The 72,089-nt window shown below is 38.5% G+C and overlaps 2 protein-coding genes, 1 long non-coding RNA gene and 2 pseudogenes across 3 annotated transcripts; 4 read left to right on the top strand and 1 right to left on the bottom strand.

Moving 5' to 3' along the window:
• The first annotated feature begins 22,261 nt into the window (after positions 1–22,261).
• Positions 22,262–22,887, top strand: LOC114934863 (uncharacterized; annotated as a pseudogene).
• A 10,287-nt stretch (positions 22,888–33,174) lies between these two features.
• On the bottom strand, positions 33,175–33,930 carry LOC114934871 (uncharacterized). Its single transcript, XR_003820379.2, has 3 exons — positions 33,873–33,930; positions 33,585–33,729; positions 33,175–33,210 (listed from the first exon to the last, which is right to left on the bottom strand). It is a non-coding gene; the product is annotated as an uncharacterized LOC114934871 (long non-coding RNA).
• A 3,195-nt stretch (positions 33,931–37,125) lies between these two features.
• On the top strand, positions 37,126–37,972 carry LOC146724794 (uncharacterized; annotated as a pseudogene).
• Positions 37,973–39,212: 1,240 nt separating this feature from the next.
• Positions 39,213–45,200, top strand: LOC146724793 (uncharacterized). Its single transcript, XM_085489486.1, is given in 9 exon segments — positions 39,213–39,234; positions 40,647–40,703; positions 40,796–40,914; positions 41,046–41,201; positions 41,495–41,848; positions 41,850–42,907; positions 43,001–43,169; positions 43,823–44,017; positions 44,829–45,200. Coding segments are annotated over 9 exon segments (2,502 nt in total).
• Positions 45,201–60,557: 15,357 nt separating this feature from the next.
• Positions 60,558–61,664, top strand: LOC146724792 (uncharacterized). Its single transcript, XM_085489461.1, has one exon. It carries the CDS (start codon positions 60,558–60,560, stop codon positions 61,662–61,664), a length of 1,107 nt encoding a protein of 368 aa, XP_085345587.1.
• Positions 61,665–72,089: the final 10,425 nt, after the last annotated feature.

The raw sequence follows: 72,089 nt of genomic DNA, 5'->3' as shown, positions 1-72,089 counted from the left end.
AAAACTCACATCGTCGCGAAAGACTCGAGTCTCGGTGAGAGAGTCGCGGCGGCAGTTGTCTGGGCAGCGATGAAAGCCAAGACGAAGCTCGGCATGAGCTTGAAGAAGAGGACGAAGAAGAAGAGGATACTTTCAGCAGCGAAACGAGGCGGATTTTTACCAATTGTACCAATGCTAGGCGCGCTCGGATCCCTGGTCGGTGGAGCGGCTAGCGTAGCAAAAGCGGTGAACGACAAAAAAGCCGCGCAACGTCAGTTGCAAGAGATACTACGCCACAATTGCACCATGGAAGGCCGCGGACTGTATCTCGCCCCTTACAAATATGGACGAGGAGCGAGGAAAAAAGACATCAAAAAAACAATAAAAATGCCGAAAGGTGTAACTACAAATGTGCAATTGCTACAACTTGCAAAACGTATGCACATTCCGTACTTTAGAGGTGTATTTATGCGCAATAATTTACCGATAAATGGCTCGCAAGAAAATGAGAGCGGTATCGTCAATCTAGACAGTACAGACGGTTCTGACACTCATTGGGTGGCGTATGCAAAAAGGGGAAATCGCGCAATTTATTTCGACAGTTTTGGCAATCTTCGACTACCCGAGAAATTGGTACGATATTTAAATGTACCGAAATTGGAATACAATTACACCTCTTATCAAACGTATGATCAGAGTATCTGAGGACAATTGTGTTTGTAGTTTCTCCGAGAGGTTGAATTCTTGCCGCGAATTTAAAGACTGACATTGCGCTATTTAACTCAGTTTTGTCAACATGTCGCTAACACTAATATTGATTAGGAAGAGTAGCGTCTTCACGGCAACCTACTTTCCGCCCATAGATTTGAGCGACGCGGACTACGAGCTTGGTCTGACGGATTTTGAAACTTATCACACTATATCGAATTTGAATTTCTCGAATAATAAATTTTACTACGGCAAAGACGACGCGGAAATTACAATTCCCGAGAGATCGTACGAGCTGCAAGCTAAATATGAATTTTTGAAACGCACACTTTCCCGAAAACATAATGCTGTTAGTGATAAAGGTGTCGACGATGAAGATTATCCAATCGTGTTCCGCGCTAATTACAATACGATGAGAAGTGAGATCAAGTGTGCTTACAGAGTAAACTTTAGCATGCCCAACAACATTGGATCGCTGCTGGGATTCTCGAATCGTATACTGCAACCGCAAAAATGATACAAATCGGACATGGCGATTAATATTATCAACGTGAACATTATCCGCATAGAGTGTAACGTAACCGCGGGTGCATACAACAACGGTAAACTCGTTCACACGATACACGAATTTTCACCGAGGGTACCACCAGAATATAAGATATTAGAAACGCCGGCGCAGATCATTTACCTGCCGGTCTTCATACGGAGCAATACTGATTTAGTGTTACGCGTTGTTGACCAGGAGGGACGATTGCTCGATTTTCGAGGTAAAGAGATAACAGTTAGATTACACGTACGACGGCGGGCCGCAGCAACACCTCGTGCGACGGGATGCTCGTGTTGAATAAAGACACGAAGAACACAATCAGGCTAGCAGCAACATCATTTGCTAATATCAAATCAACCGCGAAGAAGAGACTTACCTCGTTAAACGTTGCGTTTTTACAATCTTTGGGACTTGCGGTGCGTGCCATCTGAACAATGACTGAGATTCTCAACATCAAGGAAGAGCCAGTCTTTGACGATCGCATTGTCAAGATTGAGACTCACACATACAACCCGTTTGCCAACACAACATTTGGACACAGCGACGAGATAAATACCCATACAACAACAGGATTTATATACGTTGCCGTATAAGTTTTCTCTACATTGAGGGAGAACTGCGGATAAATTATCCAGTTGAGAGATCCAATGTGGCGCTGAGAAATAATTGCGTCGCATTCATGTTTGACGAAATTCGCTATGAGCTCGATGGTGTAGAGATTGATCGCAACAGGAATGTGGGAATAACAAGTCTGCTGAAAAACTATGTAACAATGTCATCCGATAGAAGCGTGATTATGCGAAATGCAGGCTGGGAGAGCCCGACTACTGTGAATGGATACTTTAATTTTTGTGTGCCGCTGCACATGTTGCTGGGATGTTGCGAGGATTACAAACGCGTGGTTATTAATGTGCGTCATGAGTTGACCTAATACGAGCGCGCAACGACAATAATTTGTCTGTATGGAGATTCTGCACTGGAGCCTGCGATCAACATATTCCAGATACAATGGCGAATGCCACACGTGTTGTTGAGCGAGATTAAGAAGCTGTCGATGCTGCGCGCTCTGGAAAGCGGACGTTACCTCAGCATGGTTTTCCGCTTGTGAGATCTATACGAATTTCCGCTATTGCGTACGACCAAGCATTCGTGGGCCATTAAGACCGCGACTCAACTGGAGAAGCCGCGATATGTAATTTTTGCCCTGCAGACAAGGCGGAAAAACATTATGTCCGAGGATACGAGTCGATTCGACAACTGTAAATTAACCAACGTGAAACTCTATCTAAACTCGGAATGTTATTCGTACGACGATATGAATCTGGATTTCGATAAAAATAAGTGGTCGATTCTGTATGACACGTATGCGCGTTTCTGCAAAAATTATTACGGATACGAGTATCTCGAGCCGAGCCTCACCGTCTCGTTATTTCTACGTCACGGTCCGTTTGTGATTATCGATTGTTCTCGACAAAACGAATCGGTCAAGAGCGCAACGGTGGATGTGAGATTAGAGTTTGAGTGTAAGGAGAATATACTTAATAATACCACAGCATATTGTCTCATCATGCACGATCGCGTGATCCAGTACAACTCGTTGACCGATTTATTGTGAAGGAAGCGGCAATCCTGAGAAGAGGATATATCCTGTCGCACTATTTCTTCGCATGCCCTGTGCCATGGAGCGTGCTTATAAAGTCGGAAAGGCGCCAGACCTCGTGGTTAACTCAGCATCATCACAGCTTACAATGGGAGGATGGAAATGTTCCATACTGCATGGCTCAGCGCTTGATTACGGCAGCTATCGTTGGCATAAATGAACAAGAGGAGGAAGAAGAGTCCTTTCTCGTGTATGTAAAAAGACTCGAAAAGCGAGAATGGCTGGCTGAAATAATGGACAATGCGAGCAGCGATTTCACCATTGAGACCTTGAATGCAATATATGAAAATGTGCCTGCATTAAATAAGTTAGATTCTACATATACTCTACGGTGTAATAAACATGTAAAAAATTGCGCGTTACAAAATGTATTTAAATTATTCAATTGGTGGTCGGCCAATCGCGACAATCATCCGTTTTTTTTTTGACTAAACATATTGTGTAACGGCGCAGCCGTTACTAACGCCTCGCGGGCCGATCAGCCGCCCGCCACGTGAGGCTTTGGCGCCTAAAGGCGCCCCTAATCGTTCCACATGGGCCGCCCCACCCCGGGGGCGCCCCACCGCGACTCCGGCGCGGTACCCCCGCCACAGACTCGACGCGGAGTGAGGGACCGCCGGACGGGTATATAAGCCGGCTCGGCGGACGAGCCGGCACCAGTCCCGTCCCAAATCTCCCAGGTCAGGCAACGGGCTTCTCGTTGTGAAAGTGCCGGGTTTCTCGGTCGCTGGTTCCTACCGTTAGTATCGGGCAACGGGTTTCTCGTTGTAACACCGGGTTTCCCGGTTTCCGGTCTCCTCCTGTGATACGCCGGGCTTCTCGTCGTTACACTAGGTTTCCCAGTTTCCGGTCCATCCTGCTATCCGCCGGGCGACGGGTTTCTCGTCGTTACACTGGGTTTCCCAGTTTCCGGTTCACCCTGCTAACATCCGGGCGACGGGCTTCTCGTCGTTATACTGGGTTTCCCGGTTTCCGGACATCATTATAAGGCTATATGCCGCCGTACGTTGGCTCTACAGCTTCCCGTTTTGAATAAAGGCATTACGCCCCGAACCTTGTAGCTACAGTCGTCGTATACCGGGTAGCTCTTAAGTTCTCTGTTCAGGCTGTACGCCACCGGACGCTCCGTTCGATCCTCACGCTTTGTACATATACCGGGTAGCTCTTAAGTTCTTTGTTCAGGCTTTACGCCACCGGACGCTCCGTTCGATCCTCACGCTTTGTACATATACCGGGTAGCTCTTAAGTTCTTTGTTCAGGCTTCAGGCTTTTTGAAGAGCGATACGCGCTAGCGACGCCTTCAACAAGCACCAACTTGTCGATTGCGAGCTAGTAGTTTTAGTTTTTAATATGTAATAAAACTTTATATATAATTATGTATTAAATATAAGACGAATAAATACTTATATGTATATATCATAGTGTACTTTATTTGCGCGCCGCCCGTTACATAATTTGCGAGAGATAATTATCGTGTCAAGGACATTGTCGCAGCGAGAAAAAATCGAAATTTTTTATCTTACGAGGTTGACGCAGCGAGAGAAAATCGATAATTTTATCTTACGAGGTGCATGCGACCGTCTCATTAAGAGAGAAAGAAGACGGGCTGCAGCGCGAGAGAGAAGACGCACGCATTCGAGAGTGAGAGTGAGGGGGATCCAAGCCTGGATTTAGCGGCGAGAGAGAAGACACACGCATTCGAGAGTAAGAGAGAGAAGACGCACGCATTCGAGAGTGAGAGAGAAGACGGGCTGCAGCGCGAGAGAGAAGACGCACGCATTCGAGAGTGAGAGAGAGACGGCGAAGTAACGGCGGGAGAGATTCGGCGGCCCGGGTCTGCAGCGGCAAGAGAGAAGATGTGAAGGAGAGAGAGAGAGACAGCGAAATAAGACGCGAGCGCGAGAGAGAAGATGTGAAGGAGAAAAAAGGCGTGTGAGAGAAACGCATGCAATAGGGACGTTCATAGGAGAGCTTTTAAAATAATTTATAATAATTGTTAATCATTTCTTTATATATTGTCTTATAATTTAAAAGGGAGCAAGAGGTAAGGAGGACATTTTAATCTAAAATAAATACACTTATTTGATAATAATATTTTTTTAATCTATAAAATATGAGTAAATTTACATTTGTGTGTGTGTGTGTAAAAATGTATAAAATAAAAAAATGTATAAACGATATATAAAATATAAAAAAATGTATAAACAATATATAAAAAATATATAAAAGTATAAAAGATATATTAATTATATACAATTATATAAAATTATATAAAATGTATAAACGATATATAAAAAATATATATGTAAAAGTATAGAAGATAATTAATTATGGAAGAGCAGTCGCCCGGCAAGCGGAAGGTCTCGGGTTCGAGTCCCGATTCAGCCGACTTTTGGACCAATATTTTTCTCGCCTATTTCTTTACAGGGGATGTTAAGAGAAGGAACAGGGGGAATTTTTGAGATCCCAACCATAGGATTCAAATTCCTTTTCAAATATTCTTTCTTTCATAATTGTTGCAATAACATCGCGTTTGGCTCTATTGGTCGAGAGGAATCAAGTGGAGATTGTGGCTTTAAAAATTAAAAGAGCTGACTCAATAAGAATTCTCATTATAATTAACTATATACAATTATATAAAATAAAATTATATAAAATAAAATTATATAAAATGTATTAAAATTTATAAAATAAAAATATATAAAAAAAAGATACAAATATAAAAAGATATATGAAATAAAAATTAAAAATGTATAAAATAAAAAATGTATAAACAATATATAAAAATATATAAAAGTATAAAAGATATATTAATTATATAAAATAAAATTATATAAAATGTATTGAAATTTATAAAATAAAAATATATAATAAAAAAATACAAATATAAAAAGATATATGAAATAAAAATTATGTAAAACTATATAAAACGATATATATATAAATATATAAAAATAAATATAAAAAAAAGGTCGGAAGCGAGAGGGGTACAGCGGCTCGGGATTCAGCGGTGCGGCGAGAGAGCCGGCGAGAGAGAGCCAGCGGGTCGTATCCATGCGGCGACTGCGAGAGAGGGGGTCGCGTCAACCACTGTCAGACTGTGCTTCGGCACCTGCACATAGAAATATAATAAATTATTGTACTATTTTTATATTTTGACATATATATATATATATATATATATATAGGGTTGCCATCCGTCCGGATTTCCCCGGATTTGTCCTAGTTTTGAAGACGTCCGGGGGCGTCCGGGCGGATTTTTTGAAGCGGTCCGGGTTTTTATAGTTTTTCATTGTACTTATATAATTGAACAAATTGTGTATAATTTTACAGCAGTATATATGATGTTGCAGCATTGTAAGTATACATACATATTCATAAAGCATTCGTATAATAAAAAAGAATTTAACAATGAATTATTCAAATATTTGTGTTAACAATCGCAAATTTTTATGTATAATCGATAACGTCATCGCTCTTCAATTACCGCCGGACCCACACGTCGCGCTACATGGGTATCCCGCGCCCCAAGGTGAGGGCTCTCACGTTCCACGAATTGGCAGCTCTGTCTGACGTGGTTCCCATATCTCACAGATACTTTGTACGCACACGCAAACGACAGAAAACGCACTTCTGAGTCTCAGTGTGTGTGAGCTTTACCCTTCCCTTCTTGGACGATCAGTCTAGGTATACTATGTCTATGGTAGCAAACAGATACGAGCATTTATTTGTCGTGTATGTGAGCACGTGGGCATCGACGAGGTATTGTTAAAAACGGCCGACCAAAGGCAGTTTTTCGTAACTGTCAAGTGGATCCGGAGATAATTGAAGAATGATGACATTTTCAACCATTTTAGTTTCATGGAGAATAGTAAACACGATCCTCATACAATACGTACCATCCAAAATCCGGACATAAGAGATCTTAAAGATGTCTTACGCCCGTTCATAGTCTTTCCTTGAAAAACGAGACTTCCTTGTTTCTGTCTTTATCTTACGTACATACTATGTTTTACTATACACAAAACAAAGACAGACAGGAACAAGAAATCCTCATTTCTTAAGGAAGGACTATGAATACGGGTATTAAAGATGTCTTTAGAATACTTTAGATAAACGTGTCTAAAATACAATATGTCTTAATGATGTTTTATATACCGATTTTTGAATGAGCATGTTGTCTGAGGATTGTTATCCTCCGTACAGCCAAAACTGTAATCGAAATGTCATATTATTTAATTATCTCCGAACCTACTTAACACTCGCGAAAATTTGTCTTTGGACGGCCATTTTTAACAAAATCTTGTCAGTGTGGGCGTGCATGACAATTCTCAATATAGAGATATCGCGTACGCTGTTTACGTAAAATATTAATTATACATATTTTTAATGTTTTATTTTATTGTATCTTTGTCAATTTTATTTGTTTTTAGAACTCAAAATGCCTAAGCGTAAATGCTCATTTAATAACGATTTGCAACGTAAATTTCCAATGATGAAAAAAGGTAAATATGATTGGGAAGTTTTCTGTACAATTTGCTCGACGAATATTTCGATTGCAAATAAGGGTGTTAGTGACATAAATGAACACTTAAATACTCAAAAACACAAAACAAATTTGAGAAGTCAAGCAAGTACTTCAAGCGTTGCTACATACATGATTAAATCTGGCCCTCACGAAGACCGTATCCGAGCAGCTGAAGGCACGATGGCCTATCATACAATACGTCTCATCATATGTCTTTTAATTCTTTAGATTGCACTAATGCCCTAAATCGAGAATTATTTTCAGAGTCAGATATAGCAAAGAAACTTACATGCAATCGCACCAAAGCGACAGCTATTGCAAACAATGTGCTAGACCCCTTATCAAATACCGAACTCATTAATGATTTACAAGATATAGCATTCATAAGTGTGTCCACCGACACTAGTAACCATGGAAGTATAAAATTATTCCCCATTATTATTCAGTATTTTGATTATCAAAAGAACGGCATTACTTCAAAGCTCCTCGAAATAGAGACTATAAAAAAATGAGACGTCGAACACACTTACTGAATTTATTATGAAACAACTTCGTCAGCATAATCTCTTGATGAAATGCATCGCATTTTCTGGAGACAATTGCAACACAAACTTCGGAAGAAGAGAGCAAACAGGGACCAATAATGTTTTCCATAAACTCAAAACAGTTTTGAACTCCAACATTGTTGGTGTTGGTTGTTCTGCACACATAATTAATAACGCTGTGCATCATGGCTGCGATTTATTGCCATTAGATGTGGAGTCTGTTATCTTAAAAATCTACAATTATTTTGCTATATATACTGTTCGAACCGAATCCCTCAAAGAATTCTGCGCTGCAGCCGACACCGAATACAAACTACTTTTCTATCATTCAAAAACTCGTTGGCTAAGTCTTTTTCCCGCTATTGAACGATTTTTAAAGTTATATCAACCAATAAAAGACTATTTTAAAAGCTTAGAAAAACCACCAGTTTTGATTAAACAGTTTTTTGAAAACGATTTATCAGAAGCATATTTGTTTATTATCCATTCTACAATGCATATTTTACACACAGGAATAGAAAAATTAGAAAGGAGTGATAATTCTATCATAGAAACAAGAAACATACTTGCTTTCATTACAAAAAGCTTAGACAACAGACTTAAAGAAAACTTTTTGCCACTGAAAGTTCAAAGCATTCTGAAAAAACAGTCAAATAATAACATTAAAAACGAGTTTAACAACAATTCCATAGCATTCTACAGAGAAATAAAAGCATATATAGAAAACTGGATGAAACCATTAGATCAATTTGAGAACTTCGATTGGATGTCTTTGACTAACATAACAGAATATCCAATGGACCACCATTCAAAACACCATTTTATTTTTGCAAGATAGGAACATCGAAATTGATGACACAAAATTAATAGATGAATGGATGAATTTGAAAATTTTCAGTCAAAACCTTAGTGAGCAAGATAAACAATTGTAACGGTTCACCTTTCCCGACGCCGCGGATCGGCTCGCCGGTTCCAGGATTCGGGAGGAAGGGGGAGATTCAGACTCGCTTATTCCTTATTAACAATGCTTTGGTTTATTCAAAAAGAAACAAATAAACAAAATGTTTGTTGGCATAAAGCCTAAATAGAGAAACTTATTGACTACTCGGTATAAACAAAATGTTTGTTGGCATAAAGCCTTAAATAGAGAAACTTATTGACTACTCGGTATAAACAAAATGTTTGTTGGCATAAAGCCTTAAATAGAGAAACTTATTGACTACCCGGTATAAACAAAATGCGGAGGCGTGTAGCCTGTAGCGGTGTCCGGAAAAGATTTACAAATTACCCGGTATAACTTAGAGATATGGTGTACGGAGGCGTATAGCTTATAGCAGGAAGAAACCGGAAACCGGGAAACCCTGGCGTAACAACGAGAAACCCGTCACCCGGTGTATAGCAGGAAGAGACCGGAAACCGGGAAACCCGGCGTAACAACGAGAAACCCGTTGCCCGGCGTGTAGCAGGAAGAGACCGGAAACCGGGAAACCCGGCGTAACAACGAGAAACCCGTTGCCCGGCGTGTAGCAGGAAGAGACCGGAAACCGGGAAACCCGGCGTAACAACGAGAAACCCGTTGCCCGGCGTGTAGCAGGAAGAGACCGGAAACCGGGAAACCCGGCGTAACAACGAGAAACCCGTTGCCCGGCGTGTAGCAGGAAGAGACCGGAAACCGGGAAACCCGGCGTAATGACGAGAAACCCGTCACCCGGTGTATAGCAGGAAGAGACCGGAAACAGGGAAACCCGGCGTAACAACGAGAAACCCGTTGCCCGGCGTGTAGCAGGAAGAGACCGGAAACCGGGAAACCCGGCGTAACAACGAGAAACCCGTTGCCCGATACTAAAGGTAGGAGGCCAGAAACCGGGAAACCCGGCGTAACAACGAGAAGCCCGTTGCCTGGCTAGGAGGTCCGGAACAGGACTGGTGCCGGCTCATCCGTCGAGCCGGCTTATATACCCTGCCGGCGGTTCCCCCACTCTACATCGAGGCTGTGGTGGGGATAACGCCGGCGTCGTAGTGGGGCGCCTCTGGGGGTTGTAGTGGGGCGCCCCTGGGGTAGGGTGACCCGTGTATCGCTTATGTTTTTGTGTTTAGGGGCGCCTTAGGCGCCATAGCCTCAAGTGGCGGGCGGGTGATCGGCCCGCGAGGCGTTAGTAACGGCCACGCCGTTACACAATTAACCGCAAATCAACTTTGGCTTAATTTTTTTAAAACTCTAAATGCTCATACATATACGAATTATTAAAGATAGCTCAGTATTTTTTTTGTATACCGGCTCATAATGCAAACGTGGAGAGGGTGTTTTCACTGATTACGCAACAGTGGACGAAGGAAAGAAATTTATTGGAACCACACACTGTCTCATCATTAATTAAAATAATGTACAATTTTAAAGATATGAGTTGCGTTGATTTTAATAAATAATAAAAAAGATGTTTTAAAAGCAATAGGAACGGCCGAAAAATACAACAAAAATACTGAAGCAACTTAATTTAATTGCTAATTTTGAACGTTTTTAATTATTTTAAGACAAGTTTATTTAATTAATTTGCAGAAATGTTTTACATAAAAAAACAAGGAAAAAGTATCAATTTACAGAAAGATACGGAGAATTTTAGTGGGATTTATGATCGTGTTCTTGACGTTGTTTAAGTCGTTTTTATTTTTACTTTTATTTTTATTTTTATATCCACCTACTTATTTATTTTTATTTATTTGACTTTATTATGACGATTTAAATTGCGAAAAACACATTTAGTTTCGTCTCTATTTTCTTAACGCTTAGTGACTAAGATTCTTGCGAACAGTTAACATCTATTTATTTTGTGCTTACTTCTGTCAGTCTTGCATTGTTCATCAAAACAAGCGTTAACATTGTCGGTTGTTTGCATAAAAGTTGATTTACTGTTTTAAATTTGGTATATAACACATTTTTGTTTTTAAATGTATAATTATTTGTTGCGAATAAGTGTATTAAATTATAATTATTTTGATGGAACTTTTTATAGATGTACTTGAAAAGGGCTGTAATGACAGCCGAAACGTTGTATTTCAAATAATTTTCATAATAAATTATCGCCAGTCTGGTCGACTTTAAACGTTGAGGAGTGGTTTTTTATTAATTATTACTGGCAACCTTAAGGATTATTATTTATTGTATCACACCGTGACCTTACTATGGTGGTTTTACAAAGAAGATATTTTAATTACGTGACGGAGAAATTTAGTATGCAAATATCGTTGATGCTTAAATCTTGGATCTAGACGAAGAAGAACATATGTAAATCTTATCAACAACTTATATTTTTACTCCGGTGCAGACGGATGGATATTCTACCTCCGCATATTAACAACAATAATACAGCAAGTAAATCAACTATTTTTCACAGCAGAAATGTTACACTTAAATGGCTACGTCTCCAGCATTGTAGCAAAATTGCGTTATTAAACTTAGAGATTAAAGATATTAATTGTAAATTACGTGCGTTACGTGTCAATTTGAATCATATCGAAAAGCGATTATTTGATAATTTACCTTTTGAGTTTGTCGTTGGCTTTTTTTATCACAATGGGCATATCATTCATAAATATAATAATAGTGAGAAGTGGCGTCTAAGAAACAAATTTGAATACATTTGTCTCAAGTATTATGGGGTTCGGAATCCATTGATAAAAATAGATTACAGCAAATGGATTGTGAATATCAGCAATTGTCGCGTTCCGGATTCGGTGATGAGGTTTCTCGGTTTGGGTGATAAGTTTGGCGTACCCATTTGTAGAAGTAATAAAGATGATAGGAAAATCTCTGCATTAGAAAACATAAAGAATATTGAAGTTAATCATAGAAAGTTTCCCAGCGACAACCTGGATAATTTGAGATTTTCGATAGCGAGTTCGGTACACAAGTTTTTGAGTAAACAAAAACATGTAGGTTACATCGATAATTACATTTGTAATAGATACTCCGATTGCTCAAAATTTTTGAAATCTAACAAAAATATTTTTGCAACTAAAGCTGATAAAGGCCAGGTTACTGTGCTGATGGACCGTACAGACTATGTTGAGAAAATAAATTTTTTATTGAAAGACGATTCTACGTATAGATCACTTAATAGGACTCCGCTGAAGTCACTGAGCACGAGGGTCGCTAATTTATTAAAATCTTGGTTGGATAATAGATTAATAGATGATAACACATACAGACAATTGAGGTGTACGAATGGTAATTTGCCTTGTGCTTATGGTTTACCAAAGATTCATAAGGTAGGTTACCCTCTCCGCGTCATAATTTCAACTGTAGGAAGTCCTTTTACAACATAGCATCCTTTTTGAGTGAGATACTACAAAATGCAGTCAATAAACCTCGATCTCATGTCAAGGATAGTTGGTCCTTTGTGGAGATTATTAAAGACAGAAACATCGACGACAGCCATGTTATGATTTCGTTGGACGTGACTTCACTTTTTACTAACACCCCGTGGGAATTAATTAAAATAGCAATAGAAAACCGATGGGATGACATCTCACAATTTACTTCGTTTAGCCTTGCGCAGTTTTTACACGCCATTGACACGGTTATGCGCTCAACGAGTTTCGTTTTTGACGGAAAATTTTACGAACAGGTTTTCGGTTCTCCGATGGGGTCTCCCTTGTCTCCGATTCTTTCTGACATTGTTATGAACGATTTGGAATCATATTGTTTGCGTCAATTGTATTTCGAACCCTATTGTTATTTTAGGTACGTCGGTGATATTTTTTCAATTATTCCGAAGGGAAAAATTGAGGATATGCTTAGTGTGTTCAATGGTTTCCACACTCGACTTAAGTTTACGTTTGAACTAGAGAAAAATTGTTCTCTGAGTTTTTTAGATACGAACGTTATACGTATTGGTGGTAGATTGACGACCAATTGGTACCGCAAGCCTACGTATTCAGGCCGCTATATTAATTTTCTGTCAAATCATCCTATGAGATATAAAATCAGCGTGATTACAAGCCTAGTTGATAGGGCTATTTTACTCGCTGACCCTATGTTTCATGAAGAAAATATTAATTTAATCAAAAGAATTCTTATTAATAATTGTTACCCGTTAACAATTATAAACAAAAACATTAATAAAAGACTTCGAGCGATTAAATTTGGCGGTAATCTTAACTCGCCCAATCGAAATAAATTTGATACGCGAAATTGCATTGTGTTACCTTACATTAAAGATCTGAGCGAGAATATTACGCGTTGCATTAATAAAAATGGAATTGATGCTTTATATACTGTCCCAAAAAAATTGGACACATTGATAAAAAGAGGTAAAGATGGGATCGAAAACTTAAAAAGAACTGATGTTGTTTATAAAATTGAATGTGCGAATTGCGATTCGTCGTATATTGGACAGACAAAGAGACATTTAGAAACGCGCATTAAAGAACATAGAAATAACATAAAAAAAGACACAACATTGCATTCTGTCGTTAGTTTGCATCGGACTTGCAACAATCATGAGTTCCGTTGGGATTCTCCGGTGATTCTGCATGAAGAAAAACAAACAAGAAAAAGAGAAATTGCAGAAATGTTTTACATAAAAAAACAAGGAAAAAGTATCAATTTACAGAAAGATACGGAGAATTTTAGTGGGATTTATGATCGTGTTCTTGACGTTATTTAAGTCGTTTTTATTTTTACTTTTATTTTTATTTTTATATCCACCTACTTATTTATTTTTATTTATTTGACTTTATTATGACGATTTAAATTGCGAAAGACACATTTAGTTTCGTCTCTATTTTCTTAATGCTTAGTGACTAAGATTCTTGCGAACAGTTAACATCTATTAATTTTGTGCTTACTTCTGTCAGTCTTGCATTGTTCATCAAAACAAGCGTTAACATTGTCGGTTGTTTGCATAGAAGTTGATTTACTGTTTTAAATTTGGTATGTAACACATTTTTATTTTTAAATGTATAATTATTTGTTGCGAATAAGTGTATTAAATTATAATTATTTTGATGGAACTTTTTATAGATGTACTTGAAAAGGGCTGCAATGACAGCCGAAACGTTGTATTATAAATAATTTTCATAATAAATTATCGCCAGTCTGGTCGACTTTAAACGTTGAGGAGTGGTTTTTTATTAATTATTACTGGCAACCTTAAGGATTATTATTTATTTATTTAATTATTTTAAGATAAATATTTATTTTGGTTTTAAAGATGAATATAATTTTTGTTTACTTTTCACATAATAATGTTGTTATTTAGTTAGTACTAAATAAACTTTGTAAATGATATGTTAATAAATATATATATATATATATATATATATATAACTATTTATACTTTTATTTCATTTGTGAAAGCAATTTTTGGATATAAAAACGTTAGATGTTATATTAAATTATGGAAATTTATAATGAGAAAATTAATATTAACATTGAAAAAAAATGTCCGGGTTTTGAGCTGCAAAATCCGGGGTTTTAGAACTCATTGTCCTAGGTTAATGATTTTATAGATGGCAACCCTATATATATATATATATATATATATATACTTACAGCCTTGACATATTGGGCACAAGTTGGCCAGGAATAGTGTGAATACTCTTTCCTGGCAATCAATGCAGTGAAGATGCGGTACCGCATCGTCACGTGCCTGATGAGTGATTGTCGCGAATCTTTCCCTGTTACTCATAAAACAGGGAATGCAGATTCTTACTGACCCTCATGGCAAGACATATGCTATTATAATGCATACCCACGTGTCTACGTCGAGGGTTGCGATGGCCCGTACGTCTAACGTACGTGAGTGGTATGCCTCGCGAACACCATTTCCACTGTCGTATCCATCGTCGTGCAGTGGTTGGAGTTCTTCTAATTCATCGCCACCATCGTCTTCTTCAACGATAAGTACATCAATATCCATCTCTTCAATATCATCTTCGATGATATTGACCTCCCTGTCATATTCGGGGTCGTACATCTCGTCGTCGCTGTCGCTATCGCTGTCGCTGTCGTCGGAGATCGTGACAACCTCCATCTCGTCATCAGAGATTGTGATGACCTCCATCTTGTCATCAAAGATTGTGATGACCTCCATCTTGTCATCAGAGATCGTGATGACCTCCATCTCGTCATCAGAGATCGCCACCAAGTCTCGCTTGCCATTCTCCATTTTGTACAATTCACTCACTATGCTCACTAATATGCTCGCAAATGTCACCGTCCTATGACCCGGCAGCGGAATCGGTCCTCATTATATATCCCGATTATCCCTTTGTTCTTCAACGCGCAATTGCAATTATCTCCGAAAAATGATCTTCGCCGAAACAAAAAATAGCGGCTGCTTAGTAGTTGACTATCGTCATGTTTACACCTTCCGCGAAGACATGTCTCTTACACCTTCCGCGAAGACATATACATATCTACTCTTCGCATATGTTGTACACCTATTTAATCAAGCAAATAAATAGGTTGCGACAAGTAATCTGACGATAATGACGATGACGGTGATGGTCTCGATTCTCTCATGTCTGACTCCTCCATTTCTTGGTCCGAATCTGTATCATATTCAGATGATTGCGATTTACATGACGTCGATGGTGAAGGCATATCCATGCTACCAAAATAAAGGTTTTCTACAGTGAAATAATCGGCACAATTTTTGTAGCGACGCTGAAAACATGCGACTCGCTTGTGTCCTTTAGACGATCTGGTGCATTTAGATAAACCACCAGTCACTCTTAAAATGTCTTTGTGAATTTCCAGGAAATTGGCAACATCTCTTGTATGCGGTTTTTGCACACCAAGTTCGCAATTTCTTAACAATTGTACAACCGAAGTCACCGGAATGTTCTTCTCTTCACGTTTAAAACAAAACGGGTTATCTTTTTTTTACCATAATCACATTCCTGGAGATGCTTATACTATATCTCGATATTCTCATAATACCTGAATGATTTTACTGCGTTCTCCATTTTTATTGTCTGTCACTTTTCACACTTATTACACTTGTAACCTCAGCCTATTTTCGCTGACATTCGCTGCAATCCCTGATCATCGGTGCTGGACCGTCAATATGCGTTCGCATCCACGGTCGATTGTAATGTTCGAGGCAGCGACGATATGTCTGAACTTCTGGATCCACCTTAATGTGCTTCGGAAGCTTGTCCCACAAATGTTCTACGAAATAGTCGCACTTTTGCAGTAAAATAATCTTCGGAATATATTGCAACTGTTCGGCACTTAAACTAAGATCGTCGAAAGCATTTGATAGCATTACAAACATCTTGAATGAAGAGAGCGTGCGCTCAACACTGGTCACCGTACTATAGCCCGGCAGCTGCATCGGTCCTCATTATATATCCCGATCAACTCTCAACAATTGTTAATTTGCAAGAAATATTTGTGATATCTACCCGCTGATAGAAATACATAGATACCCCGTCCGTCACAACCTGCAAAGACATGTCGCAACGCGTTCGCCCTCGCTGATATTTCTTAGAAATATACGTATAGATCACATATCAACCCGCTTAATTGTCGGCGCTCGGATCCAAGCATGAATTTAGCGGCAGCCCTTTTGTTCTTAATAATTCGCAGAATTTTTACCTTATCTTATCTTGGATTTTCAGAGAAAATTTAGATATCGCTGTAATAGATATCTTATCTTGTAATAAATATCTGAATGTCGGCGCTCACGCAGCCATTAATAATTCGTAGAATTTGATTAACCAGAATTTTTTACCTTATCTTATCTTGGATTTTCAGAGAAAATTTAAATATCTTACAAGCTTATCTTGTAATAAATAAACTTATCTTGGATTTTCTACAAAAATTTAGATATCGCACAAAATGCCGCTTATCTTGTAATAAATAAACTTATCTTGTAATAGATATTGCACAAGCTTATCTTATATTGGATTTTCAAAGAAAATTTAGATATCGCACAAAGACGCCGCTTATCTTATCTTGTAATAGATATTGCACAAACTTATCTTATTTTGTAATAGATATCGCTGGAATGTTTATCTTTTGTTTATAAACATATCAGGTAACCTGAGCTCCTTATCAGGTAACCTGAGCTGATAAAATAAGCTTATCTGCTGATAAGACCCCTCCCCCGCGTGACGTCACTCCTCTCACCCCCGATTCCCCCCGCCCCTTACCCCTCCCCCCTTTTCATTGCCCTTGGGTTAGAACCCGTGTTGTATACCTACTAAGAACTAATTGAAAACAGAAAAAAAAAATTAATTTACAATCAAAAACGAAAGAATTAAACTATAATAATAATTTAATAGAAAAACAGTATAAATTAATTCGAACGTGTGAAAGATTGACAGTAAGTAAAAGAAAACCAGTTAAAATCAATTACGAGTCAGGAGAAATCACCAAACTAGCAGACAACAAAAAATCACCAGATTTGTCAAATCACACAAAGAGTACACATAGGAGGCACGCGACGCGGGAATTCCCACTGTTCGGCAATCTTAAAGATGACGTAACCACGGCAGGGACTGACACGTCATACTGTCAGTACACCTGGGTCAAGCAACACGTGTTACGCGACAACGTAAAAATGGATAAACGATTAAAAGAAGTGAACGATCGCGAACAGCAATTAGTCGCGAGAGTGAAACGTCTTTTTGAAGAGAGGCAAAATACATTTGAAAAGATTTTGAGAAAAGAAAAACGGATCCAAAAACTCGAAGAGATGGCCCGTGATCTCGAAAACACGCCCATTATAAACAGCGAAAGTGACGGTGAGGAACAGTTTATCAAGCTGCAGCAACAAGCCACAAAAATTACAACGGCAATTAAACTTTATGTCGACAAATTTACTTTATTCGACTATAAAGATGGCACGGAAATAACAGTGACATCATCCGAACAGTGGTTAGCAACAAGCCAAAAGAGATAACAAAACAAAAATCCATGTTCATAACACAGAGTTTCGTCGGCGAAGAGACGTCAAAACAGATCACCGCCGATTAGGTCAACAAGCTTGTTACATACACAATGGAAGGACCAGATGCGGGAAAACAATTAATCGTTTTCGACAGTGCGAAAATTGTTAGACAAAGAGCGGCAGCAGCGACGCAATAGAAACAACAAGCGTCATCTACACCAAACGAAGATCATCAAACACCATCCACATCAAACAGGAATAAAATCCCGTTTACACAAGATCCGTTCACATCGATCGAACAGCATCAAGCAGCATTCACAACAAATGAACATAAAGCTCAATACACACCAATAGACCAAAATGCAGTGCCATCAACATCGTATGCAAGCCCAAGAAATCGGTCGATAAGAATTAAACAACGCTACGAGGTCATCTCAGAAACAGATAGTGAGAGAGATGAGAATATAGCACCAAACCACCAAAAAACACCTAAGGTGCAAAAATCCTCTAAGAAACAACCAAAATCGAGCGGTATCAAATTGAAAAACGTCTCAAAGGTGTCAAAGGAACTGAACTCTTACAAGATTCTGGATCGATTAAAATGATGCCAAAACAAGATCAACGTAAGAAACGTAAAGTTTCATATATTGAGGAATCGTCGTCGAATTTTTCGGACGACGAGACATTACGTTTCAAAAGTCTGAGTCGGCGCAAACACAAAAGCCGAACAAAAGTCATCAAAAATCAAGAAGAACAAGAAATACAGCAACAAACAACCAAGGACACTGAACTGAACCTAAGGAGGTTAATATCTTCGGACGCTAAACCTTTCGAAAATACTAAAGAAGGGGGTATGCAACCGACTGCAGGTCGCAATCCAGCCCAGCTCACCTCGTTAGCAGAACCAACAGCCATCAGAAGGATGTCCAGCAAAACAGCAACTTCCAAGGAAATTCCGGAGATTGCAGCAGAGCAGCAGCAGCCATAAAGGAATCCTGAAACACAATGTAAATATTTGTAAATAGATGTAAATACTTATCCTAGGTTAGTTTTTCAGCCGCGAAATATTAAGTTGCGACATGCAAATTACGCGAGTCAAGGTTTTAATGATGCACAACCGATTGATCCCAATTTGCATGTATCTTGATCAGTTACATGCGCATTGAGAAAGAGATACCGTCGAAATAATGTTTTAATAAAGTCGAGACTACTTAGCGCGACGCGCGACAAGTAAATTCGTAACTTCGATGATTGAACAACAATAACGTTTAAGTTACAAATATCTTAACACACTAACTGTAAATTGGGTGAAAGATTTCAGATTTTATTTATTTTGATAAACTATAATTTTTTAGTTACCGCGAAATCGCGAAGTACGCGATAGAGACACGCGAGCGGCCAACATATGTATTAAATAGTATTTTAATCGAAATTTAGATATTAAAAACAAGACAGCATGTATTTATGCATGAAAATTAATTTTATTCAGTTATCGGATAAAGTCCGACCGTGTGACGAAAGCTTAAGTTTAGTTACCAATATTTAGTAACTTTTAGTAATTTATTTTAGTTCCGTTTTTGTAAATAGCATTTTGTATATTAAGCTAAGTCCACAGTACCTATTACGATTATTTAAGATATTTTGATAAATTATATTACATGATTATATTTTTGTTTAGTTTGGCGGCTCAAGCAATTTTTTTTAACTTTGCGAACGAATCATGAAGAATTTAGGTTTGTATTAATTTTCTAGTAAAACTTTAGTAAAACTTAATTTATTTTTATTTTATGTTATCTTGAGCCAGAATATGGTACAAGACCATGCGCATACCGAAAATATTAGTTTCAACGAATTTTTATATATTAGGAACTTTTTATAAACGGACTTTATATTCGTAAAATAAAAATCGGAACTCGTACGGAATATGCGCTACAGCGCTGCGCGCTGATAGGTCCAAGTCCCCGTAGAAGAGCTGCGAGCGCCCATTGGTCGGCGGACCAATGGTGGGGCGACGCCTGGATAGCGGTATAAAAGACGCGACAACGGACGACTCAGGGCTTAGTGAGTCAGACTCGGTAAGTCAGACAGTCGGGTATCGCTCACATAGTCGAGCGTAAGAAAAGTCAGTCACAGAACTGAACTCGATTTGTCAGTACAAAGTGACGAGAACAATTTCGCGACAGCACGTGTTAGCAGTCGGAAAACGTGCGGCAAGTGTGCGACGTTAATCTAAAATTCGATAAGCGCGAAAACCGTAATTACGCGTCGATAAATGTACGCGACGGGAAGCAAAAACTGTTAGCGGAATATTTGTGCGGTTCGTAGAAAAATGTACAAAAGCACTACGTCCTGCAAAAACGGAAAATAAACATTCCTCTGGACTAAATCAAAGTATCAAGTACTTACCCACATAAGCATCTCCCATGACGATCCTCCTCCGGGTGACAAACTGCTCAGCGGTTCTCCATCGGCGAAGTCCTGGAATCCCACGGCGACCTGGAAATAAAAGGAGAGAATTAGTCGGAATCTAAAAACATGACGCAAGCATTGCGTCATTCAACAGGTTTGATCCTGCAAGCGGTGGCCATCTTAGATGTGTGGCGCGGCAGCCTAACAAAGACGACGACGGGACAAAGGACCCTGACGAGCGTGCGAGGCATCAAAGAATTCATCCGACAGCATACTACCTTGTTGTTTATACAGGTAAAAACAATTGGCGACCATTCAAAGGGCGAAAGTTGTGCGTTCTGTGTCGGTAAGTCGAGATCCATGTATCTGTTCGGTTACACCGGCACCGGGATATGTGCTTGGCGCAGTAGGGTACACTCCCGCGTCAGGTTATGTGCCCGGTGCTGCAGGATACGTACCTGCACCGGGATATATGCCCGGGCCTGCAGGATACGTACCTGCACCGGGATATACGCCCGGGCCATCTGCGAGATACCATAGGGTGCATTCGTTTATGCAGTGACTGCCGCTGAATGCTGCAGATGTCGTTCGTTTACTCCACCTGTGCAACCGACTGCAGCGCAGTTTGTTGTTCGTTTAAGCAGAGCTGCTGCCTATCTGCGCAGCCATCTCGGAGGTCCTGCTCAGGATGCTCTGCTCGCAGTACTACGGACTACTGCGTAAACGAATGTAGTCTTCTCCATTGTTAAGCCAATTGAACTTGGAAACGTTGCCTGAAAATTATTTCAATTATGAGTTATGTTATAAAAGTTCAGAACAAAGAAGGTGGAGAATAACTCCTCCAAATAGATCCTACAAAACTAAAAGTAATGCAAGGTAAGTAATACAATAAAATTATGAAGTCTGTTAATTTATATTTACGATCCAATTAACTTAAAAAATGCACTTTTATCAAGAATATAAATTTAAAGTAATCTATTTTAAAAAAATGTGCTTTGTATAAAAATGCAATTCTGTTACAGTCATTCCTAGCTATCAAGCTACTTCGTCCCCAGTTAGTTTGGAAAAATCTGAGAAGTCTACATTCAGCAACATTTCAATCCTACCGTTATCACTGTCTGAAAATGTTATGTGCACACGTCATATGTCAGAACCTTCAACAAGTTCTGCAATACAAGGTATATACAATAAGACTATGAAGTTTGTTAATTCATATTTGCGATCAAATAAATCTAAAAATGGACATTTATCAAGAATATTTAAAGTAATCTGTTTTTAAAAAATGTGCTTTGTATAAAGATGCAATTCTGTTATAATCATTCCTAGCTATCAAGCTATTTTGTCCCCAGTTATTTTGGAAACATCTGGGAAGTCTACATTTAGCAACATTTTAATCCTACCGTCATCACTGTCTGAAAATGTTAAGTGCACACGTCACATGTCAGAACCTTTAATACAAGATATGTAAAATAATCATGGGTACTTTCCATTTAGCAACACAAGTCGACACAAAGATCATTTTATCTTTATTCTCATAGAATGTAAAACAAAGATAAAATGACGTTTGTGTCAACTTGTGTTGCTAAATGGAAAGCACCCCCTAAAATAAAAATATTTAGATTTAATGTAGAGTATCGATTGTGTAACTTTTTCTAAAATGAAAACATGAAAAATGAAAAATTTTTTCCAATCACACATTGATTTTATTTTTAAATTAATGCGTAATTGGCAGAAATTTTTCACTCTTCACGTAATAAAATATAATATATGAATATAATATAATATAATATAAATATAAATATAAATATAATATAATATTAGTAATAAAACTAGAACATCAATTGGTAAAGTATTTCTTAATATAATTTCTTTTCCTAGGATTGTATAAATTAGTGATTTTTATAATATTATTTTCTTGAATCTGTAACTATTATATGATTTTTTTATATTTATGAGTTTTATAAGTAAAATATTTTTTTTGTTTTAATTTCAGATGCCACTAAAGAGAATTGGACAGATGCAGAAATACAGCTTTTACTTGAACAACGTCTTAATATGAATGACAAGTTTGAAAATCCAAATAGCCGAAAGACACCATATTGGAATTTAATTGTTAAAGTTTTTGAAGAAAAAGGTTACAAAATAACAAAAAATGATCTGGTCAACAAGTGCAAAAATCTCCAAGTTATTTATAATCGGAATGTAAGTAAGTTGAAAAGAACAGGCGAAAGTGCCATCACTTGGAAGTATTTCCATAAAATGCATGAAGTTTTTGCGGCAAAAAAGAGTGTAAATCCTCCGGAAGAATCCCTGGGTTCAACTTTCAAACCGGAAACATTTACCTTAAAGGATGACTCAGCTGGCATATATCAGGAAAAGACTGCAGATATCAAAGAAAATATTTTACCAACAAAAAAAGGAAATTAAAGAAAGAGAAAATCAAATTTCAAGAAGAAATGTTACGACTTGTCGAGAAAAAGAAATTACAATCATTACAATTAAAGAAAAAAATTTGGGAAGATAAAAAAAAGATTGCAACAGACAAAATTGAAGCAATAAACAGTTTTGTTACTGTCCTGAAAGGTTTACAACAAAATCGCACTACATAATATAAATACCAAACATTTTTAAAACTTTCATAATATTTAACATGCCAAAGACGTTAATATATTATACAGGATTCACACTGCGTCCAAATGACGTATGACGTCTTATTTATCAATAAGAAAATTTGATTTTTGATTGACTCCAAAAATCATATTTTTTTATTGGATATTGTACGTCGGATATCGGACGCAGTGTAAATCCTACATTAAAAACTTACAATTAGATATGTTGATTTGTTACGTGCGTCGTTTTTTTTATTACTTTTCTTTCACTCTAGAAAAGTTTCGTGATAGATATCCTGATCTCACAGATAAAATTTTTGTTTTTTTGTTCTTAGATGTCTTATAGCGAATTCGGTTGGATGCACTAGTGCACATTGAGTGCATATAAAGGTTTATTATATACAAGTTCACAATGACACAAGTAATTAAAAAAGGAAAATAATTAATAGTAAGAGCTATTATTGTTATTCAATATGAATAATGATAATAATAGCTCTTATTATTATTTTACCTTTTTAATTACTTGTGTCATTGTAAATTGTGTGCAATAACTTTTATGTGCACTCAGTGTGCACTAGTGCATCCAATCGAAGTCGCTATTAGATGCCTTTTAATGCTTATATATTTTTTAAATTAGGTATGATCTCACTAAATAAAGTTAGATTTTTTGTTTAGTTTCAGATATCTTATGTTTTAATATTTACGTTTTTTATCATTAAGTCAAATATGATCTAGATATAGTTTATTTTCTGTTTGTTCTTAAATAACAATACTTATGATAATACTTATGTACCTGTTACATACTTAAAAGTACTATAAATGTATACAAAATGTTATAAAATTATTAAATATACTTTATTCATGTCTTCTATTCGCCCATAAAATATCGGCAATTCTATTTCTTTTATTATTACCTACTTCCAAAATGGCATTGTCTTTATTTTGGTTCTCATTCTCATTCTCATTTTCAGATTCGTTGTCACTTAAATCGATTTCATCATTACAACACAAGCAGCAATAACAACTATTTTCATTTCGTTCATGAGAGACACATTTAAATATTTTAATCTTCTAAATCTACATCTGAGTTTTCCAAATGCTTGCTTAATGACAATTCTCTTTGAACTTAATTTTTTATTGTAAAACTTTTGCCTTTAAGACAAATGCCCATTATCACAAAATGGTGTTAATAAATAAGGGGTTAAACTGTATGCAGAATCTCCTAAAATATGAGTTCCTTCTGGTATAAGTGTTGGATCTTCTGTAAGTGCCTGACCAATTGGACTTTCTCTCCACACTCGAGCATCGTGAGTAGCACCGGGCCATCCAACAAAAATGTCAATAAATTTACATTTTGCATCACACATCCCTTGTAAAATAATCGAATAGAATCCTTTTCGATTATAATAACTCATAGCATCAATTCTCGGAGATGGAATTTCTATATGCATTCCATCAACTGTACATACCACGTCTGGGAAATCATTTGGTCCTCTGAGCTCGTTAAACTCTTGTCTTATATTTTGGAACTCTGTCTGATTTGGCCAGTATAAATGTTCATTTATCATATTACACAACGCATTGCATACATCATAAAATACTTTATGTTCAGTACTTGGGCTTAAGTTAAATAGATTGCTAACTTCCCGAAAAGAATCTTGATTTGCCAGTAACCACAGAGTTGATAATATTGCTTTTTCCAAAGATACATTAGGATGACCTCCATTATTATTATTAGATTCAAGCATAAGACTCGTAGCAACAAATTTACCTTATGACAGGGTATCGTTTTATTGGTAGTAAATAGACTGGTGTACACTTGTCAAAATGAATTGAATATTAATATGCAAGATCACTGTCAGTTGGTGTAGTAAAGTATTCGCAACTTATTAAAAAATGCAAGGTAATAAAAGCGTAAAAGAATAGAGAGATAGGTGTTCTTCCGGCTATTCTGGGTTCTCTGGTCCTTGTCTTAATAGGCTAATGCGACGTTCACTTTACCGAACGTGCATCTCAGAGATGACTTGCAAATGTACCTTCTGACAGGATATAATTTCTAATGTGTACTGAGGAATTAGCGTTATTCAATTCGCTAATAGGTAGTAGGATACAGGATTATACATATATATATATATATATATATATATATATACATATAAGCAGCAATACAATAAAATGCATGGATATATTTATTACAATAGATTGAATAAGTATGCGATATTGGTTAAATAGTATTAAATAGTACTGGATAAAATATTGTACGATTGTAACGCAGATGTGTGCAGATGCAATTCGTAGATCGAAATAATATTAGGAATGCAGAGTAATATATGGCTTATGTCTATATTCAAAATTCAGAATTTGGAATGTTATGTAGGATTGAGTTAATATTAAATGATTAAATATAATGAGTGTCCGTCACGCTCTACTATTTAGGGATATGTGAACTGGCTTAAATACTCACAAGGTTAGACAATGTCTAATGTGCCTTGCTATGGTACACTTTGCTACTGTGTTCTCCCCTCTGAGTCTGAAGATCTGAGGAGCCTCGGTACCTCGGTCCGAAATGGCGGTTGTGTCTCGTTGTCTTCGAGACCCCGTAGTAGTTGCTGGTTGATTGCTGTTGAAGGTGCTAAACTGAAGGGAATACTGGCGGAACACTGTTCGACGGATCACTGCCGCTTCGTGGTGGGTGCCGGATTTATATACCGTAAAATGTGGCTTGCTCTTCCCATCGGGTGATGCGACTCAGCCAATAGCAAGCGAGATATGCCGGTGAAGTCCCGGAGATAATCTGTTTCTGGTAGAGATTGCGTCGGTTAAATCCCGGAGAGATCGCTTCTTAGTAGCGATATCGGTGTTCCTTTATGACTCATCGGTAACGGTTTTCAACCGTCTTTTATTCTTAGTGGCAATAGCGGTGTTTCTTTGATGACTCATCGGTAACGGTTTTGCAACGGACTTTCCTTATCGTATTTTCAGTAGCGATAGCGGTGTTCCTTTATGACTCATCGCTATGCGCTCCGACTTTCTTTGTTGCGTTCTCGGTAGTGATATTTCTTAACGGTTTTAACGGTTTGCAGGTTGCAACGTGTTTCGGCGTTGCATCATGTATTTTAGCATGACTCATTGTATTGCATCATACTTCTGGAATGTAACAGTTTGCAACCGTCTTTTCTATTCTCAGTAGCGATATTTCTTAACGGTCCTTTGTAACGGTTTGCAACCGTCCTTTTAGAACCTTCTAGAATCTTCCAGAATTTCCATGAGAGTAAAGCCGTGTTCACATAATGAGCCGGGTTTTATATATTTTTACTCGCTAAAGTAACTAAATATTATATCTTGTTTTGAGTCCTATTGATTTTATATCTTTATTTTTAATATGTGAACTTGAATGTATTTTATACATTTGAGATCTTTTAAACTTAATTTCGCTATTTTTATAATTGTAAAACAACTATAAAATATTAATATTGTTATCAATATATATTTATTAAATATTGTTTATCAACTTACTTTGAATTATTTCATATTTCAACGTTAAAATAAATTAAAAGTTATTTGGTCGATAATCTGTGAATTTAACGTTAGATAAAAACAAAAATTGTATAACTAAAATAAAATGATTTTATCTTCTTTAATTTACATTCTTATTCTTTAACTGAATGTAAATTGACCAACCACTTTGTGATTCTAAAAATAATAATCAAGTACCTTTATTTATTAATCACGAATTCAAAGTAAATAATAAACTAATCTGATTTGCGTCAATTTACATTCCTATTTATTAGTCAAATGTAAATCAACCAACTACTTTAGTTTTCTTCGTGATTCTAAAAATGATGATCAAATATCTTTACTCAAAAGTAAATAATAAATTAATCTGATTTACGTCAACTTACATTCTTATTTATTAGTTGAATGTAAATTGATGCTTTTGTTTTATCATTGGTCGGTAATGTCGATTTCCATATTCATCTTAGGCAGGTAAGTTAATTATTCTGTCCTTAATGTCAGTAATCGGTATTGTAGATTTTGTCAGTGTTGTGTTGGTCAGTGAAGTGACGCCTAAAGAATACTCCTATATATTCGTGGCTGTATGTAGTGTATAAGACACTCAGAGGTTAGAGCGTATGACGGATATAAGGAGTTATACGACATGCAATGTGTACGGCGCTTAGGGACTCGCAAGTATAAATAGTGTAAGATATACAGAAGCTTAGTCGCATACAGTATGTAAGGTGTTTTAGAGGTTAGAACATATATTTGTTGTCTTACTTAGGCGCGCTTATTCTCTAACTTTTATTTATGTTTCCTAACAAATGATCAAGAGCAGAGCACCCTTGTTGATTATGCTTTTTATGATATTAATATTATTATTTAAAAGTAGGTTGCTACTCTCATTGTCATTTGTGAGAAGACATGTTTTAACCTATGAGTAATTATATGTGTGATTAAATATCCGTTATTACCGGTCTTTCATGCAGACTAAAGATTGTCATGACTAATAGGTTAAAGAATGAAGTTTTTGAAAAAGATTAAGATTTTGAAATTTGTCTGGACGTTACAATGAATGACGGAGTTTCGTCGAAGTCGAAGGAGAAATCCTGGTTCCAAAGGAGATAATCCGTAGCTATCAAAGTAGATGCTTCTTCCATGTTCGTCGAGGAAGAAGGCGACCCAATGTTCACCAGGTCTATTATAATCGTCTGTATTAGCGACGATAGCCGTCGACCTCGTTCACACCCTCGGAACTCTGTCGGCGGAATAAACTCCCGCATGCTTGACATCGATATGACGCAATGCTCGTAGAATTTCGCAAGAGTTCATTTTTTTTGACGCGAAGATGAACACGCGGATTCTGGTATTATTTGAATAACTTCAGTTTTTACTTCTCCCGCTGTAACGTTTCTGCATGACGATTTGCGCTCCGTAAATCTTTCTTTTTCTTCTTCTTCTTTCTTAATTGACTGCTCGACGCTTGACAAATCTTTTGTTTCTATTATACTATTTGCTCGAGTTTTTATATTATGAATTAGAACAGGGTTATCATTTACGCTGCTAACAAAGTAATTTTTACCGTAGCAGGTTTTCTCGTTTTCGTGATCGCTGTCGTCGTTGTTGTCGTCACTGCTCAATTAAAAATTTTCGAAAGAACTACAACTAGTGGGTTGGCTAACACTGAGAATATCACTGCTGACACTATTATTTTGCTCCAGTAGCCAGCGCTCTAATTTGTAAGCGTTATGTAATGCGCAATAAAAAATTTTTCGAAATCCGTGATGCGTGCAATATTGTCCGCACTCTCCCTCCGCCGTTAAATTTTTGAATGCTGGAGAGATATCTTCTAAATTGTATATCTTTCTGGAAAGTAGAATCCGTACGTAATATGCTTTTTCGCTGCCTCTGACGTATATGTGCCTCGAGTATCTTATAATTTCTCGTAAACGCAACGTAAAATATTTTGAATTAGCTTCGCCGTCGAACCATTCAATACCGTGGTAATTTCGCGTAAGCCATGTGTTTTGCCGCCTTACTTTTTCGAGTAATTTTCCAAACGGATACGGAGCCATCAAAATCCAATGGTCGACGATCGCTGCGCCAACCGCGATTTCCTTAGGTAGAAACTTCTTGTCCGCATCGCGGAAGCCTTGTATGTCGATGACTATATCCATGTTGTAATGAAAAATTTCTACGCTTTTTTAGGCGAGGTTTAAGCTTTTCACAAACCGTCAACGTGCGTGTCTCGAAGGAAACTGACTATTTCTTTTCGTAACATCGTAAGATTTTCTTCTCGTAAAACTTGTCGACGAATGGAAGTTGAAGAGAAGAGAGGAGTAAGAAAAATACAGAAAAGTTTTAATCGGGTACGCTGTGACGTGAAAATTGTAAATGCGGCGATAAAAATTTTAACCGGAAAAATCGACGATGACTTGACGCGACGAGTCGATTTCAATTACATTATCAAATTTGGCGTAAACAATACAGTTAATTGTTTCGGTAAGTGGCTTTTCGAATTACGATAGAAGTACGCTTCTAATCGTAAACTGCCATGTCTCACGAGATTCCAATGCCCGGCGCAATTGGCAGACAAATTGAGTGTGAGATCAAAAGCGAAAAGCGTGTACCCCTTGTGACGTGACGCTTTTGGAGCGCCGTTACAAGGGCGAAAAGCCCGGTCGGGTAGGACGCGGGGATCTGGAACGCCCCTCATTTCGAGGAGGGTGCGATCCGTTTACGTTTATTCCGTTTTATTACCGTATTTTTTGCGAGAACCGCAGTTGCGCGCAGCGTCGGCCTGTCGATGCGCGTGCAACACGATTCGTAGAGAGAACGATAGAGACGGTCCGAAAGAGCGGCAGGAGAATGTTGTAAAGCAAGAGGAAGAGAGACAGAGGATGCCGGAATGCCGCAGCGAGGGAGAAGGATGGAGCGAGAGTGAGAGAGAGAGAGAGAGAGCACGGGACCTCGCGCAGATAAGTATCGAGTGACCGAAATTCAATTTAATATCTCTCGCGCAATGTTGATGCCGTGAAAATATTCTAGGATACCGAGAGGATACCGGCCAGCCTACCGCTTGTTCCCCCAGGAGAAATGCCGCAGGAACAAACCCGGAGAAATATCCTCTCGAGCAGCATTAAGATACCGGCGAGAGAATTACCCCAGCTAGGGAGAGAGTGAGGGAGACCCTAGGGCCCCCGCCATCGACCCTATTATCGATGGAATGCGCGAGAGATCGGCGCGGCACGTAAGGTACTAAGACGCGCGAGGCCCGACTCTCCACTGTTCGGTGTGCCACGCTACAGAGAATGTGCCTCCTGATCTCCCAGAGTGCGACCAAAGGACCAAGATTCATCGCCGAAAACTGTAAGCCGCCTCTCAGGTAGCCGTAGATAAGTGTTGGTTGGTGCCGTGGGTATTGAAAACCTAGAGTAATTACCGTGAGTACCGTGTCTCTCATTATCGTATCGTTTTTGTGTAGGAGAAAGCGGTCTCTCTCTCTCTCTCTCTCTCTCTCTCTGAGTATCGTACCGCGGAGCCAGCCGTCTTCGAGTTCGCGAACCGAAAGTGCCCTCTCCGAAAAGTGCCGCCGACAGTCAATTGTTTTCGCGAGCGATTATCGTACATTATAATTTACCGCTATATTCAGAGTCACGTTTTGTTTTACATGTGATCTCAGTAGATTTTCGGAATTTGCGTGCAGCCGTTCTCCACGAGTTTGTTAAATATTTCATTTTTTGACTCGGCGAGAGAGTCGTGCGAGAGAGTCACGAAATTGCCGTTGTCTCTTAGTTACCTTTTTTTTTCTACCGCGCCGTGTTTTGACATATTGTAAGCGGCGCGTAAATAATTACCGTGATACGCAATGTCCGGCGTTAGCGTCGTTTCCGACACCCGTGCGGTGCTGCCACCGTAGCATATAGGGTGGCCAAAAGATATGCGCGCGCATGCGAGCGCGACCGCGGGCCGTAGGCCGTTAGATTCGAAGTCGAGGAGAACGACTCTCCTTTGAGAAGTGCAAACGAGCAGACGTGTTATTAAATCGTGCGCATGAGAGTACTTTTGAAAAGTGTTAAATTGTAGAAGCATTCCGATCTTTATTAAATCTTTATTACTAAAATCAGTGTCCGTTGAATTTCACCTAACAATGCTCCAATCCTGGCGAGAACCTTTTGCAGTGCGTACGGGCTCCTGTGGCATCCAATTCGCCTTTAAAAATTCAGTCTTAAACACCGGTTACTTGACATACAGAGAACATTCGAGAAGTTTCCAGACGAGGATTCAAAGGAAAGAGACTAACGCTTAACTCTTGAGTCATTTAAAAATAGTACCGCAGACTTTTACATCTCAAAAGTGGGATTTACCACAGGATTGCTCCGATTTGGAAAAGGTGAATTTCGAAATAAATTAAGATACAATAAATCGGGTAAAATACAGTTTATGGGAAACTGGACGATCATTTCGGTACATTCGGGTGTATGGTTCGAACACGAGTGAAGGGCGGGATGGATCGTGCCAGTCTTGAGAAGCTCACTCCGGACGAATTGAGAGCGGAGGCGGCCAAGTACGGCATATCAGCCAGCGGCAACTGAGCTGCATTAGTGGATTCGATAATGAATCATTTGGAGAAACATGGTCCAGTGGAGGAGATGGTGCAGCTGTCAGCCTCGAGGTCTACGGTGACGGGAGCCACAGCAAAAATGACGAAGGCGGTCCCACAGCAGGCAGAGGCAGCCGGAGCGACGGAGGTCATGCGGCAGATGCTGCAGTCAATGCAGCAGCAACAGCAGACGCTCATGGTGATGCAGCAACAGCAACAGCAGCTAAGCCAAGTACTGCAGCTCCTGGTGGAGCAGCGAGCGGAGGGCAACAGTCAGGGCCAACCTGGACCGTCGAGGACGTCGTCCAATCAAGCATCGTCGCGCTCAACGCCGACAAATGAGGTAAGCCGACGGTCGCATGAGTCATGGTCGACGGGTCCCGCGATGCAGGCGCTGGCGCACCAAATCCCTGAGTTTGCCGGCTCAGAGGATGACAATGTCCACGCCTTGAATCAGAAGAGTGGACAAGGTGGCACAAGTTCACGGAGCGACGGACGGTGCGACACTGCTTGCAGCATCAAGCAAGCTGGTGAAGTCCGCTCGTCGATGGTTCGATGTCCAGGGAGACGTGGCCGTCGAATCATGGATCGGGCTAAAAACAGAAATTGTTAAGATTTTTGAAAGAAAGATTCCTTTCTACAAAATTATGCAGAAAATAGAGGCGAGGAAACGGTTGCCAGGCAAGGAGACATTCGATGAGTATGCTATAGAGAAGCTGTCTCTAATGCATCGGGTGGAGCTTCCGGAGGCGGACCGAATCCAGCTGTTGGTGAGCGGCATCCAACAAATTTCGTTGAGGGCCACGGCGCTGTCGCTGACTGCCGACACCGTAGACACCTTCTTGAAGAGGATGCGCGTCATCACGCAGGGAACATCGGAGGGCGACCGGACAACCTGGTGCTCAGCACCAGTCATCCAAACCGAAGGATGCCTCCTGCAGGAACTGTGGGAAAAAAGGACATGGTCATCGAGACTGTAAGTCAGAACAAATTTGTTTCTATTGTAAGGAGCGCGGGCACCGGAGGTTCGATTGCCCGGCGCTCAAGAAAAAAGAGAACAGACCGGCGACTAGGACGTTCAATTCCCCGGCAGTAGCGGCGGCGAGCGTAACAGCCGAACCGGCGGAAAGCGGCGAGATCGCGACGGTGGACGAGTGCTCTCGTCTCGTAGTGGACAACCTTTTTAGTCCGAGTTAGACTGGAAAACAGTAAAGAAAATTTATTAGCATTAATAGACACTGGCAGTCCCGTATCATTTATAAAAGCGAGTGTTTACAAAAAACTGATAGATCCGGTTGGAAATAGTTTAAATAAAGTCGAGACAAGCCTAAGAAACTTGTCTAATCAGAAATTAGAAATTTTAGGAATCGTGCCGTTAAAATTAAATATAGAGTTATTGCGCGACAAAAAATTTTGTATAGATTTACATGTTCTCGACAGCGGGTCCTTTCAAGGGGATATTATATTAGGACGCGAATTTTTAAAAACAAGTAAACTTACATTGGTATATGACCCAGCGGCGAAAGATGTAGAACAAACAATCAATCTGTTCTCGTTCCTTCCTTTGTGCGTCGATAAAGGAGAAACAGAGCTTAAACAAATAATCGAGGAAAATAAGATAGATTTCGATTTCAAAACAAAGCAGAGGTTACGTGATTTATTACTTAATATACATAATAGAAAAATCGTACCTGTAGATGATAATTATGCTGTACGGGTGAACATGCGCGACACCTCGGTATTTGCGTATGCCCCGAGACGTTTTGCTCTGGAAGAACGGAAACAAATGAGGACGATCACCGACGATCTCCTGAAGCGTGGCATCATACAGACGAGTGCCTCTCCGTATTGCGCCAGGGTAGTGCTGGTTAGAAAGAAAAGCGGTCAGCCAAGGCTCTGCGTCGACTTGCGTCCGTTGAACAGTAAGGTGTTCAAATAGAAATATCCATTCCCGATTATAGAGGAATGCCTATCTAGATTGGGGGGGGGGGGAATATACACACTGTTAGATCTACGCGACAGTTTTCACCAAATAAAGGTGCATGAGGATTCGATGAAATACTTTTCATTTGCGACCCCGGATGGTCAGTACGAATTTAAGCGTTTACCTTTCGGCTTTAGTGAGTCTCCGGCCGAGTTCCAGAAAAGATTAATCCAGATCTTGAATCCATTTATAAGGTTGAAAAAGGTACTCGTGTACATAGACGACGTTCTCATAGCATCTGAAACGATAGAGCAGAATTTGGAAACGATCGAAAAAGTATTAATAATATTAAAAATGTACGGCTTTGAGTTGAATTTTAAAAAGTGTAAATTCTTGCGTAGAGAAATAGAATTTCTGGGGTGTATGGTATCGGAAGATGGAATCACGATAAGTCCGCGGCATACGGACGCAGTAAAAAATTATAGGCAACCAAGGGATAAATTGCAATTGCAAAGATTCCTTGGTCTCGCAAATTATTTTCGGAAATTTGTGAAAGATTACGCGTTAAAATCTAGACCGTTGCATAATCTACTGAAAAAAGGAGTTAACTTTAATTTTGATAGTCGATGCGTCGAAGCATTCGAAACAATAAAGAGTGAACTCACCGTCTACCCGGTATTAAGGTTGTATGACCCGGCAGCGGAAACTCAATTGCATACGGATGCATGCAGTACGGGAATCGGTGCGGTGCTTCTTCAGAAACAGGGCGACGGAAAGTGGGCTCCAATAGCTTATTTTAGCCAGGCGACAAATTCCGCTGAAACCAGATGCCATAGCTTTGAATTAGAAATGTTGGCTATCATTCGGGCTGTAGAACGGTTTCATTTGTATTTATATGGTATAAAGTTCACCGTAGTATCAGATTGCAACGCGTTAGTACATGCAGTTAAAAAGGCAAACCTGAATCCTAGAATAGCTAAGTGGACTCTAGCGATTCAGAATTACTATTTCGACATCATTTATCGGCCAGGAAATCGTATGGCCCATGCTGATGCCTTGAGCCGCAGCGTGGCCATGGTTGATGAGCTTCCTTTAGAACGCCGTCTCGAATTTCTGCAATTGACAGATCCTGCGATACAAAAAATTAGTAAAGAATTGGAGACACGTGATAGCGAAAAGTTCGTGTTAGTGGATGGACTGATATATAAAAAACTAGACAACGGGTTGAAATTTGTAGTTCCTGAATCAATGATAATAAATAATTGAGGGCACACCACGATGACATGGCACATGTAGGATTTGATAAGACAATTGAAGGTGTCAAATAAAATTATTGGTTTCCACAAATGAGGAAACGAGTCCAACAATATATTGAAAATTGTTTAACTTGCCTCACAGCCAATAGCTCAACGCACAGTAAAGAAGGGGAGACACATTTATATCTCTTGCCGAAGGCACCTCTCGAGATTCTGCATATTGACCACTTTGGTCCTCTTCAGGAGTCTCCTGAAAATTATCGACATGTTATAATTATAGTAGATGCGTTTACTAGGTTCACATGGTTGTCGCCAATCAAATCGACAGGGGCAAAGGAAGTAATAAAATGTCTGAATACTATTTTTTCAACTTTTGGCAAACCATTAGAATTAGTATCGGACAGGGGGTCTGCCTTCACATCCAAAGAAATAGAGAACTTTACGATGAATTTACAAATTAAACATAAGAAGGTAGCAGTAGCGGCCCCATGGGCCAATGGTATGGTTGAGCGAGTCAACAGATTTTTAAGAACTTCCTTAACCAAATTATTAGATAGTCAAGAGGATTGGCAAAAGGAATTAGGCTCGATACAATATGTGATAAATAATACTTATCATTCAAGTACAAAATCCAGTCCGTCTAAGCTCATATTAGGATATGAACAACGTAATCACGTCGACAGTAAAATATCACAGCTCACGAAGGCCTTAGCTCAGGTAAACTGCGATCTGGAAAAAGAAAGAATTAATAATAGAGATACCGCTTTAGAAGCAACTGAAATAATTAGGGGGTACAACAAAATATATAGAGATGTGCATAGCAGGAAGCCATCGCTGTACAAAAAGGAATCATACGTCCTGATTAGAGACGATAGAAGCGTGATAGGTGTCAGCTCTAAATTGAAGCCACGGTACAAAGGACCTTATCTAATAACAAAAGTACTTGGTAATAACAGATACGTGGTGAAAGACATACCTGGTTTCAATTTAAAGCAGAAGCCGATGGACACTATCCTGTCCTCAGATCGACTGAAGCCATGGATAGTGGCACCTGAGTCAGATACCGAAAATACTGTAAATATTGTAGTATAGTTTAAGTATATATGTTAGTATCGAAATTATAGTTAAATTTATATTCAATTGTTGTTAATATTTAGCGTCGTATTTACTAATAGAGTTACAACTTACTTCGTTCGTAGTATGTATATATAGCTGAAAAATATGTACCTGTTGCCTCAGTAGGGTAACACAAATTAGTTTAGAATATGGCTGTAAACATTGTTTAAATAGCAAACAATAAAACTTCGAGTCGAAGTTAATGCAGGCTGGCCGAGCTGTAAGCGGCGCGTAAATAATTACCGCGATACGCAATGTCCGGCGTTAGCATCGTTTCCGACACCCGTGCGGTGCTGCCACCGTAGCATATAGGGTGGCCAAAAGATATGCGCGCGCATGCGAGCGCGACCGCGGGCCGTAGGCCGTTAGATTCGAAGTCGAGGAGAACGACTCTCTTTTGAGAAGTGCAAACGAGCAGACGTGTTATTAAATCGTGCGCATGAGAGTACTTTCGAGAAGTGTTAAATTGTAGAAGCATTCCGATCTTTATTAAATCTTTATTACTAAAATCAGTGTCCGTTGAATTTCACCTAACAACGCTCCAATCCTGGCGAGAACCTTTTGCAGTGCGTACGGGCTCCTGTGGCATCCAATTCGCCTTTAAAAATTCAGTCTTAAACACCGGTTACTTGACATACAGAGAACATTCGAGAAGAATCCAGACGAGGATCCAAAGGAAAGAGACTAACGCTTAACTCTTGAGTCATTTAAAAATAGTACCGCAGACTTTTACAATATATTATTGTGACTTCTGTATGTACCGCGTGTCCGTGATAAGATTTTTGAACAGCCTACCGTTTACCGGTTTTTGTCTTGTCTTGTTCATTCCGTTCGTAAAATACTGTCGCGAAATTGTTTAAACATTTAATGATGTTATAATTAATGAAACTTTAGCAGATCTCTTCTGTTCTACCGATATGCGCCTATACATTTATACTATCTTATCTTATACCATACCGTTAGCCAATATTAATATTTATTATGTAATCATATTGTCCATTTATCTTAATCATATGTAAACTTGTTAGTCCTAAGTGTCAAATATATATATATCTGTCAAATTATATCACCACGTGTATGTCTCTCTATACCTCTCTCTCAACCATAGACCCAACAATCCTATAGACCCGCGACGCTGTATAAAATTTGGAGAAGTGACCTTAAGTACCGTTTACATTAGTATCGTGGCGCATTCACATGCGTTTGGTGCCCAACTTTACCATGAGTTACCGAAAGTACCTAGGTACGGGTAAGTAACTCGTTCGTTACCGAATTTTACCGTATTAGAGCTCAAACTAGTAAAATATTTAAATTGAACGCTCCCCTGTCCGAACTTAACGTTTCGGAGCAGGAAAAGACGTTGCACCCTTGGAATAATCGTCTCTACTTATAGAATTTCCCTCATTCAAGAAATGGATACCCGTTCCCGCGAAGAATGTTTGATAAGCATTGACGTAAAGCGGTTCTTTCGACAAGAAAATTGGTTGTAATGGCCTACTGGGAATTTGCATACCGTCGACGTACAGAGAGAAAAAATTTATACCGTAATTTTTAAAATTAAACGGATTTAATTTTCTATCTCCATTAAATGCTTTATTATTAACGAATCCTACTATTATTCGTTTCGGTAATTGGCCTAGTATTACATTATCTAATGATTCACCCGCAACGCCACCGTGAATTGTGAATGTTTTAATCTCGACTCTCGTAAGCGGATACTTGGCCGTAACTTTACTCAGCATTCTAGCATGTGCCAGTAACACTCCAGGGCTTATTTTCGCACTTCTCACTAGTAAGACCGGGTTGTCCTGACTATTCGTGAAATTTTACAAGTAAAAACAATGGTTACGCGCAAGCAAGTACCTGGCTTTGCGAAATGCGATCGCAATCGCGATATTTGCGAGATAGCTAACAACGACGGCATCAACATCGATAACGCCAGAAGTCACGAACAACGTTGTTTATTGTTATCGACGACGTACGGACTTAATTCTTCTCACACTAAAAAGATATATGTTGGATTGCAGTCGAAGAACGATGGCGGCTTCATGCCGATTGTTAAATTAACGCGCAATTACGCCGAAGGAATTTGTTTCAACGTCAACACGTGGCGTCAGTTTCAAATCAATATGGAACATATAAATTTATACTTGAATAAGAATCTAAAGATTAAACCAGATCCTATTATTAGAGAATATTTTGATCATCTTCACTACTGCTTACGGAGCGAGGGCTGTACTGGTGGCATACAAGGAAAACAAGGATCATGCAACGGAAGATAAAGTGGAAGAAGAAGAAGAAGAAGAAGAATCTCAACCGCCGTTGAAGAAACGAAAGACTTACGCAGCTGCAATAGCGATACAGAAAACTATTTTTCTCGGCTTGGAACATATTAGAAAATACGTGGATACACATTTGACGCAGCTAGTTTCCATAGTCGATTCTGTTGATGCAACTGCGAGATATTTAATTAACAAAATAGAATTAAAACTTCTCTTGTCTTACATTAATCGTGAAATTATAAAACTTACTATCAAAGACAATTATCAGGAAATTAAACGTAATGTACAAACGCAAATAAATAACCTAACGTTTTTAGATGTTTACTTTAACATTGTATTCGTAGAATTACTTACGTTTCGATTTAATGAAATTTTTCGTATTATTTTGCTAAAACGCAAATCTTAATTTTTTATTAAAAAAATATCACTAATAAATAAAACTGTTTCTATCTTAAATCTGAACATTTTTTTTTATTCTCCTCCTCCTTCTATAATATTGTTTCTTTGAGTTTTACTGCGAGAGTAGAACATCGCACTGTAGTTCGATTCTCGAGCGTTAAAAAACGAGCTTATTATTCCTGTCACAAGCGAATAGCATAGGGAAAAGCACCGCGTACATAAGCTCATCAGCAGCGGTGCTCGGAAAAACGCTGGTGCGAGCTCACCTCCACGGAAACGCTTACTCGCGTCACCCCGCGGCAACGTATCGGCTAAAATTTGCCACGGTATTCGCTCGTATGCGTGTAAGAAAACGCTGGCGCGAGCACGCGGCCGCCGTGGATGAAGCCCCGGAGCGTAAAGATAAGCTTATATCCTCCCCCCGCCAAACCTTCTCTTTAATATTTTTAAAAAAACACGCGACACTTGCGTACATTTTTAAACATATTTACACTCACACACACACACACACACACACACACACACACATACGCATTCGCTCATGCATTTATACTCTCACACACGCACTCACACGCGTGCGTAATAATTACTAAATTTCACGCAACAATTTTTTTATTTATGAACTCGCAAATATAACCTAAATTAATCATTTTGAGAAATGGACGCGCGCTGAAAACATCCGTGGACGTCGATTGTCTGCGGACCTACGGAATGCGGAAAAACGATTTTCGTGAAAACTTTTCTTCGGCACTTATCCGACATGTCCGATGTTCGATTCGAGAGAATTTTATTTTATTACGCTGAATGGCAAGATGCGTATCAATGTCTTCAATGCGACACGAGTAAAAATAAAGAAGAAATTATAAAGGATATACATAGGAACGGATACGGTAATACTCTGTTAAAATCGAAGAAAAATATAATCGAATTTTGCGAGGGGTTACCGCGTCCGGAAGATTATTCAAGCGATTCGCTATCTTCAAAATTAGTTATAATCGACGACCTTATGACAGAATCGTCATTGTGCGACACTATCGTAGATTTATTTACTAAAGGAAGCCACCATAAGAATCTCAGCGTTATACTCATCTCGCAAAATCTTTTCCATCAAGGCCGCGGGCAACGGGATATATCTCTCAACGCTAATATAGTAGTTTTCAAAAATCCGCGCGATCGCGCTCAATTTCGCCATCTCGCGCGTCAAGTATACCCCAACGATCCGAAATTTCTGGAAGAAGCATACTACGATGCTACCTCACGATTTCACGGGTATTTATTGCTCGATCTGAAACAATCGACTCCAGATGAATATCGATTGTGCACGTGTATTTTTCCCAACAATACGACACATTACGTCTACATTCCTCGTAGATCGATAAATGGAGCAGTAATGGAGGACGTATAAAAAGGCTGCATTTACACGTGAGACTTGTCAATTGCGCAATTTTATTGTAATGGTAACACGCGAAGAAAAGGACAACAAAGAGAGACATCGACGTCGTCGAAAAAATTCGTCCGCTATAAAGTTCGCCAGGCGGTCTATCGGCAAAAGAAACGTCTGCCTTTTGAAAACTCTTTGTTATATGAAAAAAAATTGAAAGACGTCGTTTTTACGTACTGCCAACAATAATCTGATAAAGTGTATTCAATAGTGTGTTTATAATACGCTTGCGCGCGCGAGGGAAACGTACCGCTCGAGAATCATGAAAAGTCACGTTTAGCCAAGCATAAATCTATCCTTTGACGCATTGCAGTAAAACGCGGCAATTGGAAAACTAAAAAAATTTGTTGGTACAACGCGGAGGTTTTTTACCCTACCTTATTGCTCTATTGTTACTTACATTGAACAGACGACTAGCTGACTAACTAACAGATACTGTACTGAATTTCATACTCGATGCTATACAAATACTTTATTTACAAAACAAGCAGTCGCGTATTTTGACGAGTTGAAGGTCAGTAATCCTGTTCAACATAACCGACTTCAAAATATTAGTCAGTACACCTTGTGATTTTTTCCTTTGGGGATATATTAAGGACATTGTCTACGCAACTGTTCCTGAAAATGAAGAAGAGTTACGACACAAAATCACTAGAGCTGTTAAAGGCATTACAGCAGAAATGCTACAGTCAACAATGAGGAATATTATAAAACGCGTTGAATATTGTATTGAACATGATGGTCAAAATTTCGAGCAATTTATGTGTTAATAAATGTTCTATAAACAAACATTGTATGTTTTCTTCTCCGAACTTTCTTTGACATTTCAAACCGTTCAAAAATACTTAGAATCCAACTTACTACTTTCATACATAAAATGTCAATTATCTCGTAAACGATGCATAGTAGGAATTTTTTACTACATATGATTTTTGTCGCAAATAATCCCTACTATACAAATATGCATAAAAAATTATAGGTATCCATTTAAAAAAACTATGTTAATCTGCATAACTCGAAAGGACCACGAGTAGAACAAAAATTATTACGTGCACTTTGTAGCTGACTTAGAGCCGTGCAAATTCCTCTTATTAAACTTTCTTGTAACTTCAACCAATTGCGAGATATTTGCTTAGACATCTATGGACAGACACCCTGTATATATATGTGTATATATATATATATATATATATATATATATATATATATAACAGTTACTGTTAAAAATTAAATATTTTAGGGAGAGCCCGAATACTGCCGGCGGAAAATCCGATTCCAATTGTTGTCGATATAGCGGGTAAGTTAACATTTTAGAAAAATAATAAAATATTTTAAAAAGAAATATAAAAAATATAGTAAGAAACTTAATGTATAAATATTTTTTTTCAGACCACAATGACGACGATGATGCTAACATCGTTATTCCCAAAGCTAACGACGATGCCGACGACGACGATTCTATCATCATCGTAAATCCAGCGGATAGCTTAATATTTACACCAGGTAAGGTGATATTTAAAAAATATAGGTTTACACACACAAAACGACCGACTTTGAATATATAAAGTAATATAAAACTTGTAAAATATATATGTATTATTTTTATAACAAAATTTCTAATGTTATAATATTAATTGAGCGGGAAGAGGAACCGGAGGAGGAAGAAGAGGAAGCGCTTGAGAAGCAGGAAGAAGAGGAGGCGCTTGAGGAGCAGGAAGACGAGAAGGAAAAAATAGAAGAAGAAGAAATTCTCGAGGAAGAAGAAGATCACGAGAGCGAAGAAAATGATCCTCGAGTGGAAGGTAACCAAACTATTTTACTTTTTCCAAAATTTTTATGTTCGAATTTAATAAATAAATTTAAATTTTTAGTAATTCGTCGCTTACTAATTAATTATTCTCCGGAATATTAGCTTCGAGAGTACGGAAGCGTTATTCGAGACCGGATATCGCCAAAAGATGGGTTATCTCGTCAAATAATAATAACAATAGTTGTGTAAAAGATTAAATTCGAGCATAAAAATAAAAGCAATATAACAGTACTTTATATACTTTATATTCAATTTTACAATTTTCTTTTTTTCTTTAGTACAAAGAGGCGGAGACGGTGGAGCGAGCAACACTGCAGAAAATCGCAACGATATTTCCCTGGAGACGGAGGAAAGTGAAGAGGATGGTGAAGAGAAGGTGGAGAGAAGAAGAGCATCGACACCAGCAACATCAGCAACAGCAATATCATCAACATTGGCAGGTCGATGATCGATTTAATTATATACATTTAATTAGGGAAAACGCGCGGCAGTTTAGAAGATTCGGGATAGTCGGGAGAGAAGCAAGTTTTGCGATACGACAGTTACCTGAAAGCAGGGATATTTACCGGTTTTTGGAAAATGCGTTTCGCGAAATTCACGCGTACGCAATAAATTCGAGTGAACCAGGAGAGGTACGTAGGTTTATCATTTGATTCGCCGAATTTATCGCACGGCTCCGCGGGATTATCCTTTCGTCCGGTGCGCGATTTGACTTACGAGGATATTTGGGACCTCGTGACCGCGGTAGCACAGAACGCGGGAGGACTTGATATTGCGGAGCAATTTAACATACGCATTTTTAACATCGCTGTTCCTTCAGGTCGCGGCCGCGTTGCATTAACGCAAGAAAATATCACGAAACGCTCAATAGTCGAAATAAATAATTTCGACAACTTGTGTTTTTCGCGCTCCCTTGTAGTAACGCAAACTTATTGCGAACGCGGTAATATACGTACGGGCGAATTGTACGAGAAATGGAATAAAGTAAGACACCCGCAATCGAAGTTACAACGCGAATGGGCTTTGGAATTAATTAGAAAAGCCGGAGTAATAATTCCCGAAGAGGGTTGCGGGATTCATGAAATTGAGCGTTTTCAGCGATATCTCGCCGCGGTCAATATCGCTATCGTTGTATATAATTTTACTACTTTTGGTCACGGCGCGAAACCGTACTATGACGGTACAGCAATACTCGCTTTTTTCGGGCGTGAATCCTCTCATCGACTAAATATTATGTATTATGAGAATTCACGCCATTTTAACCCTATATTAAATTTAAAAGCCGCTGCGGGTTCTCGTAATTTTTGTGTAACGTGTAATGTAGGCTTTCGGGACGATAGAGGTGGCGATCACCAATGCTCGAATAAATGTCCGCGATGTTTTACCGCGCCGCCGTGCGAACACTCCGACGACGCGCGAATAGTAAAATGTAACGCGTGCGATCGGACGTTTTTCAGTGCTTTGTGTTTCGAGCGTCATCGTAGGGAAAAATCTTATGACGGTAAATCGCTCACAAGTGTTTGTAGCGTCATACGATTTTGCATTGAATGCGGATGTATAATTAAAGCGAAAGCGAAGCACAAATGCGGCGTTTCTTAGTGCAGATTATGCCATTCGGAGCAACCTCGAAATCATTTGTGTTATATGAAACCTCTTCGCAACGACGTTAATTCTTCTACCGAGCCGTCGTCGTCGACACATCTTCCGAAGGTAGAAGCAACGACAGTGACGGTAGATGTATCCGTTGAGAAGAATAAAAGCATAATTGATAACGAAAAAGCGAGAAAATCGGCATTGACAGATAGAAAGGGACGCGTAGCATTCGTGTTTTATGATTTTGAAACACGGCAGGACGAGACGCTCGAAGGTACGACGTCCGTAAAAAGACACATCCCGACACTTTGCGTCGTGCATCAAATTTGTGAAGCGTGCGCGCAAAACAATGATATCTCCGTGCGTTGTCGCTGGTGCGGAGTGCGAGAGTTCGTATTTTGTAATGATCCGGTGAAATATTTTGTCGATTTTTTGCTACGCGCAGGACGAAATATTTCAAACAGATAATTTGCATAGCCCACAATGCGAAAGCGTTCGACGCTCAATTTATTTTGAAATATATTGTAGAAAATCGTGTCAATCTTGTGCCAAAAGTGATTTTGAACGGGACAAAAATCGTCGTATTAACAGTTGGACATACAAAGTTTATCAATAGCGTGAATTATATGCCAATGCGATTATCCGATTTGTCGAAGGCTTTCGGGCTGAAGGATACATCGGGTAAAGGCATTTTTCCGCATTTATCCAATACTATCGAAAATCAAATGTATGTCGGGCCATTACCCGACGCGCATTATTACTCTCCCGAAACCATGAAATCGAAAGAGTGCGAATGCTTTCTCGCGTGGCATACGGACATGCGGTTAAAAAACACCGTGTTTGATTTTCAACGCGAGATAGTACAATATTGCCGTACCGATGTTGATATACTTCGACGAGCGTGCATGGCGTTTAGAAAAATTTTTATAGCTCGCGGTAATGTATGTCCGTTCGAGGAATGTAAAACTATTGTTTCAACGTGTATGACAGTTTTTCGGAAAAATTTCTTACAGCCGAATACGATAGACGTCATTCCAGCGAGCGGATACAGAAAAGCGAACATATATTCGCGCAAAGCTCTACAGTGGTTGCTATGGAAGGAGCGCGAGCTCGATCATCCTATAAACCACGCAGGGCGTGCGCACGAATACCGTACGATCGACGGCACACTCGTCGATGGTTATTATAAAGAAACATCGGAAACGAGAGTAATGTCGCGTCACGTGTTACAATTCCACGGTTGCTTTTGGCACGGATGTACGTCGTGCTTTCCGATAAATCGCAATAGACCGCTTTCGTTGGCTCAAGAACGTAGAGATACGATTGACTCGCGATACGAGCGAACTCTCGCAATCTCGTGGCGACTTCGCCAGCAGGGGTACACGCTGACAGAAATGCTGTAGCTTTGATCGAGAAATGCGAGATAATCGTGAGATGCGCGAATTTCTCGAGAGTCATTCGATGGTGAAAACAGCACCGCTCGATCCTCGCGACGCATTTTTCGGTGGACGCACGGGAAATATCGCGACTTTTTGCAAAATCACAGATACGGAGAAAATATGCTACGTAGACGTATGTTCGTTATACCCGTATGTATTGAAGACGGGTGCTTTCCCTATTGGTCATCCCGACATTTATGTCGGCGATGAATGTTCAACTTTAATCGGTACGGCTCTGAATTATAATTTTGACACCGTTGAAGGTCTCGTACGCTGTACGATAGTTCCGCGCGATTTATTTCATCCGATACTCCCGTATTACGCGCACGGAAAATTATTATTCGCACTGTGTCGTAGTTGTTGCGAAACATTTTCGCAAACGAAGTGTACGCACGAGCCTAACGAACGCGAATTCGAGGGTACGTGGATGAGCTGCGAATTACGCAATGCCGTCGAAAAAGGTTATCTCGTGACTAAAGTAAATGAAATTTGGCAATATAAAATTAGTCAATATAATCGCGAAACACGGCAGGGTAGATTGTTCGCCGAATATATAAACTCATTTTTACAACTTAAACAGAAGGCAAGCAGATGGCCGAGTGAATGCGCGGACGATGATGCTAAAGAGCAATACCTGCGCGAGTACGAGAAAACCGAAGGTATTGTTCTCGATAAGCGTAACATCTCGCAAAATCCCGGTTTACGCTCGGTTGCTAAGCTTTGCTTAAATTCGTTTTGGGGAAAATTCGGCCAACAATCCAATTTGCCAAATACCGAAATTGTTAAGTCACATCGGCGTTTTATGTTATTATTAACAAGTCCCGAGCACGAAATAACCGATATATTGCCAATAAATGACGAGGCAATGTATGTTTCGTGGCTATTGAGACACGAGGCCGTCGTACCCTCACCGATAACTAATGTCGTGATAGCCGCATACACGACTGCATAAGCACGGCTAAAATTATATAATTATCTAGAGCGCTTAGACCGTCGTGTATTATATTACGATACTGATCCTTGCATTTATGTGAGCACCGGCGAACCGGATGAATACGAATCTCGTATCGGTAATTTTCTAGGCGACATGACCGATGAACTCGAGAGCTACGAGTGCGGTAGTTACATCGAGGAATTTGTGTCCGGCGATCCGAAATTTTACGCCTACATTGTGCGAACACCCGACGAAGTTATATACGAAACTTGCAAAGTTAAAGGTATAACTCTCAATTACGAGAACTCACGGCGTGTTAATTTTAATAGTATCAAAAAATTGATGTTAGCGAGAGAAAAAATACGAGAAAACAAGAATAACGAAGAAGAAGATGAGACAACGATAAATCTGCGTTTCAACGTTATTCGTCGTACTGCGTTTCATGAAATTGTAACGCGGGACGAAACAAAAATATGCGCACCGATATTAGTAAAACGTTGATTTATCAATAACAGATATTCATACCCGTATGGATATTTATTACAATAATATAATATTCTTTTTCTCCTGTATTTTCTCCCGCATTTTGTACAAATATTTTATACGCATATTAGAAAATATTTTTTTGTGTAAAATTTTGTAATATAATAGTGTTAATAATAGTAATAACATAAGTCTGTAATATGTAATAAGAAATATAAATTTTATGTACATTTTTTATAATAACAATAATACATGAATTTTAAATCGGCCAATAGAGCCCAAGCGCGAAAAATTAATTCTTCGGAACTGTATCTCTTGGTTTGAGATTACTAAGTTCCATATATAAATTAATCTCGAACTTACATATGAAGAAAAATAGGCGAGAAAAATATAGGTCCGAAAAGTCACTGAAGCGGGAACCGAACCCTTTTTAAGAAAGGGTCTGAATAGCTTAGTTGGTAAGAGCAGTCGCTCGGAAAGTGAAAGACGCGCGGGTTCGGTTCCCGCTTCAGTGACTTTTCGGACCTATATTTTTCTCGCCTATTTTTCTCCATATGTAAGTTCGAGATTAATTTATATATGGAACTTAGTAATCTCAAACCAAGAGATACAGTTCCGAAGAATTAATTTTTCGCGCTTGGGCTCTATTGGCCGATTTAAAATTCATGTATTATTATTATTAATAATATTGAAAGCCGACATATATTTCTTATTTTTATAATAACGTTACCAATTTTAAATAATTTAAAATTAGCATAGAATAAAATTTTGTATCTCAAATTGATTTAACATGTTCTTTTTTCTATTCTTTCTCCGTGTATCAAGAAATAATTTTATTTTATTTTTTCCAGCAATAAAAAACTTTGAATGCGAACCCGAGCAAGCGTGTTTTTTATTAGAGTTATTTTTATTACCCTTGGTGTCGAGGTGACGTTCAGCCGAAATTGTATACGTGCTTCTTTTTGTTTTTTATTGTTAGGTCTTATTTGTTACCGAGGTGTCGATAATACTTGATATCGCGTATACAGCAAGCGAAATCGTGGTCAGACGTTAGAGGCATTTGTAATTTTTGTATATCTTGTTTTCTTTGTTTCCTTTGTTACCGATAATGATACCAACATTAGCCGATAGTGCAACGCCTAGTAAGCTATCAGCCCGAAATCAGTGCGAGTCTGTATTTTTTGCTAATCTTTTTCATCGCTATTACTCCGGCGGCCCTTCCTCTCTATCGCGTAAAAGAGTTTGAAGAGCGAGGTGCATAGTCGCCCTCCACGTGGCCTTGGTATACCACGACTCGCCATTTTGTCGGCTTTTTCCAAAATCCAAAATTTGTATTGTGTTAGGCCTTACGCACAAAATAGAAAAATATAAAGAGTAAAAATACATATTATAAATTAGTAAGAAAAGAAAGAAAAAATTTTTTACTTTCTTTCTTGTTTAATAATTATTTCTATTTCTAATAATTTTTCTGTTGCGTTGGGCCCTATTAGTACCAGAGATATATACGAATTGATACGTGTCTGTCGATCACGTGTTCAACATGTTTTAGTCACGTGTGCGCGTTTCAGCAAACAGAGAATCCTCCTTGCATATCGCGACACGCGATTGTTTGAACCGCTCTGCGCAGCACATGTACGCGATCAGGGGCCCTATTCTCGAATCACTCGTAAACTTGCGCATACGCACGATTCGAGCGGTCGAAGATGCGAATACGTTTGACAACTGCTATTCTCGAATGAAAAATTTGACTGCTCGAAACTAAGTGAGAATCGTGCGCATACGAACACAAATTACATCTGGCAACAGTGCAAATATTAACCTAACTGACATTGGTATTTGTAAATATAACCTCTGCTCTGCCCACTACTCTACACATGTCGATACAAAAGACGTATTTTAGACATCAAGGTAGTAATTTGATAGGCAATTATATTCTATAAACAAGCTAAATATAACTTATATTAAGACTTGGTGATTTAGACGTGCAATTTTATTGGAAAACTAATACAAAAAGTGGCCTTTTTGCAGACTGGCGAATTGATAAAGAAGTCGGCAAATTCCGATTCAGTGTATGGATCAAGCATCGAGAATAATCTTTATTAAATCTGGACATATCTCGCGTTTTCAAATCAAGGTAATTCATATTTTTTATTTAAGCTATATTAATGTACATACATGGTTTAGGGAATATGTTATTGAATACAGAGGTTGTAAATAATGAGGTACATATTCAGTATGCAAATTTTTATTTTTTTAACCATTTTTTAACAGCACCATTTTTTTATTTTTTACAGCATCATAGATAAAAAGAAAAGAACTGATAATATAACAGAAGAACAAAGATGTTTGCTTAACGAATTTATGAAAGTTCATCCAGAATTAGTATCGGGAAAGTTTTCTAAAACTTTTACGTACGATCATGCAGTAAAGTTATGGCAAGAAGTGATCGACACTTTGAATGCTTGCAACGGTGCCGAGAAATATTGGAAATCATGGCGTAAGGTAATTACAATAATTATGTATTAATTTTTATAATTATATTTTTTTCATAATTATATTTACATGGGATATTTACTAATCTACTAATTTATCAAATATTTAATTCCAAAGCAGCGATCATGTTACTTTTCCCGTAGGGCGGAAAAATGAAAAGTGAAAAGTTTCACGTGGTTATCTTCTTCTTATGGTGTTAAATAGAAAAAGATAACTTCACTTTTCACGTATCCGCCCTATGATAAAAGATACATGATCGATCTTCAAAAATTAATAACAAAACAATTTATTTCTAGTGTTGGCAAGATTATCGTTCTCGTAGTAAAACGAAGCAAGCAGGGATAAACATGGAACAACGTAAAACGGGAGGTGGGGCACAGTGCAGTGCAGTTCTTACACCAGATGAACGAGAAGTATTGGATTTAATTCCAGCATTATTAACTAAGGGTCATGCAGATATTTCGGAATCATGTATGGACATGACTTTGGGCGAAGAGATTTGTAATTAAAATTCCTTTACTATGCTATTTGCTTAGTTTAATAAATAATTAGAATTATTAATTGCTACTTATATCTGTAGGATGACTTGGCAGTAGAAGCAGAAAATATAGAATTTTTTGATGATGTCTATAATATCATTCAAGCTTCAATAGCTACTTCTGCTATACTTGCAACTGAGGCAAGTGAGGCAACTATTGAAACATCAAATATTAATAACAACAACAAAAATACTGAAAATTACAATCCATCTACGTTGACAAAGTCGAAACGGAGATCCTCAAGGCAAAAAGTAAATGAAGTAAGATATTCTACCCGTATTTTAGCCAATGTTGCCGAAAAGACATATACTATGAAAAAGAAATTCTGCGACGATCTCATATTATGTAAGAAAAGAACGGCCAAAGCTCAAGAGCGCATGGCAAAAGCTGCGAAGAAATATGCAAAAAATAATTGCAACACGATGTGATCATACTCGTATGTTATTATAATCTTCAGTTTTACATTTCAACTACGGTTTTTGTTTTAAGAGTATTATATTACCTCTAAAAAAATGTTTTTTTTACATTTTATTTTATGGTCATTCGTAATTTTATATATAATGTGTGTGATGGTAATTCGTAATTTTACATATAATGTATGTGACATATTAATTTCATTTTTATTTGCGTAATTAATTTTAATTTACAAAATTATATCACTAGCAATTATGGCACTAGTCGGTATTTTTATTTGTCAAAGTACACATTCTTATTGTGATATTTGCATACTAGAAATGTATTATGAAAATTCACCAAAAACTAGAAATACTTAGGTTAAATAAATACCAAAACAAAAAAATTTATAATATAAGTATGCTGTCTTCTAAGCTGGGCAATAGAGCCAAGGAAACGAAACGAAAAATTAATTAAAACGGAACTGTATCTCAATTTGAGATCCCAAAGTTCCACATATAAATTAATTTCGAAACTTACATATGGAGAAATAAGCGAGAAAAATATAGGTCCGAAAAGTCGCTGAAGCGGGAATCGAACCCGCGTCTTTCACTTTCCGGGCGACTGCTCTTACCAACTAAGCTATTCAGACCCTTTCGATCCTATATTTTTCATTTGCCTTTTTAGTAGATGTTAGTAAATACCGCCGTGATTAGCCCAAGGCGTGAATAAACTCAGAAATAAATATTTTTATCGGCTCTCAATATAAATAATATAAGTATGCTGTCTTCTAAGCTGGGCAATAGAGCCAAGGAAACGAAACGAAAAATTAATTAAAACGGAACTGTATCTCAATTTGAGATCCCAAAGTTCCACATATAAATTAATTTCGAAACTTACATATGGAGAAATAAGCGAGAAAAATATAGGTCCGAAAAGTCGCTGAAGCGGGAATCGAACCCGCGTCTTTCACTTTCCGGGCGACTGCTCTTACCAACTAAGCTATTCAGACCCTTTCGATCCTATATTTTTCATTTGCCTTTTTAGTAGATGTTAGTAAATACCGCCGTGATTAGCCCAAGGCGTGAATAAACTCAGAAATAAATATTTTTATCGGCTCTCAGTATAAATAATATAAGTATGCTGTCTTCTAAGCTGGGCAATAGAGCCAAGGAAACGAAACGAAAAATTAATTAAATCGTTTCGTTTCCTTGGCTCTATTGCCCAGCTTAGAAGACAGCATACTTATATTATTTATACTTGAGAGCCGATAAAAATATTTATTTCTGAGTTTATTCACGCCTTGGGCTAATCACGGCGGTATTTACTAACATCTACTAAAAAGGCAAATGAAAAATATAGGATCGAAAGGGTCTGAATAGCTTAGTTGGTAAGAGCAGTCGCCCGGAAAGTGAAAGACGCGGGTTCGATTCCCGCTTCAGCGACTTTTCGGACCTATATTTTTCTCGCTTATTTCTCCATATGTAAGTTTCGAAATTAATTTATATGTGGAACTTTGGGATCTCAAATTGAGATACAGTTCCGTTTTAATTAATTTTTCGTTTCGTTTCCTTGGCTCTATTGCCCAGCTTAGAAGACAGCATACTTATATTATTTATATTGAGAGCCGATAAAAATATTTATTTTAGAGTTTATTCACGCCTTGGGCTAATCACGGCGGTATTTACTAACATCTACTAAAAAGGCAAATGAAAAATATAGGATCGAAAGGGTCTGAATAGCTTAGTTGGTAAGAGCAGTCGCCCGGAAAGTGAAAGACGCGGGTTCGATTCCCGCTTCAGCGACTTTTCGGACCTATATTTTTCTCGCTTATTTCTCCATATGTAAGTTTCGAAATTAATTTATATGTGGAACTTTGGGATCTCAAATTGAGATACAGTTCCGTTTTAATTAATTTTTCGTTTCGTTTCCTTGGCTCTATTGCCCAGCTTAGAAGACAGCATACTTATATTATTTATATTGAGAGCCGATAAAAATATTTATTTCTGAAAAAAATTTATGTTGTAATGTAAAAAAGAGAGTTACTTAGATTATACTTAACATATACATACACGTAATACAGACGAATTTTAAATAATATATATATATATATATATATATTAAAGTTGATTAATAATAAATAAACGATTGTTAAGAAATAAATTTTCTGTTTTTTATTTTATATATTTATCTAATAATTACAAAGAGTATATATTATGTGTAATTCAAGTAAAATAGTTTCTAATTATTTGATTTTGGACTAATCGGCCCGCTGCTAAATCCGGATTGACCCTACGTGCATTTCTTATTTCTGGAATAATATCGCAGTCATCAACATACATTCCAAAATCTAATAGATCATCCCCTTCTTCCGGTAACGGATCTGGTACATTATGTGCTATGCACATATTATGGAGAACAACACAGGTGTTGATTATTTTAAAAGCTATAACTAAAGAATAGTGTAATACTCGATGCTTTAGGCAACAACGAAATCTCATTTTTAAAAGGCCATTACACCTTTCAATCAACGAACGGCACGACATTTGTCGTTCATCGAGCTTCTGGGGTCATCGGCTGTGCGTTAGCAATAGGTGTTAGCATCCATGGTCGTAAAGGGTATCCTGAATCACCTGCAAATTGAAGCAATTATTATATAAGAGTTTGAAGTATACATATGAAAATACGTATGAACAAAATAAAAAGTATTGCAATAAATATATTGTACATACCGAGCAAACAGAAAGTATTTCTCCCATATCTTACATATATTTGTTCCGCTAGTTGTCTAGCATTTGAATTATTCCAGATGTATACATCATGTGAGCTTCCCGGAAATCGTGCATTTACATTTATGATTCTTAATCAAAAATCACATATCTAAAAAGGAAAATGGAGTTTTATACCAGGGTGGCCAGCGGTCCTTGAATCCTTGAAAACCGGGAAAGTACCGGGAATTTAAAAATTGCCTTAAAACCGGGAAAAGACCTTGAATTTACTTTGAAAACCGTGATTTTTTCAAACGTGTCATTTTTTAATTGCTATTGATTGAAAAACATTGAAATAACTCTTAATTAATTTTTTGTTGAAGCTTTATGAGTGCATTTTAAATAAACGCGCGTTCATCTTCCCTCCCCTCTCTTCCCCACGGTGCTATTTGGCGTATCGTTCTAATAATGTTTGCGGTCCGCGAGTCCGGCGGGCTCGTCGCAGTGATGACAGGTTTTCTCTCTCGCACATGCGCGCGCCGTGCATACGCGAACGAGAGAACCCATCCTGTCACACATCACTGGCTCGTCGCGAAGAGAGTCCGCGGAGAGGGGAGAATCATTTGGCGCGCAATGCTCCGCGCTGCTTTTGTCTAAATAAATGATAAACAAATCGAAAATCTAGACTGTAACGGTCGGTAGTTTCTCATATGTGATTCTCAGTGCAATACCTATAGATTAATAAGAGTGATTATAGAATAATAGGAGTGATTTATTTGTTGTCTTCTAACAGCAGGTAATATATTATTATCTAAATAAAATTTATATATATAAGATCATTTTCACGAAGGAATATCGGAAAAATAATGATATTGTAAAATTGTTAAATAGCGAAATTACAATTTAAAGAAAGAATTTTAATATTTAAACTTTTTTTAAATTGTGTATATTTTTGAATAAGCCAATTTATATTATTTATTAATATATTATTATTTTTATTATTAAAAATATTACAGAATGTGGTTGAATCAACATTTCTTTATTTTTGACACAAAGTTTTTTAATAATTATTTTCAGTTGATTTTTCAAAGAATAATGTCTAAGTTTAAACAGAAAACTACCAAGTATCAAGCATCCTATGAGCTTATTTATCCATGGGTAGCACGAGATCCAAAAACTGACACCAATGCATTATGCACGTGGTGTAAAACAGTTATTAATATTTCTTCCATGGGAAAAAGTGCTCTTCATAGTCACGTCAAATCAATAAAGCATAAAAACATTGTTACAACTAAAGAAAATAGTATTCCGATGGAAATGTTTGTACAATGTAAAGAAAAAGATAGTGCACAATCTGCGACTACTGATGCCGAATCATTACAAGGTACCCTTATTATTATTATTTACTCTCTCATTACATTTAACAATACGTGCTTAACAAAACATTCTGCGCATTCGCGAAAAGGCACTCCACTTTTGTCCTATATACGTATCCATCTTTAAAACAGATGGTTTGGTTATAGCGATAGATGTGGATCCCGTAATATCCGAGGATTTTGTATTCACAATGTTTATTAAAAAATTTATTTGATTTTTGTAAATTACGTGTCCACTATTTTTATTATTTTGATTATATAGATCTAACAAACAATAAAGTATATACCAATTTTATAAAAATCAAAATATTTTTGAAATTGAATTGAATGAATTATTTACAATTTATTAATTATTTGTAATTTGTAATAAATAATAAATTTACTTTTCTATTATAATAAATAATTAATACTTTTTTATCATTTTCCAAAATCTCATGTCGAATTCATATATATTTAATTATAGTAAATAAATCTACATATCATTGTATAATTTAGACAGTAGTAAATAAAATTTGTTTAAATGTGTAGCGTTAGTATAAAAAATATTAAAACTTTCAAGTTATCTTTATCGATTCTAGTATTTTTAGAATCTCACAACACGGTTAGTCCTATTAAAGTAACTGGAACTACTGTCAATGATCGTGGAATTTTAACAGCTTCAACTTCAGAGAATAGCTCATTAAGTTTACGGCAAAAGTCTGTGCACCAATTTCTCGTGACAGATATTGTCACAAAAGCTGAAATTCTTTGGTGTCTTCGAACTGTTATGAACCACATATCCATACGAACGTCTGCTGCTTGTGTCTCAACTCTCTCTCTGATGTTTCCTGATAGTAAGATTGCTGAGAAAATGCAACTAGGGAGAACGAAAATTTCATACAGTATTGTGTACGGTATTGCTCCGTATTTTTATCATGAACTGCTTAACTTAGTCGATGGTTGTGATAATGTGGTCCTTGAATTTGACGAAAGTTTGAATTCGATTTCTCAAAAGGCCCAAATGGATCTTTACATAAGATTTTGGCACCCAAACGAGTCCTTGGTATCGACGCGATATTTTGACTCTGTTTTTCTTCAGCGCACGCGTGCTATTGATTTACATGAAGCTTTGACGGGGTCTTTTGGTGCGCTAAAACTCGGAAAAATTTTACAACTGTCTATGGATGGGCCAAATGTAAATTTAAAAGTTTTTAAAGATTTAAATCAGGAGCTAAAAGAGTCCTTTGACGGTAAGGCGCTCTTGAATATAGGTAGCTGCGGCCTGCATGTTGTTCATGGTGCATTTAAAACTGGAATGAATCAATCTAAATGGGAAATTATGACTTTCTTGAGAGCTGTGTACTATCTATTCAAAGATTCGCCAACACGAAGAGCTCAGTATACTGAATATACAAAGTCTTCTACTTTTCCCAAAAAATGTTGTGCCATTAGATGGATAGAGAATGTTGCCGTAGCAGAGAGAGCTATTCAAATTCTCCCGCATTTAAGAACGTACGTCGCCGTATCAACAAAGGAAAAATCTGCTCCAAATTCGCATAGCTTCAAAACAGTTTCTGAAGCTGTCAATGATAAACTTCTTGGTCCAAAACTAACTTTTTTTAGTACAACAGCATCTTTGCTTGAGCCATTTTTGCGTGAATTTCAAACAGATGCTCCTATGGCACCATTTTTATATAATGAATTTTATACTCTTATACATTCTATGATGCAGCGAGTTGTAAAAACCGACGTTCTAAATGGCACTTCTGATCTTCATAAAATAGATTTATCGGAAAAAAATAATCTAATATCCGCAAAGAACTTCGAAATAGACTTCGCAACGAAAGACGCACTGAAAAAAGTAAAAGAAGTTTCGGAATTACAAATTCTTCAATTTAAGCAAGACATGTGTAGATGTATTGTCAGAATTATAGAGAAACTACATGAACGTTCACCTCTGAAATACAAACTTACACAAGGAATCTCGTGCTTGGATCCGAAAATCGCTGTTGATCCGAAGATTGCCCATAAGAGGCTAATATCCTGCCTAGAAATATTGGTTTCCAGCGCAACAATATCTGGGATCAAAGCTGACCGCATAAAACAAGAATATGTTAATGCTTGCAGCGAGCCTCAAATTGAGGATATGTTGAAATCCTTCAAAAGGACTGAAACTCGTCTAGATAAATTTTGGATAGATGTAACTAAATTGTCAATGAAACCGTGTGATAATTTCGTGGATTTTATTAAAATTATTTTGATTTTATCTCATGGTAATGCCACTGTTGAACGCGGCTTTTCCGTCAATTCGGAATGTCTCATTGAAAATCAACACGAAAAAAGTTTGATTGCGCAAAGACGTATCTATGATACTATTAAAATTGTAGAAGACGTGGATAATATAAAAATTGAAAAAAAGTTGATACATTCTATGCGTAATGCACATTCTCGATATAAAGAATTTACGGCGAAAGAGCGTGAGGAGCAGAAGATACAGTCACAAGCAGAGTTATTGAAGAAACGTAAGACTCGAGAAATACAAGAATTAGAGGTCAAAAGAGCCAAATATTTGGCTGAAGTATCAAAGATAAATGCAGCCATAGTCAGTTCCACTGCCGATATGAAAAAGTAAAATTTAAAATATATTGTTTCTAATTTGTTTCTAACTTGCATTTCATCACGTTACCTAATTAATTTTCTAATAAAAAACAACTTAAAGAGCATTTGTCTTACTGTATTACTTGTGTTACTACTATTGTTTTATTATTTCCTTTTTCTTTTTGAATAATTCATTTTCACTACACGCGAATAAAATTAAATCCTACGCGTAGCGGTGAAAATATGTTTCTTATTAATAACCTTGAAAAACGATATTTTTTATCTGGAAAACCGGGAAAAGACCTTGAATTTGAAAATTGTGAATCGCTGGCCACCCTGTATACACACACACACACATATATATATATATATATATATATATATATATATGGTATATACATATATGTAGTATAATTAAAATAATTTATATAATAAGTTTAGTAATATAATAATATATTAAAATAATAAATTAGTAAAATTATAACGCTCTTATATGTTGAAATAAAATTGTAAAATGTCAGTACAGGCCAACTAATTTTTTTAGGCCAAATTTTTTTATTCAATAAGTCAGTACAGGCCAAATTTTTTTATTCAATATTTTAATTGAGAGGTCTAAAAACTTCCTTTGAATAAAAAAATTTATATTGACTGGCAACAGAAAGAAACGTTTTCAGGCAGAGTTTTATCTTATTTTTCCAATCATCCTCAATGCCAAAAAGTCGGAATAATATACAATTTAACAGACAGGTGTTTGCTTCTATCACACCCACAATTTTATAGCCAGAATCTTGAATTAGTGGTCAATATACTCTCAAGTAACGGTTATCCTCTTGACATGATATTCAGCAGCATTAATCTCCGAATTAAGCATCTCATTTCCAATGGAATGCCATTTCCAATGGAAAGAATTTAATATATATATATATATATATATATATATACAAAGTGCTCCAAAAAAATTGGAACATTGAACAATCTCGAAAAGTATACGTTTTACAGAAAAATTTCAGACAAAAATTGTAGGGAAAAAAAATTTTTTTACTAATCTTATCAATTTGACCTTGGACGGCGTTACCAAAGTCAGAATAAGGTCACCTCGAATTTCTTAGATGGAATCCTATATTTTTAATTACATATTCTTGTAGCTTATCTCGAGAGCTTTCCAAAACACTATAATAAAATTATTTTTTATTGAGTGCTCTTTGAGTTATAAAGGTTAGAAGCTCACAATTTTTTGACATAAAATGTTAAATATCTTTGTAAAATATTCCATTTTCAGTAATCATACCTACTTTCTTGCATAGTATAATAAGATCAATAAACAAAAACAGATAATTGTTAAAAAAAAAAATGTAATATTCAATATGCAGCAAGCATACTTTTTTTATAAGCAACTGTTTTTTTACACTAATTCATTGGTCTCATTATTCCGTGCAAAAAAAGATATGATTACCGAAAATGGAATATTTTACAAAGATATTTTACATTATATGTCAAAAAATTGTTAGCCTTTGTAACTCAAAGAGTACTCCATAAAAAATAATTTTATTAGTGTTTTGGAAAGCTCTCTAGATAAGCTACAAGAATATGTAATAAAAAAAATAGGATTTTATCTAAGAAATTCAAGGTGACCTTATTCTGACCTTGGTAACGCAATCCAAGGTCAAACTGATAAGATCAATTAATAGATTTTTTACAACTTTTGTCTGAAACTTCTTTCTGTAAAACGTATACTTTTTGAGATTTTTCAGTGTTCCGATCTTTTTGAGACACTCTGTATATGTATATATACATATATATATATATATATATATATATATCCTTAAAAAATCATAAAAATGAAAAGGTCAGGCCATGTTCAAAAGAAGATACTCAAAAATTTAAACCTTTCAAAATTTAAACGATCTAATAATAAATTATCACGAAAAGTAACTGATATGTTATTCAAGGTGCCAGTTCAAAGTGAACATACGTAAAGTGTATATTATCTAAATTTAGTAATAATATATTACCATGAAAAGTAACTGTGATATTTTATTCAAGGTGCAAGTTCACATTGAACATACATACATATAAGTAAAGTTGCTCTCAAAAAACTATGATGTTTTTCGATGTCCATTTAGAAATAATGTCAAAGCTCTTACAGAATAATTACTACAACATTTGAAGTACAAAAAGTATTACATTAGAAGAAGATTAGATTAGAATAAGGATTCAACGTATTTTTAAAAACTCTACACACAACGAAGTGAATATACAAAACTATATACAAATACCTTTTTCTTCTGTGTTTCTGAAGAAATCTGTAAGTCAAATGAAATCTTGCTATTCAAAACCTATTTTTCATGATCGCAAGACACTATTTTCTATTTAAAAGACGTCTGCTAAAATTTTAATAAATAGATATTATTTATGATAGAAATGAAGAATTTGTGCTTTACAGTATATGGATAGTACATGGTTATTTCAAACACTGAACCGATGCATACAACAAAACTTTTCTCTGTCTATTCAATAAATTACTGATAATGTTAAATCCCAATCACATATGCCACCTTGCCTAGGTTAATGATGGTCATTAACGGGAAATTTTACTAAAGAAAGATTGGAGATTTTTAATTTATACAATTTTCACAACTCTTATTTCAATTATTTATTCTACCCATCGAAAGTTTTTTGAGAGCAGGCCGCCATGTTATTTTTTTGAGTCATTAACAAATTGGTACTCTGGAATTACGAGCAATTATTTTTCATTGTACGGGCTAGTATGAATTTCAAATCAAATCTCTATAAACGACTATTATATTTTGTGCACTAAGAATAACATATCGCACTTATTTTCTAGAATCAAATTGTAATCAGTTTTACTTATATGTATGTATGTTCAATGTGAACTTGCACCTTGAATAAAATATCACAGTTACTTTTTATGGTAATATATTATTACTAAATTTAGATAATATACACTTTACGTATGTTCACTTTGAACTGGCACCTTGAATAACATATCAGTTACTTTTCGTGATAATTTATTATTAGATCGTTTAAATTTTGAAAGGTTTAAATTTTTGAGTATCTTCTTTTGAACATGGCCTGACCTTTTCATTTTTATGATTTTTTTAGGATATCAGTTACTTTTTAAAGTACAGATATATAGAGCAGCTTTCTAGTAATTCAAGTATCACAAATATATGTACTTTCGATTCTTATCACATAACTTTGTATAAGTAACAATTTATGCAATACAGTTCAAAATAATTGAAATATATGGTATATATGTACATATATAAAATATATAATTATATTATAGTATACATATATATTTTATTTAATCATATATGTAAATGTTTGTATAATTGTAATAACTTTTAACGATACATTGCACATTTATTTCTATTGCAACAGAATGAATTTATATTCTTGTATAAATATTGAAAATAAAGAATGAGCCCCTCCATCGCCCATTTTCGTGAGAACGCAACCATATATTTTTCTTTGTCTCTCCGATTTTAACACGACATACATATTTCTGTCTGATAATTTTTTTCTTGATGATACTTTTTGAAATGTCATGAAGCCTAGGTCAAATTAGAAACTTATTGCACTCGTTTTAACGCAGCGCTTACAGCAGCTTTTATAAAGCGCCAGAGCAGCCGATATTTTATTTTGGCGCTTACGGCAACTTTTATACAGCGCTAGAACAGTTGATGTTTTAATGTAGCGTTTACGGCAGCCTTTATACAGCGCCAGAGCAGCCTATGTTTTATTTCGGCGCTTATGGCAGCCTTTATACAGCGCCAGAGCAGCCGATGTTTCATTTCGGCGCTTACGGCAGCCTTTATACAGCGCAGTAGGTATACTAGGCCGGTTCTAACCCAGGGGCAATGAGGGGGGTGTGAGGGGCGGGGGGGAACCGGGGGCGAGGGGGGGTGACGTCACGCGGGGGAGGGGGTCTTATCAGTAGATAAGTTTATCTTTTGTTTATAAACATATCAGATTACCTGATAAGGGGATCATATTACCTGATAAGGGGATCATGTTACCTGATATGTTTATAAACAAGATAAGATAAGAGGATCATGTTACCTGATATGTTTATAAACAAGATAAGATAAGATAAGCGGCGTCTTTTAGCGGTATCTAAGTTTTCATAAACAAGATAAGATAAGCTTGAGCGATATCTAAGTTTTCATAAACAAGATAAGATAAGCGGCGTCTTTGAGCGATATCTAAGTTTTCATAAACAAGATAAGATAAGATAAAAATTCTACGAATGGCTGCCGCCGTTTCAGAATCCAAGCTTGGATCGAGCGCCGACAATTGGATATCTAAGTTTTCTCTGAAAATCCAAGATAAGATATCTATTACAGCGATATCTAAATTTTCTCCGAAAATCCAAGATAAGATAAGATAATTCTGCGAATTATTAAGAACAAAAGGTTTGCCGACAATCAAGCGGGTTGATACATGATCCATACAGGTTGCGACATGTCAATCCGATCCGACGTGTCAATCCGATCCGACGGGGTGAAATGAAAGGTAACGGGCGGCCTTATCTATGTATTTCTAAGAATTATCAGCGGGTAGATATCGCACAAATATTTCTCGCGAATTAACAATTGCATCATCATCCCACGAACAAAGGGATGATCGGGATATATAATGAGGACCGATGCAGCTGCCGGGCCATAGTACCACTGGCGAGCGCACGCTTTCCTCAAGGAAAAATAGCTGTGAGAAAAAAGTTTAGTGTGCAAAGAAGTTTTTTTTTTGTAATAAGTGTGAAAAAGTGAATTTTTTACAAAAATGGAGAACGTTGAGCGCGACCTGTTGGAGCGTCCTCGCCAAGTTGCTAACTTGGGCGAATATTTCGGATGGCTGCAAGAGTGCGAAGAATTTATCGAAGAGCTGGAAGAACACAGCCGTGCCAAGCGTCCGCGTCTCTCGATTGGACATAGACAATCTCTGGTGGCAAGAATAGCGCGACTCGAGGGTGCAAAGGTGCGCTTGCAGAGACGGTATGTCGGTGAATCCATGCCTAGTGGCGGCGGATTCAGTGGCGGCGGCAATAACGCGCAAAGATTCGTTTGGCGCGAAATCGATACGGCGTTCGATAGCCGTATACTGACCGGTGCGATAATTAACGCAGACCACATCGAACCGCGTCAGTTTTTGGAAAATGCCGCAGACATTGTAGTCGAGAACGTGGAGAATGTGCTGCAGAGACACATCAGTGTAAAAGTGAACACTGTTTTCAACGGTGAATTTGTGTCCGGTGACAAGCGCGCCAATAAAAGTATCAACACGAGAAACTTTGAACTCTTTCGCACGTCCGATGTACGCGAGTGGTACGAGCGCCGCGTAATCGAGCCCACGCTAGCATCGCTAGAAGAGTTCCAGGAACGCGATAGCGGCTGGGCATTGTCGCGGATAATAGATTTGACAGTGAATGTAAATAAGTACAATCCAATGCGCGCGGGATGTCATGTCAAATTACCGCAAAAAATTATGGCAAAGAGAGCGGTTGTTAATGTGCGATCAGCGGACAATGCGTGTTTCGCATGGTCGGTGGTGGCCGCTCTGTACCTCGCTGAAAGACATGTGGAACGAGAATCCTCCGATCCGCATTACACCACAGTGCTGAACCTCCAAAACATTGAGTTTCCAGTGACTGTGAATCAAATTAAAAAATTCGAACTTGCAAACGACATCTCCGTAAACGTGTACATCATCGAGAACGAGAACATCGTCCCGTTGCGTCTTTCGGAAAAAAAGAAGGACAGGCACGTCAATCTGCTGTACGTGGAGGACGAAGACAGCGTTGGACATTTCGCATGCATAAAAAATCTGTCTTGTCTCGTGAGCTCGCAACTGAGCAAAAAAGCTCATAAAAAATTTATCTGCGATCGGTAAGTATATATTTATTAAACTTAAATTATATTTAAAATATTTCTAATTAAATTTTTTATTTTTTACAGATGCCTACATTATTTCGGAGCGGTGGATAAATTGCAGGCGCATATGGAAGATTGCGGGAAACTGAACGACTGCGCTATCCGGCTGCCGAGCGAGAATGACAAGTGGCTCAGCTTCGACAACTACACGAGGAAGGAGCGGCTTCCGTTTGTGGTGTACGCAGACCTCGAGTGTGTTTTGGCAAAGACCGAAGATGCCAAAAATTATCAACACCATCAAGTGTTCAGCATCGCGTACTATGTACAGTGTTCGTACGACAGTTTGTTGTCCGCGTACAATTCCCGCCGTAGTGTCGATTGCGTCGCATGGTTCGCCGAACAGCTTAAAAATTTAGCAATTCGCGTAAAAAATATTTTAACGACCAATGTTCCCATGGTAAATTTAACGCCTGACGAGTGGTTAAAATTTCGCACCGCGACGCATTGTCACATTTGTGAAAAACCGTTTGACGAAGACGATACACGCGTCCGCGATCATTGCCACCTCACCGGGCGGTACAGGGGTCCTGCGCATTCAAATTGTAACTTAAATTACAAAGAATCATTTTGTATCCCTATAGTCTTTCACAATCTGTCCGGCTACGACGCAGATTTTATTATCGAGGACATAGCCACAGCGTTCGAAGGGGAAATCGAATTACTGCCGATAACAAAGGAAAAATACATATTATTCTCGAAGACTGTTAGATTGACACAAGATAATAATTCGAAAAATTATATCAAATTACGGTTTATCGATTCGTACAAATTTCTCAGCGCTAGTCTCGACAAATTAGCGTCATTTTTGGATAAAGAAAAACTAAAAATTTTACATTCGGAATATCAAAATTTAACTAGTGAAAAATTCAATTTATTGACACGGAAGGGCGTCTTTCCGTACGAATACATAGACTGCGTGGACAGATTACAAGACACATGTTTACCGCCGCGCGACTCATTTTACAGTTCCTTAACCGGCGACACAGTATCCGAGAGTGATTACGCGCACGCCGAGACCGTCTGGAGACGATTTTCCCTTCGAACGCTAGACGAATATAGCGATTTATATTTAAAAATTGATGTCTTGTTATTGGCCGATATATTTGAGAATTTTCGCGATAGTTGTATAAAAAGTTACGGACTCGATCCCGCGTATTATTATACTCTCCCCGGATATACATGAACGTCATGTTAAAACATACGAATATAAAATTTGAATTATTAACAGACATTGACATGGTAATGTTTGTCGAACGGGGTATACGCGGCGGCCTTAGTCAATGTTCAGGCCGATACGCACAGGCTAATAACAAGTACATGCAATCGTACGACCCATCGAAACCCTCATCGTACCTCATGTATTTCGATGTAAATAATTTGTACGGATGGGCAATGTGTCAACCATTGCCATATGCCGATTTTCGGTGGGTCGACGATATATCGAATTTTGACGTTTTATCTATCGCGTTCGATTCGCCTATAGGCTATGTTCTCGAAGTAGATTTAGAGTATCCGCGGCATCTTCATGACACGCACATTGACCTACCATTTTGCCCGACGCGCGATAAGCCGCCCGGCAAGCAGGAGTATAAACTCCTCGCAACGCTTTGCGATAAGAAGCGCTACGTGATACACTATCGTAATCTACAGCAGTGCACGCGCCACGGGCTACGCATAACAAAAATATACCGCATACTACAATTCACGCAGTCAGCGTGGCTGCAAAAATACATTGAACTCAACACGCAGTTTAGAACACATGCAAAAAACGATTTTGAAAAAAATTTATATAAATTGATGAATAATGCGGTATTTGGCAAGACGATGGAAAATGTGCGCAATTATGTGGATGTAAAATTATTAACAAAATGGGACGGACGGTACGGTGCGGAGGCAATGATCGCGAAACCAAATTTTCATAGTACTAGCATATTTTCGGAAAAATTAGTTGCAATTGAATTACGCAAACTCGAAGTTAAATTCTACAAACCAATCTACGGTCGGCATGTGCATACTCGACATATCAAAAGTATGCCTTTATGAATTTCAGCACGAATACATGTCCACCGCTTTTTCGTGACAATTGTTGAGTAATTTTAAACCCCGACACGGCATTTTAATATATAAATTAAATAATTTTGTAAAATAAAATTGAAACGCGTTTACCCCCTCGATCGATCCACCTTTTACGCCCAAAATTTTGGGGGTTTTTCCGCCGCGAAAAAAAGGGGGGCCCCGGGTTGATGAAAGATGAGAAAAGGCGCTTTTAATGACCAATTTCGGGTTAGAAAAAAAGTATCTTGGGGGGGTGGAGGTAAAAGAACAAAAAAAAAAGAAAGGGGGTTCAAAAAAAACTGACGGTTAAAAAATTAAAATTTTATAACGTTTCCCCCTTAATGCGAAATTGAAAGACGCCCCGCAGTCATGCAAGAGGGGAAATTAATTTTGCTAAAGAAACCCCCTAGCGAAAAAAATTGTCTAATCCAAGGAAAAACGGTATGTTTTTTGAGTGAGCACCTTGCCGTGGGGCTTAAAATACGTTTTTTTTCTCGGGTAAAACCTTGTTAAAAGGTTCCCACCCAAGGCGGTAGTTTTCGTTTTTGATCCCTCGCGGATTTTTTTAATATATTTTTAAAAATCCCAATTATAAAAAATTTTGGGAACAGGCGGCCGATTTTCCCCCCCAAAGGTGTTCGTCTATTCGCCCCCGTGGCTGGACGTAAATAATGATCCGAACACGTAGCCAAGGCCAAACCCCAAAAATTTTTTGGGGTTTTGGGCCCTTTTTCCCCGTCAGCAAAGGAAAAAAAACAGGCGAGTAAACACGTGGACACATGTTTTTTGGGGGTTGTCCCGTTGGCGCGAATAATTACTGAGTGTGAAAAAATTATAAAGGGAATTAAAAACGAACTATTTAGTGGTTTTCCAAAAAAAATACCCCCCCCCTCGAATTAGGCTTCGAAAAAAGTAAAAGGTTTAAAAAATAAAAAACCCCAAAGGAAAATTAAACCCTTTTGTCAAAAAAGGTATTTCGTAGATTTTCAAAAAAAAAAGGGGTGTTAGCGATTTAAGACGAGATTCCCCCGCCATGAGGTTTTTTTTTTTTGGGGTTTAATAAAACGGAGAAGCTTTTCCGATCGGTTTTTATTCAGAAGGGGGGTTTTTCCCCCGGAAACGGCGTGGGGGCCATCTTTCCTGGATGACGGCGACAACGCCCCAAAATCCAAGGGTTGGGGGGAGCCAAGGGTCCCTAGGACTTTTTGGGGCCCAATTTAGAAAAGCGTGGATAACGCCCCCTTTTGGGCGTGTTAAGAGAATGCAAAAAATCGCTTACCGGGACCGCCAAAACTCTTGTCAGACCCGGACATTTGCCAAGCGAATCGTTCGTTAAATTAAGCACGCTTGGTTGGGGGGACGGAAAGAGGGGACCGATCAAGAAATGACCAAAAGGGGTTCGGTAAAAAATCTTTTGGGGTTTCGGGGACGGGGCCCCGGACGGAATTAAAAAAAATTTTTAAAGCGGGGAAAAAAACGTGGGGATTTCTTAAAATTAAAGTTTTGGGGCCCAGCAACGTTTGTGGTATTTTACGTCTTTACACCGGTTCCCCCAAAAATCCCCCCCAAATGTTGGGCGGCGGGGGGGGAATTCCCGCGGTTCCCCCCCCACGGGCGGGGTTACAAAGCTTGGTCGCCCCTTTCTTTGCGTGGTTGGATTTCCCCCATTTTCGCCAGAAAAAGGGTTTTACCCCCTTTCTGGGGGATGGGGGCGGTAGTCCTCGGGGGGGCCCCTCGCTGGTAGTGCAAAAAAGGTCGGCAGCTGTAAACGGAAAAAAGTTTAAAAATACCTTGGTCGTTAAAAATAGAAAGGGGCCCAAGTAACCTTTTCGATTTGTGTTTTCGGCGGGGCCCCGGTTGGGCAGTTTGAAACCGCGTAATAAAACCCGTTGTAAAATGCGCGAGCGGCCGGTTAAAACTCCCCGGTAATTTTCCCAAAAAGTTAGGTTTTTTGGGGCCTCCGGGGTTTACAAATATAAGAAAAGCACGAACGTTTTCGGGGATCGGGGATCCCCCAAAAACGTTAGTAATGAAGGGGTTTTTAATTGGGAAAACCCGTAACGTTCTGGATGATAGTGAATAAAAAAATAGCAATGGATGTTTTCGTAAAACGAGCGGGTCTTTTTCTTTTGAAAGGAACATGACGGGGGCCTCCCCATGCGAAGAAGTCCGTCAGCGTCTAAATAAAAGGTTGAGGTGGAAAGGAATTTTTTTTAACGGAATTGCCGTTGTAAAAACGAGATTTTTAAAGGAAACCCCCCGGATTTATAACCCGGAAAACCAAAATTTTTGGTTTTCTGGAAACCCCCCCCCTTTGAGTGGGGGGTGTTGTGAAAACGGGCGCTTTTTTAGGATCGGAGTCGGGGAAAAGAAAATTTTAAAAAAAGCGGGAATTCGGAGCAATGAGGCCACGAAGAAACGGGGATCGAATCCCCCCAATAGGGGGGTTTCATTTAAAAAATGAATAGGTTTTGGGTTTTTTTAAATTTTTTAGGGCGGGGGTCGGGGGTATCGAGAGCTGCAAGGCCCGGCCGGTCTGGAGATTGGGAAAGCCCCAAAAGGCCCCCCCCCATAAATTTAATTTGCGGGGGAGGGGGGGGCTAGACCGCGGGGGAAAAGAAAAGGGGAGGTTCCCGGTTTGGAAAAGGGGGCCCCAAAAAAACTTCAGGGGGGCAAAAAGGTGAATGATCAAACGCGATTGGCAAGAAAATTTCCAAACGGAAGGGATTGCTTGCAAACGAGTGTGATGGGGTTAGTCGGTTTTCCCAAAGGACATTCCATATCGGAAAATTGAAAAGCGGCCCCCCATAATTTTAATAACCGAGGGGGGAAGGAGCGCCGCCACAATTCCAAAAAGGGGGGGAAAGCTTTTTGTCCCTTGGGGGGGGCATTTCCCTTTTCCCCTGGAAGAGGTGTTATTGACCCGACTTAACAACGAAAAGGTAAACAACGGCGCAAAAAACCAAGTTGGCCTCGGAAAAAAAGGTGCGCTGTCCCCGAGTAGAGACCCCTGCGTCGCCCAACGGTTGAGGGGGTCCGGTGGGGGGAGTTGGGTGATGTTTTAATTGCCCCGTGGTCGAAATTTCCCCCCGGGGAAGCGTGTCCCCAAAATTTGGGAAAACGACCCAACCCCTTGCTAAAAATTTTTGGAAAATGTTTTCCCCGGGGGGCGGCCCCCCCATCGGATCAAAAAAAAAACCCCATTTTGGGGAGAATGCTTTTTTTCTTTTTCCCGGGGGAAAGACGGGGGAGTACGCGAAGGGGGAAAAAGATCGAGCTTTGGTTCCAACTAACCTAACACTTTAGGTTCATGTCTTGGGGACTTTGTGGGGGCAGTCCTGATCGGCAGGATCGGGTTTAAAAGATTGGAGAATTTGCCATTTCGAGGCGAAAGCCCCTTTGCGGGGAAGGGGCCATTAATTGGTCCGGTTTTGTGCAAATATATGTGGCTCCGAACGCCAATTTTATAACGATTTTTTGGGGTGACGTAGAAAAGGGACGGCCAAAAAAATTTTAGAAACCTCATTTTTGCAGTTGGTTTAGCCTCAAAGGGGGAAAGGACGGGGGCGGCCCCCTACGTCACGTAAGAAGACGAGTCCAAAGGTTGCGGGAGAAGGCGCCATGAATGGGGTGGTAATATATTTTCCGGAATTTTAAATAAAATTTGCGAACTTTTGGCGATACGGGGGTAAATACGTAACGATATTGGGGCCCTGCATTTTTCAGGGGGGCCAAACCTTTTTAATTTAAGGGGCCCTAAACAAAATTTTCTTTAAAAAGGGTTTCCCCTTAGTGGTACGGCCGGGGGCATTAAAAACCCCAACCCCCGTCGAGTAGTTCATTTTTTTTGGGAAATAAGACAGCTGATGCGGTTGTAAAAATTTTTTCCGGTTTTTTAAAATTTTTCGGGGGTGGTTTTAAAGGCCAAATTTTCGTATTCCGGGAAAAGGGGGGGGTGGTTTTTAAGGAAGAGGTTGCGTTTTTAAAATTCTCTAAGCGATAGGGCACGATTCGGCCCCAAGAAAAGGATTCTCCAAAGAGGGGGGGTCGGTTTTAAAGGGGTCTAACAATATAGCGTCCTTGGGGGGGTGGGGGGGAAGGGTACGAGGAAAAAGCTCTTCAACTTGGTTCGTCGGGTATGGTGTTTGGGGGAGGGGAAAACCTCTTCAAAACTCCCAAAACGACAAGGGGGAAAACAAGGTTTAAAGGCGACTCCCCGATGGGGTCTCCGAAATCGAAAATTGGTGGGGCGAAGCGATTGGGGGCCCCGGCAAAAACCAAACCAGAGTGTTTTGGCCGGTGGGTCCGTTTTTTGGAAACCTTTTTTGAACACCATGGTACGAGATGCATAAACCCCCCGATTATTATATCAAAAGGGTTAATCATGGGGTCCCCCATCCCCCAATTGGAGGGCCCTCCGGTTCCCCGTACCCCCCGTGCCCCTTTTTTTATTCGGGGAAATATTTTTTAACGACGAAAATGAGTGCGGTGGTTTAAAAAACGGGTTCGTCCCCGATTCGCCCGGGGGTAATTTTTTAAATGAGGGGGTGAGGGCAACGGATTGCATTGCTGAGCCGGGGGACGAAATTTGAACGATTTTTTTTTAAGAGTCGTAAACGTTGCGCGGCGTTTTGGTTTTAAAAACGTAGAAACGGAACCTTATCCCCAATGCGCGTTTCGTTAAAAAACGTCCAAAGGGGAATGTCTCACCGGGGAGTTTTAAAAAAAAATTAGAATGGGCGGGGCGGGTTTTTGATAGTAAATGCGAAAGACTTTGTTTTTTTGCGCTTTTTGGTGGCGGTTCTTTCCCTTTTTAAAAGGGGGTCGAATTATCGAAATTTAAAAAGGTGAGACCCCTTTTTTAAAACTGGGGGCATCGCGCGAATTGAACAACTTGACGGAATCTTATACTAAAAATTTTTTAAAAACGTTTTGCTCTTAATAAAATCAAAAAATTTTAAGGGGGGGTTTTTCTTAAAAAAGCGAACTTTTGGTTTTTAAGTGTTTGGGCCCGCAAAAAGGACATCCCCAACAAAAAAAGGTGGACGCGGTATGCGACACAAAAATTTTTTTCCCTTTTGAGGTAGAGGATGGCTTTTTTTAGAAAGTGGTTTTCGTCGCCCCCGGGGCGCGAATTCGAGAACAAGAAATTTTATCGACCCCTTTTAAAGCGGATATTCCCCCGTATCGCCGAGCTTGAGTTCCCAAGCTTTACGGGAGTATTATCGGTTTTTTTTGGGCGGCAAAAAAAAGCAAATCACCCCAAAGGGGTTTGCCCCGGACGGTTGAGTTTCTAAGCTTTGGGGTTTCCCTTTTTTTTTGGTTTTTGCGAAGTGAAAAAGGGGCAGGGCGGTTTTAAAAATTTAAAAAATAGCGCCCTTTTAGGAGGGGGGGGGGAAGGGAATGGGGGGCGGGGAAAAGGGTTTTCCCCCTTTTTCGTGTCAGGGCAAAAGGTTTTTGGGGGCGGAGGGACCTTTAAAATCCCCCAAAAACCCCACGAAGGTAAAAATTTTAAAAGGGGGTTTAAAGGGGCGACTCCGGTGATGCGGGGGCTCCAAAAAAGGGGGAAAAAGTCAAATAAGGGAAAATTTAAAAGGGGTTTTAAACCCCTTGGAAAAAGGGCGACTTTTGGGTTTTCTACCGAAAAAATTTTGAATTCTCCAGGGCCCCTCGAAAATTATTGGTTCCCCCCCGGGGGTCAAGCGGGGTTTTCCCCTTTCACCCCCCCTTTTTCCCAAAAGGAAAAAAAAAAGGAAAAGGGTCCCCCCTTTGAAAAATATGATCATTTTGAATTTATCGTTTGGGGAATTTTTTCGCGCAAGTTTCCCCCTTGGGGGGCCCCCCTCGAAGGTCGGGGGGGGTTTTATCCTCGGAAGATGCGCCCCGGGGTGGGAAAAAAATCTTTTAACCCCCTTGTTTTTTGATGAGTAGCGGGGGGGGGTGCGGGATTCGTAGCCCCCCTAATACCTCAGCCAGAGTCGGGCCCCGCCTCGTTGTACCCCGTCCAATTCCAAAAAACCCCAATTTTTTGGGGGTAGGTATGCAGTTTTTTTCGTATCGTCCGCATGAACCCCCCCATTCGATGTGAGCCCCGGCAAGGGGGGAAAGGCTTTTAAAAAGGGGACGAGACTTTTGGGGCGTGTCACCCCCGGGGGGAAAAATTTTTTTGGGGCCCCGCTTCTGTTTTTTATGGCGCCCGTGATACAAAAAATTAATCTTCTGTGTTTGCAGAGCCAAAAGCTTTCGAAAGATTCGAGGTTTTTTATAGGGGCCCATCGTGATTCGGAAAACCAATAATTGTCCTTGGCGAAAGTGGCTCGAAGGACCAAAATGTTTTGTTTCTCGTTGGTAAAAACCTTTTGGATAGGGGGGTTGGGGGGCCAAGGCGGTAAATTTTTTTTTTAAGATCCCCCCGCGGATTTTTTTTTAAATTTTTTTTTTTCAAATCCCCAATTATAAAAGGGTTAGAACGAGGGCGGGAACCCATATTTCAACAAAAGGGGTATCGATTATCCGGTTTTGTGGTGGGCGCTCAAAATGATCCGAGGGCACGTAGCCAAGGGGGGGAAAACGAAAATTTTTTTTGGGTTTGCGCAGGGATTTGGTCGAGCGAAAAGGAAAAAAAAGGCGGAAAACACGTGGCCACATGGTTTTTGAGTGTTGTCCGCCGGTTTTGGCCCCCAAAAATTCCTTTGATGTCGAACGATTTTTATAACGGAAAAAATTTTAAAGACCTATACTTTTGGGGGGAGGCCTTTTCCCCCAAAAATACCGTTTTAAAAATTTTTATTATATTTATTTAAATTTTTTTTTATTTATATTTTAAAAAGGGGGGTTTTTTTTTGAGAAGTTTTTAAAATTTTATTATTTTTTTTTATTATTTTTTTTAATTATTAATAGGGGGTTTTTAAAATATAATATGTTATACCCAAAATTTAATAAATACCTTAAAAAAATTTTTTTTTGTACCAAGAGTTTGCAATGTCGAACCCAGCCATTTTTTGTAAACCTATCACCCCCCCGCGCCCCCTTTTCCCCCAATACACTCGGCAATTTGCGCGATTGCAGCTTTTTTTCTCGTAAAAAACCCCAGCGATAGATGTCCCCTTTTTATTTTAAAAACCCCAGTAGAAAAAATTTTTGGGTTAGGGTTTTTTTCACTTTAACAATCTTAAACACCCCGGTTGTCCAATTTGGGGTTTTAACCTTCTTTGAAAAAAATTTTTTGTCTTGCTGAAGCGGGACCCCGAACCTACTTTGAACTTTTTCCCGGGGCCCCCGATTTTTTCACGATTTTACACCGGGAGCCAGAGTCTTTTGGGATCGCCGGGGGGGTAAAGTCGGCGGGTCGCATACCAATCGTTGAGCTTTCGTCCGTTGGGAATTTATACGAGGCGTGGGCAGTATTTTCGAACCCCCTTGTAAGTGCCCTTTTAGCGTAAAACCCTCTTCCACATGTCGTTCTTTAGCGGGCGATTTTAATCGCTCGACGACCGCCCCCTTCAGTAAACCCAATATGTCGAATAGTGATTTAAAGTCATGGTTTTTGATAAATGTTGAAAAACGGCGTTGTAAAATTCCTTCCCCTTATCGGTTTTCATTTTTTTTCGGACACTCTTGCTGTCTCGAATTATCTCAGCGATTGCGTCAGCTGTCTCGCTTCCTTCTTACTCTTGAGTGGTTTTAAACCAACCCATACTTTTCCCAAAAATCGTGACGGTGAGTATTTTGTGGTAACCTCTTTTTTTTGAAACGGGAGGGGACGGCGCATTCGACAATGTCGGCTTGCCACCCCGATCATGTATCCCCCGCAAATAGACAGTCTTCGAGGGAAATTTTTTCGGACGCGTGCAACTCGTTTTCCAACTGCCCTTCTCCAAATATGTTGTCGTTGTTATTTCAATTTTTTCATTTCGTTAAAACCACGTTTTTTTTGGTGTTCTTTAAAGTTGTTCACGTTGGGTTTTGGGGTTGTTCACTTGTTTTGGGGTTGTTCACGTTGTTTGGGGTTTTTCACGTTGTTTTGGGGTTTTTCACGTTGTTTTGGGGTTCTTTTACGGGGTTTGGGTTCTTTAAGTTGTTTGGGGTTTTTTCACCCCTTTTTTGGGGTTTTTTCACGTTGTTTCGGGGTTCTTTCAAGTTGTTTCGGGGTTCGCCCCGTTGTTTTGGGGTTGTTCACGTTGTTTCGGGGTTCTTTGGGTTTAAGGAGGTGTTAAGCGTTGTTCCCCTCCCCTCCTTGACCATTCGAAAATCGTCTTTGGGCTCGTTTCAGGGGCCCTTTTTAAAAGTTTTTTTTGATCCGTTCACAAGCAGTTTTGAATCGATGAAA

This window comes from Nylanderia fulva, unplaced genomic scaffold (assembly GCF_048542155.1).
Source record: "Nylanderia fulva isolate GAGA-0341 unplaced genomic scaffold, ASM4854215v1 Scaffold116, whole genome shotgun sequence".
Classification (NCBI taxonomy): Eukaryota; Metazoa; Arthropoda; class Insecta; order Hymenoptera; family Formicidae; genus Nylanderia; species Nylanderia fulva.
The sequence above is the reverse complement of the archived record's forward strand: the minus strand, read 5'-3'. Positions and strand labels throughout refer to the sequence as shown.

What these genes read in the sequence shown, in the direction of transcription:
- LOC146724792 (XM_085489461.1), top strand. Translation starts at nt 60,558, where the DNA reads ATGGAGAACGTTGAGCGCGACCTGTTGGAGCGTCCTCGCCAAGTTGCT.